Genomic DNA, 72,089 nt, shown 5'->3' on the forward strand with positions numbered 1-72,089 from the left:
GTACTCTCACATCTTTCACAACAAAGTTTTATTTTTCATTTTGTGTAATGGGCTTTTATTTTTAAAGTCTGTCATCCAATATTATATTTTAAATGTATTTATTTTTGTTATATTTTATTTACTACACACATTTTGCTTTTTGTGTATTTAAAAATGTATTTTTTTCTTCTTCTTTTAACATATGTACAGTTTTGGAATGTAATCAAGTACTGTACTTGATTACAATTTGAACTACTTGCAGTAATTTACTTTCTTATTTCAATTTTATTATAAATCTACTTTGTCCTTCTAACCGCTACGTACAACTACAGGTACAGAACTTAAAACAAAAATACTGTACATGACCAGCTTGTAAAATGCAACATTGTTATACATTAAAATACCAAAAAGTACTTAAAATAAGATATGCATCAGTGGTCGTAATATACAATAAAATTGCAGGGGATGTCCTACATTTACATATGATACTTTAAGTACATGTTGATGGTAATATTTCTCTACTTGTAATGAAGTATTTTGAAATCAAAGTATTTGATTATCAAAGTAATTTAAGTAAAGACATAATAATAAATAATAAACAAAATCAGCAAAAAGCCTAAATAAGTTTTACATTTAGAAAAATGAAAAATCTTTTGTTTGTCTTTAACATTTGTTAGTTTAAATCAAAAACATACACAACTACTCCCCCACGTAGTGACGTCGATATTTCAAAAGTGGAGATAAGTGTGTCAAACATTAGATATTTCATATTTACATACACATTACACATACATACATTACTTTTAATTAGTATTTTATAAAAAACTTTAACCAATCAGATCAGCGGGGGCTGACTAAATGTATACAGAAGCAGAACTGGGTATTTAATATTGCTGAGAAAAAAACATTCAAGATTTTAAATGATCTTTTTGTGCTTTGATTTAAATAAGTTAATATTCAGTGTTTTGTGAGAAGTCTGTTTAAACTCAGCAAATTAAAGTATTATTGGTCTAAATAAACTACAAATGTATTTCTCTAAGCAACAATTTAGTTCAATATTGACTCACTTCAAATGTGTGCATCCACTGATAAATACAATTAGTTAAAATAGATCAGTATGAACAAAATGTGTAAACCAGAGATAAGGAAAAAAGTATTAGAAAAGAATTGATCTTCATTTGTTTGTCAGTGTAAACATCTCTCCGGTGGCTCTCTGCTCTTTAATCACCTCAATAAAGCAGAAATACATTAAAAAACTAAAAATTATTGATTAAAAAGTAAAAACACACATTTACACAACAGATTTCATCTCAAAATAATTTATTGCAGACAAACACAGAAATCACAGTCGACTCTGGTGATATAAAATAAATTAATGTTTCACAGCGTCCGCAGGTCAGAGGAGTGTTTGAAAGTTTTTCTGAGGCTGCAGCGCCACCTGCTGTCTGATAAAAACCTCTCATCACAACTAAAAAATACATACATTACAGACTGTACATGAACACACCAAGACTCTTCTAATAATGTAACAGATTGGATTTCCTATTCTGTCACTTCAGGTTCAGTAAAGCTTCAGATTTGAATCCTCTAATGCTCAAACAGTCATGTCAAAAGGAACAGACCGCTGGTTTTGCAATTGTTTGTCGATTAACTGCTAATTATCTCTTGATCATGTCATGATTTTACGTTGTTTTGGGTAATTTTTCATATTCAATAAATAATCTGTTTTATTATTACTATTGTTTTTTTTTTTCTTCCTTATAAGAGATAATTCAGCTCTGTCAATATTTAGTCTATTCGATGATTGTTTGTGAAAGTTATTTATTGTTTTCTCTCCTTGGTGACATATGAGCTGTGCTGCCTGAAAATCTAATTCGGAGGAAGGACAAGCAAATTTGGGTTCATCTGCCAATTATTTTCTTTATTAATCGTTTGGCTTCTAAAATGTCAGTAAATATTCATCACAAAGCCCAAGATGACAGACTGTTTTGTCTGACTTTGGCCCAAAAACTAAAATTATTCAGTTAATTGTTATAGAATATAGAATATAGAGAACCAAAAAACATTCACATTTGAGAAGCTTCAACCAATTGTTGATTAATGTTGTGACAATCATCAAATTAATAAATCGACTAATTTTTTAGCTCCGGTGAGAGTGCTCACAAAATGAATTTAAGTCGTTCTCTGCCTGAAAAGCAGAAAATCTAAAAGGTCATGGTGTCATTTAAAAGTGTTTGGTAATCATAAAAATGTCCAGCGGTTTGCAGCTTTAAGGTTCAGACATGCAGAACAAGTGGTATGATCCTTTAAAAGAAAGGTTCATGTCTACTTAAATACAATACTGACATGTCCATGTGTGCGGTAACTGGTTCCTGAAATCAGTGTTCCTCTCCACACTGGGTGAGTTTTGCACTGAACTTTATAAGAACAGGTTTGTGCATAAGTGTCCCGTACTCTTACATTGGAGTCGCATTAGAAAAGGATCATTTCAGGATGAACAGTAAGGACAGGAGGATTGATTACAACCACCTGACACTTTGAACAAACATGTCGCATGTGAGTGTTGTATTAAAAATGTATATGTTGTTGTTAAAAAGGTTGGCGGAGGATTATTAACATATGATGGAACACAAACGTAAAACAACACTAATATAAAACACATGAGCATCTGATTTGCTGAGCAAGAGAAGTAACAGAATGGCATCTGAAATCTACTTCAGCACACAAACATAAATATAGAAATCTATAAACAAACAGCAGTCAGAACTCTAATCTGGAAAAGTTTAAGTTCTAAACATTTAGATCTGTACAGTTCCATCCCCAGTTCTCTGGACTGGACTGGACTGGAAGCAGAGGGAAAAGGATGAAAAACACACCTACCAACACCTCTAAAGCTCAACCCCCAATTCTGGTATTTATGCTAAGCTAAGCTAACCTGACTTCAGCTCTGTACTCAACACAGACATGAGATTGATTGAAGTATTCCATTAAGCTTTCACAGAAACTCACAGGAGCTGATAAAACAGAAAGTCTCAGAGGCCTCGTTCACACTTAGACATGACTGTGTGTCAGGCCTCCTGAAGTCATTCAAGAACGTATTGTGTCTTGAATTTAAGGCAAAGATGACGTGTCTGGTGAATGTGGTGCTGTCCATGCTTACATTTAGCTCAGATGAGGTAAAGTGACATGCTTGACAGATGTAAACTTGTATAAAAATTTGGCACTGGGCATTTTTGTGTGAATGCAGCCTGAGTGGATGAATGATAACCTGAAACAAACCTGTTAACCACTTCAGAGCTCTGCTGAGTTCATGTGCTAACAGCTGGTTTACCTGCAGTCTCAGGTATGACTCTGATTGGTCGGTTCCAGCAGCTGTCAGAGATTCCCTCTGTCCCTCATGGCGTCCTGTATCTGTCTGTTGAGCTCAGCGATGATTCGGTCGTCGTGGGTGTAAACTCCAGTCCTCAGCAGAGTGTCTCTCTCCTCTAACAGACGGGTCAGGTGTTTGTCAGCGCTCTCGTTCACGCTGTGAGGGGGGGCGGGGCCACTGAGAGATGAGGTGGGACCTAATCTGTCCTCCTCCTGCTGCTTTAATCTGTCAAAATATCAAAAGTTTGCTTAATTATCTGAAACAATACTGTTTGGCAGTTTTTTCTTTAAAAACAGATACAATAAACAATAAAGTTATTATCCAAAAAGTGGCAGATTTATTTACATATTTTTTTGATAGACTTATGGATCAATTGACAAATCGATTCAGCTGTGAACATTATGGGAAAACATGATCTGACATCATCAACATCATCATCACCTGTTGAGCTCGTTCCTGATGTCGTCCAGCTCCTGTCTGTCCTGCTGGACCGACTCCTTCTGCTCTGTTGCTAGGTAACGCAGCCGCATGGCCTCAAGCTCCGCCTGCTGCTTCTTCAGCCGCGTCATGGCGTTTTCCTGTTCCCGCTGCAAACATACACATACGTTTAAGATTTCACGATCAGACTGAGTTACAGTTTAGTTATCATTACAGATGTTCTTATTGTGTGAGACTTCAAGATTTTAATGTGCTGCCTCGCAGTCACTTCAGGACCATCAGAATGATTTCAAACAACTTTGAATTCCACAGCTTGAACCTGACTTGAGTCTTGACGCACTGCACTGGTCTGCAGATCAAATCTGAACTGAGAATACTTAATAATAAACCTCTGACCCCGGTGCTGAAATGTGTGCATTTCCATGCCAAGAAGCTGTTTTTACTCATTACACAGAGCGGAGGCTGGTGATAAATTTGTCTGGTTTCACATTTTCATAAAACTTTCCTGAGAAAAATGCTGCAGGACTTGAAGAATTCACACGAAGACCAACACCAACACGATGAGAACAGAAAGAAAACTTCATAAAAACGTCTAAAAGTCGTATTTCTCTCAGCTGCTCCAGCCTCCAGCTCAGATCAGCCAGACTTCCCAAAATTACCCATAATACCAATCTGGGCTCTGTCTACTGGCTTACAGCTGGACGTTAATAAATCAAGGAAACAGTCTGAGGAGGGAAAACAAAAACACTAATCTTTAAATATAAATCAAACTGGATACAATTTAAAGCTTTACATCCAACAACCTGCTGGGAAAATCTTAAAGTTAACATACGATCGAAGTCCAGTGACTTCTGCTGATGTTTTGAGGAAGACTTTGTCGATTCTTTGTATGGCTCATTTATTTCATTTCTAGGTGCTTATTACTTCATCCAAGCTGGACAATAAACAATACTGTGAAAATTGTACATCCTAGAAAATTTAATAAAGACTGTCCACACCAAGAGCGACAACTGTAACAATAACTATGAATAGAGCTTTTAAAAATCGCTCTAACTCAAGTTGATGGCAGAGCCCACACCACAACTATTACCACAATGATGTAATTGCGATCAGTTTCAGAGTGATTTGATGAATAATAGAAACACCGAAAGCCAATCAAAGTCCATCAAAATTTACAGGGTGTCACGTTCATAACTTATTAAACGCTTTAACATCTTTTTACCTGAGACATACCGCCAAACGGTCTGTGGCGCTTATGAGGTCTCATACTTAACTTTGTCCTTAACGATGTTCCTTGACGATCAACAGGATAACTGTTAAAAGAGTTGTTCTCTTTTGAATTTTATTCGTACATTCCTATGAGTCAACATCAGAGTATTGGATTCTCCTCTCATCTATGAAGGATTTTGGGAACCCATATCCTGGTTTTCATTTTGTTTTCCTGTGTGACGTTACATACAGCAGTAACAGGTCATCAATATCCATTTTCCTAAGCTGCTGACATAAATGGATCACGCAGCATACTTGGCATCATTACACCTATAGTTCTTGGTGTGGACGGCTCTTATTCCTTTGGCGTAAAAGACATGAGAAACCATACAAAAATGCCCATCACAGTATCCCAGAACCCAAGATGACATCATTAAATAACATATTATTTGTGAGCAACAGTCCAAAACTTCAATTTACCAAGAAAAAAGAAAAAGACCAAGAAAATCAAAAAACCTAACATTTGAGAACGTGAAGGCATCGAAAAGTGACCTAATGCAATAATTGCAGATTCATTTTCTTTGAATTGATTAATCCACTAATCATTGTAGAATCATACAAACACATTTTTATGTGAGCTAACATAATAGGTTCCCAAACTGACAGAACAATCTGCTGCTCAGCTGTGAAACTCTACAGATCCTGATAAAAGTGATTACAATATTTATGAAATGTGCGCAAGTACTGTATAACTAATTGGGACTGTTGTTTACCATCTGCTAGTCTTAGATGTTGGTCTGTACTCAACCGCTCTGTCGCTATAAAGTACGGGTCTAGAAAGTGACAGTGTTAAAACACCTTCCACAGAGCATACACACTCTGATTATTCTTAACTATCCTCTTATGCACCAACAAGTGTTAGATGAACGCACTGACTGAGTAGCAGACATCACAAGCCTTCAGCTGCTTTGTTAACAGGACAGCAATGGAAAACATGCCAACCAGCAGACGGCAGGCAGTGGGAAGGTGATTTGAGAAGCTGGGATCTGTCTGTGTGTCCTGGTGATACAGAGCAGAACGACCAGCCGGCTGATTCTGGATGGGAAAACTAACATTTTCACATTGCTGCCCGACTTACACACACTCACACTCACAGAAAGCTTCCATTTTCACACGCCTGATCACCTCACCTCCCAACAGAAAAACACACATTCACAGACACACATGAAAACACACACAGTCTCTCATGAACACATCACTCACTCACACACACGCACACACACACATACACACACACACACACACAGACGGTGTGTTGACACAGGCTCAGCTCTCTGTGGACCATTAGCAGTCTGTATTACAGGCCGTTTTAAGGCTAATTACTAGAAAAACAAACACACTAAACATTTTCTCTGGTGCCCGCTGCCAAGGACAATCTGAGACCGAGTCCTGAAACAATTAGAGGACGAGGTGATACTGAGGCCTTGACGGGGGGGGACAGGAGGAAGAAGGGGTGAAAGAGAAAAAGGTACTAAAACTCAGTACCCTGCGGCAAATATTTTACAATTACGTCACAAATCTCCCAGCAGCTCCAGCTGACACCGGCATGGTGAGCAGCAGAGAACGAAAATGTGCAAACTCAACAAGAGATTGTCATCTTTGGTGCAAAATAACAGTAAAAAAGGATTAAATGTTGCATTTCTGAGTGGAAGAAAGTAGACCAAATGAAATAGACCCGAGAATAATAAGACCTGATCCAACAGCCCCCAACGGAGAGAAAAAAAAGCTGGTGACTTTCCATCCACCTTTCTAAATCTGAATCTAAACGCCAAGATTTTGAAAAAACCTTGAAATATCCGATAACGTATTACCCTTTGAGTCAACTCAGCTTTGGAAATGCACCCGACTACTGAAAAAGTTGAGGGCCTCCAATATGGCTGCAGCCTGTTATTCTTTATACAAAATGGGTACCGCAAGGTTCACTGGGACAAACTTGCTGCGCCGAATCAAGTTATCTTATTACAATCCTTGGTTAATTCATCCGTAGGTCATGGGTCATGGGTTAGTTGGTCCCAATATGAAAGGAGCAGCCAAGTCAAGTCCACATGAACATGGGTCATGATGAAGCCGGCTGATAATCATTCATTAGATAACGTCCTCATCACAGCTGCCCTGTAGAGCACACGGAAGAAAGTTCTGTGCTTGTTTAAATATTTTTAAAAGAGCGGAGATAAAACATGTAGAGAAAGCTGTTAACGCACATAAGATCACACGAGAAACATGATATCATGGTATCATGCAGCTCAAGACAGAGGCAGCGGAACATGACGTCCACCAGTTCAAACTGAACATATGATGGTAAACAAGACAAGCTGTGAGCTGCCGAGGGACTGAGAGCTCTGAGAGGAAGTCCAGGCGAGGTTTGAGGTTTGAGACAGTCAGGGGAAGGGGGCCTGACCAGAGAATGACTTCTCCTCCCTGAGGTTCCCCTCCGTCTTTCCTCCATTACGCGCCTCTACTTTCAGAGGTCAACAGTTGGAGCAGCTGTGGGAGGACGTCTCACACAAACACTTTCATCCCATCGCTCACATGTGGACACACTTTTCTCAGCTCAGATGTAGTTTTCTGAGCAGCTCGCCACCTGTGGGAGTTCAGGGGGAGATTTTTGGGGATGTGATGGATAAAACACAAAGAGGACGACTGGGACTCCCATTAGAGACAAATGAGTGTGTTTCTGCAACAGCTGAAATCACAGAAAAATATGGAGACATATAAGATGTCTGTTTTCTGTAAAGAGCTGACAGACTGAAGCTGAGGTGGCTTCACACCTGAGAGGGTTCAAGGGCAGTTTAGCTCTGCTCTGATAGAGTCACGCAAACATTTTAAAATAACTTTGAGGAAGAAAAGAAAGTTAAAGGAATGGTTAAATGACAAATTATCCTTGTAGCAACCACTTGATTATTATTATTTCTATAAATTAATTAAAAGGATGCCTTCATATGTCTTATTTTGTCCAACCAAAGGTTCAAAACCCAAACATTTTCAGATTACAATGATTAAAAAAAGAAAGAAAAACAGAGAAACCAGAAAATGTTCAAAATAACTTGAACTTGTTCACTTCAGAACTGAAAAAGCCTCTTGGATGACAGCGCAAAAAGATCATGCATAGAGAACCAAACTGGTCACATTACGCCGAAAGGCTAAAAACTGGCGATACAGCAATGACAAGAAATTGAGAGAAAACCCCTAATTACAGGACCAGTTGCTATACATTGTTGAAGCAGTCTTAGTAATGATTATGTCCAACTGTGCTATTATAATTTCCATTAACTGATTGATAGTTGTGACTATAAAATATTTTTAAAAAATAATGAAAAAAGCAGAGCAAATTTTCTGAAAAGTTTTGCTTTGTTATTTAATTAACCCTCATATAAAAGGAAGGAAAGCAGCAAATCTTTACAAATAAGAAACTGGAACTGTTTGGCATTTGAGCTTTTGTATGACGATTAACCGACTGAAAGTTTCAGCTCTATACTGAAGTGTTTTTTGTGAATGTTATCATTTGTTGTTTATATTCTTGCCAATCAAGAGTTTAGGTAAAACAAAGACTTAAACTTAAAGTTTAAGTTAAAGTAAAAAAAAAAAAAAAAAACTGGTACTGTACTCGGTGGCCTAAATAATTCTACAAGTAACCCGTCTCATCCAATCCCTGCATGCAGCTCTGAGAAGATTAGATTTGCCCCACACAGGGTTAAACAACTGCAGCAGTATCATATGTGCACTAATCGTATGGATGCAGTGTCTGGAAGGGTTAAGATCAGTATTTTCAGGCTGCTCTGTTGGGTTTTTGGAGCGATAAGCGAGAGATAAAGGACACAGGAGCAGAGTTTAAGAATGTGGTCTGTTTATCTGTGATAGAGGCTGCTAGTCTGGTTGAAACACCTCTTAATACAAAGATTAAAGCTGCAGATCCTAAGTATAAGTATTCTTTGAATATAACTAGCTATTGTTTGAAATGTTTAGTGGCAATGCAACATCTGAGTTTCAAGTGTTTTTGGTGCTGTACAACAAACTAAAGATCTTAAATGTTAAATGTTGTCTGAACACAAACAGCCATTCATTCGTAAATGTTTATAAGGTTTTTGCATTCTGAAAACCACGTGAAACATTGGCCATTTAAAAAGCTCTGCAAAATTGTTATATTCATGTTAAGTGTAATATTCCATGAAATCCCTCATTTGCTCCAGAAAATGTATCGACCTCCGTGACCTGTCAGGAACACGCCCCTTACACTAGAGCTCCATAATATTCCAGGAATGACCAGTGGGAACCATCAGGGAGTCTCCACTGAGACCAGTAATACCGAACTTCTCTCAGACAACATGTTACATCTGCTGTTTGACAGACAGTTTTATACAAACAGACTCACAGCATCATGAGAGAGGACAGTTTTAGTCTGGACGGCCCCAGAGGGAACTGAACCCGAAACTTTGACAGCGTGGGTGCTCTGCCAGACTGAAACCGAGATACGATGAAGGTGAAGTGGTGCAGACAGACCTAATGATCAGCAAGGCCGGGTATCGAACCTACTGATATCATACTGAATTGTTTCGGTTTGTGTCGCCGAGACTGTGACATACCAGACGCTGACACTGAATGCTTGTTCAGACTTGTTTACTTCTGCTTCCATCTGATATTTCCTGACTTAGATCACAACTTAGATCACCATTTTGATTTTGTTTCAGTATTTTTTTTAAGCAAAATTCAGCGGTTTTATCTTCTTTGTGAGGATTCAGTCGTCCTCTTAGTCTTCTATGGTCACAGAAATCAAGCTATTAGGGAAATTACAATGGACAATTTTTGCAATTTTCTAAACTTTTACAGACTCATTTAACCAATTTGTTTCCTCCATGATATAAAAACTAACACAGGTTTTATGATAAATTTTTGCACCAGATGAGGCAGAAGAGACAAACACCATAAAGTGGAGTCAATCTCCTCCACCAACTTCGTTATCGTCATCATGTGTATTATATAGCTGCTTATAAATCCTTTCTTAAAAGTTAGATGGTCACCTGCCAACCAATCGGAAACAAGGATATTCACTGGTCAAGGTATAAGAGAAGTTTGGCTTATTCCATTAAAACGTGAACCATTATAAAGACAAAAATATGTTTATGTTCGGTAAGTCCTAAATGCTGACTCATCGACTCCGACTGCAATGGACTGTTGCCATCAGATTCTGCGAACTGACCTAAATGCTGAAAAACTGACACAAAACAAAAGTTTATCACGGAGGTCTGACCAGATGAACATCATTAACTATTATCGTAACATTATTACTTTCACTGAAGTTGTCAGACTGATTTGCAGCAATCCAGAAAGCCACAGATCTCATTTCATTTCCATGCACTATAATACTCAACAGATAGACATGTGTGGGCTGAATGGCGATTCAGCTCACATCAGTGGTTTCTGGTTTGGTAAACTGGACTCCTGTACCAATGGCTGGAGTTACTGTTGGGTCAGGATTTATACTGTAGATATAAATATTTCAGGATTTCTGTGCTTCTTTCTTCATGGCCTATAAAAATGACCAAGTTTAGTTGTCTCTCCCAAACCGGCTTTTAAAATGCCAAATTTAGCTCCTCGCCTCAGAACTTTAATCTCTTTGTCCCAATATTTTTGCTTTGAAAAGACCAACTTAAGCTCCTTGTCCCAATATTTTGAATATAAAAAGACCGAAGCTAACTCTCTGATCTAATACCACAGTGCTGTCTGGATATTAATTCTCGCTCTGCCTCTCCAGCCGCCCGCACCTCCTGGGTTGAAAAGCACATTATTCCTTGGACAAGAATTTTTATGATCCGACTTGAGCTAAACAGCACGCCATGCGAGGCGCTGAGAGGAGAGAATAAATAGGCGAGGAGAGGCCGACAAAAACCAAACAAGCGCCGGCTTTAAAAACCGCAGAGCGCCAAGACGGATGGTCATGTAAACACAGGCCTGATATTTTATAAAAAGCAAGAGTGTGACATCTGAATAGTTAGCGGCTGGCTAGCTTATTGCTCAACACAATCCCAGGGATGATTAATAGGCGGGGGGTGACACTCAGCGCCGAACCCCCTTAGAGCTGCATAAATCACACCGTGTTTTCTTTACAATGATGTGGCACTTAGAAAGGGGAGGACGGAGGGATGGGAGGGGTGAGAAGGAGAGAGAGAGTGAAAAAGAAAAGGAAAAGACAGGAAGAGAAGAGGAGAAAAAAACAAACGAAAATTACTAAAAGGCTAAAAGACAAAGAGGACCTAAAAGAAAAGAGAGGCAGAAAAGAGAAGAAAAGAGGGAACATGGAAAGAGGAGTTTTAAAAGACAGAGAGAGGTAAACACAGGGAAGAAAGAAAAGTTAGACGAAGTGAAAGCTATAAAAAAAACTGAAAGAAAGGAAGGAAGAAAAGAAAGACAAAATGATGAAGAGGAAAAAATAGAGTGGTTGAGAGCAGTAAATGTCAATCAAGAAAAAAGAAAGAAAAAGGGAGATAAGAGAAGTGACTGAAGGGGGAGATGGAGGAGGAATGAAAAGGAGAAAACAGAAAGAGGGGAAGTTAATTATGCGGAAAGAAAAGGGAGACAGAGAGAGAGAAAGAGAGAGAAAGAGGAAGAATGTCTGTCTAGTTTTCCAGCTGGTTAGTGTCAGTAACAGTTATTAGTTTGTCAGATAAGGTCTATGTGTGTGTGTGTGTGTGTCTGTTTACATTAGTCTTAGGCTGACTAAAGCCCCACTTAGTGCTGTGCTCGTATGTGCATGCATCTGTGTGTGTGTGTGTGTGTGTGTGCGTGTGAGAGAGAGTGCTGTTCAGAACTGATGGCTCTCACACATTTCATTGTCTACTTCATCTCAGCTAAATATTTGGCTCTGGTGTAAAAACACACCTCTCTCTCTCTCCCTTTCCTTTTCTCTTCTTTCACACACACATGCACACAGCATTAAGTGGGGCTTTAGTCACACACACTCCTCAAGTCCCATATGTTGCCAGATATGAAAACAAGCGCACACACAAAGAGGTTTTTCCATAGGCCCGGGTTGGTCCACTGTGTTTCACAGCAGGGGATAGCCATGTGGTCTCTGTGCTGCCGTGGTCCCGTTTGGTGTCAGGGCCGACCTCAACCGTGTCCTCAGCAGTAAAGCCAGACCAATTTATAAATTGGCTGATACTGGCATACTTCAGATATATCGTATTGGTGTATATGTTGCCTGATATGCACCGATATCAAAACTTCTATTTTTATGAAATTATAATGCAGAAAAATGTTTGGGGTAACTTATGGTAATTACATTCCCAACAAAGATAATACATTTGAGGGATTCTTGCAAAAAAAATGTACATCAGATATTTTTTAAATTCCAATATCAGTATCAGCATTGACTCAAAAATCTGCAAAGGTCTGCTTTGTTTTTACTGATCACTTTTGGTTGTATCAGACCTGTGTTAAGTTACTGCAAATGTTAACCGTCAATTTCCTATGACTTCATATAAAAGCTTTCCACTGGACGGAACGATGACACAGAGTGCCATGGTACTTTCAAAATAAAGGCGTATCTTAACGATGGCAGTGAATGGAATTGATGTTTTCACTTTGCATCGATGCTATTGGATCATTGATCATTCGATCCAGATCGATGAATTACGTTACACCCCTACTCAGTACATATTTTTATATAAAATGTTATGTCCATAAAATAAAGGGTAACTAAGTATGCTGCATTGCCTTAGACAAGCAGTATATATACAGTAATTAAACTCAACTTCAACATTAAGTGCAACATTAAAAGACTTAATAGTCTGAAAGGTACTACTCATCACAAAGACAACTTTGCTGCTAATATCACTGTACGTGAGAACAATTTTGAGTGCGTATTTGATGCTTTTCCTTAGCTAAAAGAAAAAGTCTGCACATCTTCTGTTTCCTTTACACACATCAATCACATACAGTGAGTGTACTTGTATACTGGTGTATTTGTAGACGCTCCCACAGCCACGGTGTGATGTCAGCTGACGGATGACGGCCGGGCTGAGCTCAGTTTCCTCTGCTCACTCTGTCTTTAAACAGAGCTGTTAAATGTCCTAACACTGTCAGCTCGTCTCCAGCAGCAGATTAAAAACCTGCAGCATCGAAACCGCCAGACGTCCCAACACAGAAAAACTACTATTATCTGCTGTGAAATATGACCGCTGTCAGGACACAGAGGCCCGAGCTCGGCTTTCCATAATGTTGTCAATTTGGGGGTAAAGTTTGTCTCAAACATCTTGTCTTTTTATTTTGTTTTGTTTGTTTGTTTTCTTGTCTTGAGGTGAAGTTGTCTTGATTCTGTCCACTGCTTTGCCTTTACAGGACTGTAATTGTCTTTCATTTTTGCCTGTTAACTACATTGGTGCTGGCCAGCAGATTTTAGAATGATTTTCTATTTTCTATCATGCATGCAGTCGTCGGTTTCAGTTAATTTTGGTGCGCAGTGAATATCAATTGGATCCCATCTCAGTGAACACTATCATTTCATTCTAATTTGCTGATTGTTTTCCTGATTCATTAAAAAATAAACATTGGTTGCTAGTCATAGCTCTGTTCAGCATCAGCTCTGCTCTTCTGATTTCTCATTTGTGTGAGGTTCTTTGGATGATTGATTTAAAAAATTCAGTTTAGTTTTATAAACTAATTACAATTTCCCTTAGCTAAAACAATACTGCTTAATAGGATAACTACTGGGTCCTTGGATTAAAAGTTGTAAAAACACAACCTCACAAACACTAATTTTCAATTTCTGAATCTTCGACGATCGTTTTTCACTGAAACAATAGTGAGATTACCGTGCACGTCCCTCCCTCTTGGTGAACAGTACCTGTTTGAACCTGGCCAGCTCTTTTAAGGCGCGCCCCCACTGCTGCTTGTAGTGCAGCTTGGACTTGGTGGTGGACTCCAACTTCCTCTCCAGCTCCACCTTAATAATCACAAGACAGAAACATCAGTCACACACATCTGAAAAGCTCAGGACATTAAAAATTCTGCCTCTTTAGACTTTAGGGATTATGAGCTTGAAATCACATATTCACTGAGTTAGACTAAATGATTAGAACGAAAATTAAAATTTGCATTACCTTATTGAAAACACAATCATCCACATTTTGGAGAAATAGATTTATTGCACATACATTTTTAAAAATGTATGGACACTGCACCTATTCTTTTGTCTCAAGCTGATTTTTTAAGTACATTTTTTTCAGTAAATTTGGATGCCAATATCGACTCCTACTTGTATTTTTACTTGAGTAATGACATGTAAAACCAGTAGATTACCTTCTCTAGAGTCAGTAGGTTGACCTCTGACTGCAGTCTGAACTCAGGTCTGATGTTCTGTTGTTCTCTGTAGAGCTGGAACTCTTTCTCTAACTGCTTATACCGAGACTCCCTGTCCGCAATCTGGACAACAGAAACACAAGTTAGAATTTTTATGTAAACTCGCGTTTAAACAAATAGGAGTCTTCTCTCTGTACCTGCTGCAGCAGCCGGGCTCTCTCCTCCTCCATCAGTCGGACTTTGTCTTTCTCCAGCGCCACCCGGTGGTCACACTCCTGCTGCAGCCTCCTGCTGCTTTCCTGCAGCTCCTTCTGGGTCAGATCGTGCTCCGTCCGCAGCTCCCTCTGGGTCAGATCGTGCTCCGCTCGCAGCTCCTTCTGCAGCCTCTGAGTCTGAATGCAAAAGAAAAGTCACTGTCACAAAGAATCACTGGAAAACACGCTTAAAGCACTTGTTGACTGGGCTGCATTTTGTACAGAAAAGTTGGTTATACTTTGATAATATTGTTATTCTGAGTCCCAAATTAAACATTTATGGGAGTAAATGTATTCAATACACACATTTAAGTTTCAGAACACCAATATGACACATTTTTGATTTTCCAGACCTTATTTGATAACCTTCTTTCAAATGTTTTAGAGACAACTAACAGTTTGATCCAGAAAATAATCAGCAGATTAATCAGTAATAAAAATCATCATTAGATGCAGCCCTATATTTAATAGATAGAGAATAGTCTTTGTTGTCCCAGGGGGACAGCTGGGATTTTCACTCTGGCTTCAACAAGTGTTGAGGTCCCACTGGGCCGTAACATTATTTTCAGCCTTCAGCTCACTAATGTGTCACAACTGCTATTGAATTCAAGTGAAAAAAAAAAGACAAAGAAATTAATGAAGTATAAATTAGAAATAGTTCAATAAGCCATCTCAATAATGCTAATGTATTGCTAACTATGGAACAGGACATTTAACGGACACTATGTCCGATAATCTGTATGATTGACATTCATTTATAAACACTGCGTATCATAAGTTTTAGAGATGAGTCTGACCTCCAGCTCGGCCTCAGCCAGCTGTTTCTCTCTTTTCTCCAGAGCAGACAGAGTCTTCTGGAGCTGTTCCTCCAACACGTTATACTCCACCTCCTACAAGCAGGCAGAGATTTGGGGATAAAAGAAAAACATGAGCAATCATTATTTGATAGCTTTTCCACTCATTACATTCAGATTCAAGTGTCCCATGAGTCTGTATGAATAGTAACTCTTGCACTGTACAGTATATCATGTAATATATAATCATTGTATGTGTCTGTGCAAGTAGCTGTGGACTCCACCTTCTTCTTGACAAGAGCTTCTCTCTCTCGATCTCTCTTCCTCCACTCCTCTGCAAGAGCCTGCATGTGGCTCAGCTCCTTCTTCCTCAACTGAAACAAACAGCATATTTTAATACTGGTATTTGTGTATTTAATCAAGCAGAACATGAAACGGTCAACATGAAGGGTGCAGACATAGTCAAACACCTGTTTATATGAAGTCAAATTAAAAGGGCAAAAACTTGAAAAATAAATGTTGTATAAATGTTGCAGGATTATAGAGTTTACATAAAAAAGACTGACGTTTATGAAATATATTAATTAATTACCCATTATATATAAAATGTGTTTTTATAAATTATGCCTTTTTAGCAAGTTTTAAAAAATCTATCGGCATGTCTAACTGTTTTTTTTAAAAAAGTAACATCACTGTATCTTTGTAATATTATATATTCACACTACACTGATTGACTTAATCATTATACTTAACCATATACATTTTTTGTATTCAGTCTGATTATTAACTTCATTTTTCACAGTCCTGTCTTTACCTGATCATCAAACAGATCCTCCTGCTCTGCCTTCCACATCTCCAGCTCCAGGGCCGTGCGGTACTCCAGGGTCTCTCTTGGGGCGGTTGGAGCCGTGGGGTCCAGCGGGGTGGGGTTCAGGCTGGGAGCAGCAGGTCTGTGTGCTGCAGGGTGGGAGGGCGGCTGTGCAGGGACGACAGGTTCATTCTAAAGGTGTGTGACAATAAAAACAGGGAAAACATGAACATAAATTTTAATACAGAAGTCTATACAATCAGTGGCCATTTTATTAAGTAAACTTGTAGAATCTAATACTGACCAATACAACAACTCTGCCATTTATGTGTAATACTGCATTACACTGAGGGATGTTTCTAATCTCGAATTACAGAGAATGTGATATTTTGATGGAAAATGGCTAAAACAAATCTAAAAATAAACCTATTTAATATTCATGTGCAGATCAGATGAAATGTGAGCCTGAGTTGAAGAGTTATTTTAGTACTGTGTCAGCACAAACACAATGTAAACACCCACCATTTTACTTTCTTCAAAAAGTAGATTGTCTCTTTAAAAGTATTCAAGATGGATGATTTAAAATAAGAAGCTTTTTATAAATACACACATTATCAAATATATTCATCAAAATACACCAGCATGCATTAGCACACTTGCCCTCCTCAGAGAGAACCCAAAGCATTTAAAGTTCTTTATGACAAAGTCAGAAAAACACACACAGCTGCCTCACCTGTGTAGAGTCAGACACGATGACTTCTCTAGCTTTAACCAATCCCAGGTCCTCCAGTGTTGCCACATAGCTCAACTCTGCCACCTTTTCACTGGGGCTGCCGGATAGAAACACAGTTTTTGAACAGTGTTTTAACAAGCACCATGTGATCAGTCTGCCAGTCAGTGACATTTCCTACCGTTGTGTTCTGACTACGGAGATCCGGTCCTGGTGAGTCTGTCTCCAGCTCTGCTCCCCTGTTGATGCCACTAATCTGCTTCTCTCAGCGCTTAGCAGATGAGACAGCTGGATGGAGGCTCGTCCTATCAGCTGGTCTCTGCTGGTGGAGTCTCTGTGCCAAATCTCCACCACCAGAGGAACTCTACAACAGACAGATAAACACAATGAGTTCAAACTCACAGTATTAAACTGCAAGGACAAAAACTTGCGCCTGGACTGAATATTCATAGAGACAAAAACAGTGCCAACACACAGTCCTGCTGCTCCACCTGTTGGATGAAAGTGAGTTTGCAGAAAATAAGGAAGATATTATCATGAAAGCATCACAAATCTGTTTGAATGGATCAAAACATAACTTTATCGTCCACCCATGTAAAAAACTGTCTTTGGCCCATCATTTTAAGCTGCACAATGTAGTTTTGGGGATGAAATTTTAAATCAGAAGAGAAAGATCTGCATTGACAGATTTTTTTTATGCCTAAACAAATTAAATTAACAGACTCTCTCTGTTTTCATGACTGAATAAACCAACTGACCTAAAAGGACACAATTTCATACAGTTTTACTTTGTTTATATTTGGCGGACCCTGCCACCTTTCTAGCTTCAAACAGTGTTCTGGGGACCTTATAGTCCTCTGAGAACAGTTTGTTTATTCAGTTATGCAAAAAATAAATATTTTTTATCATCAATAATGTAAATATTACATTTTGAGTTTGAATTTCTTCTCCAAAACTACATGGTGCCCCTTTAAGATCCACTGATGCCATGTAAAAATAAATCACCCCTAGATCAGTGATGCTACTCGATTCTGATTTCAATCTAATAGCAAGATTGTATTTTGAAGGGTAAAAAAAAAGGGGACATGTACGAGTTACGATATGTACGAATTGTCTGACATAAGTTTCTTTCTTTTTTCTTCTGAAACACAGAAAGTTTAAAATCATGGCCTCCTTCCTCACCATACCAAACAGGTAAGTACACTGCATGCAGATGTGTACACAATTCTAGCAGTAAGTTTGTGAAGGACCAAATATTTTTCTGTGCGTGTGTTCCCTACCTGGAGAAGGTGTCCTGTAGTTGTTGTGGAAGAGCAGCAAAGTCGAAGGCGCAGTAGGACTGAGGCAGAGACACCTCCATGTTCCTCTGCAGCTCCACAGGAGGGTTGGTTATGATGGGAGCTGGACTGCCAAAGAACTGATACGAATACCTGAAGTAGAACAAACACACAACCATCAATAGATGATGAATAAAATTGATGTGAATGCTGGCAGCAGCTGAATAGAGAGGAGCTCCAAAATATTCTGAAAACCTTGTCTTCAACTCGCTCCCCTTTCCACAATGTTCACTCCAGCTACATAATTTAAACATGAGCTTGTGGGAAAATTCATGCTGGTCACACAGATGTGCCTCTGGAAGCAATCAGACAAACACTCAGTGTGCTTAGCAGTCACAGAATTGCCAACAAACTGAAGCATTCGCCCCCATTTGAATGATGAATTAAATTGAAAAACCTCTAAAAATCCAATAAAAAAGAAGTGTCTGATTCAACCAGTACACAGAGACATTTCAGCATCAATTTTGAGTTAATTGGTCACATGACCTGGAAGCTATTGAAGAAAATGTTGCAAACTATCTGTCTTTATATGTGGACAAACTTTACATATGTACAGTCTAATGACATTTTTCTATGAAACATTAAGTTACTGCTTGTAGTGACTCAGACAAAACACAAATGAAGTCTCTCACCTGAGTGTAGCAGCGATGGGGTGCGTCAGCCTGAGGCCTCCCAGGCTGCGGAGGTCCAGAGAGAAGCAATAGTGATGGGCAGAGGAGGGGATGGACACTTTAGGAGCGGAGACACTGACAGATGATGCTCCACCCTCTGCTGTAGCTTCAGTTAGACCCGGCTGCTGCACAGGAACCTCCAAATCTGCAGCTAGACAAACGACAAAAAAAAAAAAATTCAGTGTTGCTCCTCTCGGTCATCTGAGTTCTGACCTCTTGTTTCAAAATGACTTGTGACATTTCCAGCCTCACCTGCCAGTCCTGCCTGCTCTGTGCCATGTTGAAGCTCCTCCAGCAGACTCTCTGCTTCGCTCTCTGTATGAGAGGAGGGAGGAGGAAGACGAGGCCCAGGAGGAGAAGAGTCAGGAGGTTTTTGGACTGGAGAAGAGCTTCGAGGTCTCTGTTCAACAGGAGGAACAGAGGGAGGGGCAGGAGGACGAGTGTGGGAGTGTGTCTGAGCTCCATATCCTTGTTTAGTACCTAAAGACTGCAGAAAGGACAGAAGAAAAAAAAATACAAATTTTAAGCTTTACGGCAAAGAGCAAAAGAAATATGACACACAAAAGTAAACTACCACACAAATTAACTCTCAACATTTTGAATACTTGTTCTGAGTAAAAGGATAAAAACATAGTGTGTAACCTCCTCTCTCCTCAGGGTAACAGCCACTCCTACAGTCGGCTGTAGGTCGGCGGGCAGAGCCGGCAGCGTCTGTTTGATGCGTTTAGGAGGTTGCAGTACAAACGCTCCCTCCAGTGTTGCTGCCTTGTTCTCCAGATCCATAGAAACAGCTGACAGAGCTGCGAGAGAAACGTCTGTGCCGCCCAGAGAGTGATTCCCACAACACAGGTGGATCTGAAGAGGACACACAGTAACGTATGATGACACATGGACAGGCAGTAACAGATAGGAATAAGTTGTTCATCACTTTCACCTGTAAACCTGGCGACTGAGACAGGAAGGTCTGGAGGATCTGTTTGCTGCTGCGGATACGCACAGAGGCGCGCTCTGGCTCGAAGTCGGGGCTCAGCAGGTTGCGGAAAGGCTCGCTGGTGATGTCATTACCCAGTAAAGAGTAGTAGAAGAAGAACTCTGATCCCTCCGCTGACAGTTTCATAGTGCTGGGGATCAACTGTGGGAAAAAACAAAAAAAAAAAACCACACATTTGGTTGATTTGTTGGTTCTAACAGTTAACTTAATTAATATTGTGACTCAAGATGTGAAGGTGTTGTCTCGACTCATCCAGCAAAAACAAGAAAGTGCTGATAAATGTGCTTTATGTAACCAATTTAACGTTAAAATTATTATTTTTTTCAGGGTTTAATTAAAGTTAAAATATGAAAACTGTGGACAGAAGCTGTACTTTTGGTCACAATTCCCAAGTAATTCTTTGTTTAATTTGATTGCATTTTAATTTAGGATTTTGTGATCAAAAGTGAGAAGAGTCCATATCATTACATTTACAACAACAAGAGAGATGAAAACAGAAAATGTTTAAATTTTAAAACAGTTTAGCCTTTCATAAACAAATGGCCAACAATAAAATGGATTACTTTTTAAACTGATCACATTATAAAATTATGGCCTCTCTATTGAACACTGCACAGCATCTCTACTCCAATTCTATCTGCCATGAGAAAGAACATGTTGGTGTGACAGGAGAAATTGGTTTAATCTGGTAGCAACGAAAGCGTCTGTGTCTTTAGTGTCTTCTTATGACACTCTGGGGCACAGGCGGTCCATGTTGAAGCAGTTGAGAGTTCAGGCAGTAATGTTATAACAACAGGTACCACCTAAATGTTTTTCCATTGTCACGCTATCATCAATCTGTGAATCTCAAAACATCTAAGAACTAGTTTTATCTTTTTTATTCTTTGTTAAGCTTCAGTTAGTGTTTGTTTTTACCTATACCGCCTTTCAACAGCCCTAAACAACAGGCCTGATGTTGTCAGCTGAGTTTATTTTATGTGTTAAATGAGGAAAACACAACAATGATAGCCCCAGTGAGAATAAGTGAGCGAGTTACCAGTCAAGAAAAGATTGTTTCTCTATTGTCTAATTTCCGGATGGGGCAATTATCTGATATTATCTGAAGAAACACTTCACTGCCTGGTAATAGCTCAGGTTGGAAGGTAGAGTCCAAGCACTGTCCTCACCTGTTCTAGTTTGGTAGCAAAGGCCACAGTGACAGACAGGACGAACATGTCACAGCAGTGATCTGCAGGTCCGACTTGATGGTAACCCTGTTCTGAGATCAGTACGGCCTCCAGGTTGTCTGGGAGCAGGTCAGTCACTGCAGGAGAACCTACAACAGCAGAGCACCACAAGAGTTTAACAAAGAGAGGGTCAGGGAGAAAAGAGAACAGAGCGCAAATATTTACAACTACAAAAATTTAATGCAAACAGAACTAAGTATGACAAGCAGGGGAGGTCGAACCAGAAAGTGGGGCTTTTTCTTACAAACAACTCAAATTGCCATGAACAGATGTTTTTTTTTGTTTTGTTTTTTTCATTTTACCAAACTCCAATACTACCAATATTCATTTCCAAAGTTTTAAAACACTGAAATGTGATTGTTCTTTTTTCAGTTTTTAAGCTCTCAAACATTGATATGAAAATCCTGAGTCAATCATAAGACTGTAAGACTTACTTATCAGAGTTTTCACAACAGCTGGAGCTGAACCTGAAGTGAACCTGGGTCTATACTGGAAATACTGATGAGCATCATAAATGTTTAATCAGGTGGGTAACAGCTACAGCAGTGCAGACTGATAGGGAGTGAAAAAGTCTGACATGTCAGATATTTTTGAGGGGTTTGAACTCTAACAGGGGGCACAGGCAGCAGAGTATACACAGTTTTTGATATCAAGCACATTCTGTATGCTACAGTGTGGGACATTAACACAACTTATCAACTTAACTTATTACTGGATCAGACACTTTAGCATGAAAGCTTCAATTATTCATACAGATTAGTCATAACTTTAAGATTTAAGATTCTTTTTATGTCTTTCACTAAAAAAAAGGGTGGGTGTTTTATCTGTGATGCAATACAATATGAATCGCAATTAGCTGGACATGATAATCTTGAGATGAAGTTTTCATATTGCCCCATGCCCTAGACACATTACTGCTGAACATGTGACTTTCCAGGATCACACCGATTCACAATCATACAACCTCTGAAAAGCTGAGGTTCAGTGCCTTGCTCAAAGGCTGCTCATTTATGTTCTTTCTTGTCCCTGGACTTCCCAGTTTAAACCTTCATCTCTACATTATAAAACCGCTGCTTGTATCAGAGACATGAGGAGCAACTTCATGAAATTATATCAACTGATTATTTTGCATGCACAAGTAACATACAAGAAAAACACAGCGCAAAGCAAGGAGTATTGATGAACCAGCTGACCTTGTCGGGGTGGGGCCTTCCTGGCTTTGAACCTATCAGGAGAGGGTTCAGAGGGTTTGGTGTCGTTCTCCAGCCCCATGCTGAGGAGGAGGGCTGGTCTCTGTTTGGTGTATTTACTGCTCAGCAGCGGATACCAGCGAGGCTCCTGAAAACAAATATCATCTTTACATCACTCAAACAGGACAAAAAAGATGTTTTTACTGGTCGCAGAGATCAAAAGCTGGACAGCACTAATTATAATGCTAATCTCAATGACTGCAACATGTCACCCAGTCAGACAGAAAAGAAGTTAACAGTAGTAGCATGGTGGCAGATTGCACTGATTACTTGGAGAAGAGGTTCACCTGTTTGACTTCTTGTACAGATCGAAGGTCCAGGACAATATAGCCGACACTCTCTTTCCTCTTACTAACAGAGTCAACAGCAAAACACAGAAGCTTGATGGGAGTTCTCTGCAGTCTGGGAGGACAGAGTCAACAATATTATACAGTTTAGTGACATTTTTACAGAGTTTAACAATAGAGATGGAGAGACAAGGACAACGTGCCGTCAAATATAAATACAGTAGATTCCTTGTGGGATTCTGAACATCTGAGCTGCAACAATTAGCTGATAATCGAGAAGTTTAACGACAGAAAATCTCATCAGCGATTATATGCATATATATTAATGGTTTAGGTCATTTTTTTAAGCATAAATAAAAGCATAAATACTTGATTTTTCAAGATTCTCAAATATGAGAGATTTCTGCTTTTTCCACATGATTGTAAGCTGAATATATTCTGGTTTTCAAATGTTTTTAATTGTTTGAACAAATACAGACATTTGATGAAGTCACCTTGGGCTCTGGCATATTTGTGATGGGTATTTTACTTTGCTGATTGATGTTTTGTGGACTAATTAATTAATCGAGAATAAATAATTAACTGATTAACTGATTATGAAAATGATTGCTCATTCCAGCCCTACAGTCAGTCATTACCCAAATCTAATGGGAAATCTGGAGCAGTTAACCTTCTGTGGCTTTCAGTTTAATAAATTCAAAGAGTTATCTGACAATAAAAATACAAATCTATCGACATATAAACAACACAGTTGTACTGTCACAAATGTCATTGAAATTCTCATTCCCCTCTCATTCGCAATGTTGTTATTGTCAAAATTCAAATAGGGATGGCTACATGTAAGAGCTGCAGACCTGTGCTGGTGCAGCGTCCTGCGGTCGAGCTCCCAGGCCAGCTCGGTGTTGAACTGTGGCTGATCTCTGTGCTCTACTGGGTCTGTGGCCAGCTGCTCAGCATCAAAGCTCGCCTGGACCACCAGACTGAGCCGGGGACTCTTCGGGAAGTGACGACCTGAGGAAGGAAGGCCAGGTTAAAAAAACAGTTGAAGGAAAGGAAGGAAAGAGTCACGGAAAGTTTGGAGATGTGTGGAAGATTTGTTTTGTCCAGTAGCCACTGAATCATATGTCTGTTTTGAGTCCTACAAACTGCTTTCAGTGAGTAGGCAATATACACATTTTAAATCTTAAAGTGGTCAACCAACTTTCAATTTGCGAAAGCCAAACTGACTTCTTAAACTGAAAAAGTATATTTAAAGTAAATGTCTACTATACCTGACCATTTGAGTCCCACTATTCTCAAACTTCTTGTTGTTTCTCTATGTTTCAAAAGCAATTTCCCAACTGAGTTTGACATTAATACTGACACAACTAAATATCACTCAGCTGTGACAGCTGAACACGATTAGATTATATCACTGTATCATAACACTGTCTTTAAGATGAGAAAAGCAACACATTTTATGACAATATCACACAATTCAAACTGTCTCATCTAACAATACTGATGTACTCAATATTGCTCAGATGTAAATTTCAACCTAGAACCAAACGAATCAACAGAGCTAAACTGACAATAAAATGAAACAAGTGTACATAGTGAGCTAAACTCAGAGTTTGCAGAGATAAGAAGCTTAATAAGTACAGTACACGAGTACACATGTTGTGATGTGGCTTCATTATCAAATGAAAGAAACTCTTCCATTGACAGATCTTGCTCGTACTAAGTTAAGCTATAGCAACTTCCGAAATCTTTCTCTGTGCTCAATGTGCCCTTCAAGTATGCGTCCTTTGTGACAGAAATAGATAAAGTCTCCAGCTCAGGACGTCTTCCTATAACAGATAACTGTTAATTCCACTTCAGGGTGGAGCTAGCACGACCAGCAGCAACAGGTTGCTTGTTAGACAGCTGTGTAATACGTTACAAATGACACTTGTGTACCTGCAGTTAACTCTTAAAACATTCACCGACGTGTCATATTGGTAAAGTAAGTGTATCGTTTACTTCAGAAGCTAACGGTGTGCTGTTAAAGAGGTTATAATCCGCCTCCTTGACCTGCTCGACTTACCTTCCAGGATGGACACAACGACTAGAAGTTGGTCCGTCTTCGAAGCCATGATGACATCTGACCGGAAATTTCTCAATTATTTATTTTCTAAATAGGAAAATCCTTTTACCACTTTTAGTCAACGCATAACTCAGTTGTGAACAAAAATGTGAAATGTAAACACAGCCGAGATTTTGTTTGAGGTTGCTGTCCGTTACAGGATCTTTGTTGTCAAGCTTTGGCGCCACCCATTTTGTTTTAAAAGCGGAAGTGATGAAGGAGACTCTAAATGTTCAGCGCCCTCTGCCGGTGGGAGGTGGAACAGCAGGAACCGTGTTAATTGAATTTTATTTTATTAAAATATCACATGGCCCATTCCTTGTAGGATAAATTACTCAAAGTTAGTGAGGAATATTGGGATATTTAAGTGTTTCACTTTATTGTTTTCTGTGACATATCTGATTTGTGTGTGTGTGTGTGTGTGTGTGTGTGTGTGTGTGTGTGTGTGTGTGTGTGTGTGTGTGTGTGTGTGTGTGTGTGTTATGTGAATATCTTTGGTCCCCGAAAGCAATGTGACACATTTGACTTGACATTTATTGCATGTCCACGCACATACATATATGCAACCGTATCCCAATATCCCTAACTCATTTTGAGTAGTGTACATCAGTTTTAACAGTACACCATTTTCTCTTTTGCAAAAGTACAAGTATAATTTTACTCATCCTCGTAATATTTCTAACCATGCAAAATAAATATCATTCATAAATGCATTATATTATTATTGTATTATTATAGATTAAGCAACCCAGCTGTAGGCAATACACATTTGTTTGCATTAGCTCCACCTTTACCAGCTGCAACATTAAAGTGATGCTTACACATAAATGCATCATTAATTACAATACAATGATATAATAAATGTTTCTTTTTCTGAAATGGGCTGCATAATGAGTACCTCTTGAACTTTAGTGCATTTAGTATATCATTTAATTTAAGTACTTTTGTACTTTTACTTAGTAAAACTTTTACTTGAAACACCTTGCTACACTGTTGTACTGCTATTTTTACTTGAATAAAACACCTGAGTACTTCCTCCACTGCTGGTCATCAAGGAATACTCATACTGATACACAGTCTTCTTCCTAAACTCCTTTATTCACTAAATAACTTGCCAAATTGTTTAAGCCAGTCCTGAGTCATTTAATGCTTTAATTTCTAAATATGATACACATTTATAAAAATCTAAATGAAAGAGCAGACCTGCATTAGCCTACTGTAACCAATTAATGATTCATGTATCACAATGTGTCTCCTTTTGTTCACTGTCAACAAAAGTTGTTAATTCAATAATGTAATCATATAGGAATATTATGGTCAATTCTTATTGTGCATGAAAGATGGTTAAAGTAAGGTAGCAAAAGCCAAACATTTCAGTATTCAGCATCACTCATAAAGAGAAAAGTGCACAGACAAAAGAATATATATAAACATCCTTTAATCATGATTGCCAAACATATGAATTAAGGCATATACAGTATAAAAAAGCAACAGCAGGTTTCATGTTTATACGATTTCTGTGTGTTATTAACTGGATACACCGGGTGGATGAACTGAACATACCAAGCAGCCTTTATAAGACAACATTGTGTCTCCCAAAAGATGACAGCATTTTGTAAACAGAGTTCATAGCACTATATTCAAGTAATAGAATGATCACTGATACTATGCAGGTAAGGTGTTGTGTAAGTGAGGCAGAGCCGCTGATAGACAAGGTTGGGCCATTGGGAGTTCTCTGACTTGTTAATAGTTCCACCCCACATGATGTGAACATTGGATTACATTGCATTATGCTATTTTGTCAGAATGGGAAGAGTAGGTAAACATTAATTACTTTTGGCTTGATCTCATAGCTCAATGTCGTAATGATAGCCTACAAATAAAATCGAGCCTAAGTTAGCAATTTTTATAGTATCACATATTTGTAACAGTTTGTTTTAATCAGACTCATCTGAATTAGCTGAATCCATTGCATTAGTGTTAATATCTCATTTTATTTTGAAGGTTTGTAGACAATTAGACACTCAGTCCTTTTCTTACTCTTTTGGCCAAAAGGTGTATATCATACATAATTCCTGACAGGAACATTACAATTGCCAGGCCAACCCAAATGGTTTTACCATTGGGTACCACTGCTATTATTTAAGGTCTGTATGACACAAGAGGAAGTCACTATAGTCTAAGTTGATGGAGCACACCTTCTGGCAGCCATTTTGGATTGAGCATACAGTGTAAGCAAGCTAGCTAACTACAGTATCTGATCAGGTGTCTGTGATGTTAATCTGATTAGCCATTCTATCAGATTTGTGCAGTAGCTAGCAGAAGCTTATGTTAACATTGAGGCAGTGTCCGAAATCAGTCCATCTACTAGTACACTACATTTAATTTAAGTGTCTGAATTCTGAGCGTGTTAATGTGTACACTACATAGTACCATCAGAAATTACACAATGGAACAAAAAAGTAGTGTCCATTTTATAAATGAGAAAATTACAGATGTGTCTCAACAGCTATCAATAATGATGCAAAAGGGAGCGATACTCTTTTTCTGGAGCCCGTCTGATCACATTCACACCTGGAAGCTGCTCAGTACAACCACAGTCTGATCTGCGGCCACCGAGCAGCTCCACAGGAGTAGCCTTGTGGCTCAAGGCCACCTCAGTGGTGAAAGAGCTGCCTTTCACATTACCCACCCAGCCCGTTTGCCTGGGCCTTAAACCTTGCGATCACAAGCGAGTGTCCATTACGGAGAAGTGAATGAGTGAACAAGGGAGGTATTTCAAACACAGCTTGTGATGAGCGACTTTGCTCAATGATCCTGCTCACTATTTAGCTGTTATTTCTCCAAACATACAGCAGAAAGCTCTATTTATGCAACTTAAAAGAAATTGGTTACCGTATTCAACTGGCAGTGGATGAATTTGGCATGTTTGTGTCGAACATGTTGTGTTTTGCACTAATATCAGCAGGATACTACAATTATGTGAATGCCAGATGGAGGAGTCTCAGAGTTTCAGTGGGAGAAAAAGACAGAGATGGAAACATACAGTATCAAACACAAGCCAATCACAGGCATCCACCATGACTTGACCCAACATTGTTCTCTTGGAAGCGTGATGGATGATGCACCAGAATCTGTTCAACACTTTGACACGTCTTTGCAGTAGAGATGTGGCAGTGGTTTGGCACCATTTGTTAAAGCTGACAATTCTGTCTATCAGAGGCTCTGCGGTGAGCTAGTTAGCTTGTAAGAGGCATGGGAGCAGGGGCAGAGCAAAGGATTGCGTGACTCCTCATAAGGGTCCTCACTTATTCAGCGGACAATTCCAGCGTGATTTACTGAATTCCTGCATCACCATGTTGTTTTCCATCGCTGTATTGGCTTTCTGGCTGTTTTCTTGTGTAATTCCATTTTTATTTCCGTTATCTTGGTTATTATTCAAAATAAATATTCTGAAATAAACATCTTTTTCTATGACTAAATCCTAGTACAGATGAGTGTATCAGTCTTGAGTTACACTATACTCAAAGCTAAATTGAATTTAGCATGTTCTCAAACTGCTGTTGAATATGGCGCTGCAAGCAAATGCTTTGATATACAACTTGTAAGTTCCTAAAAAGACGTAAATCTACAAAAACAGGTCTAACATCCTATGGCAAGCATGAAAATTTTGACTGATAGAAGATGATGCTTCTTTTTGGTCACAAATTCACTATTGTACCTGAGCAAAACACCAAATTCAATTTAGTTTGAGTATAGTGGCGACTGTAGTGGTAATAATAAAGAAATGGATGATAAAAAATGAGCAAAAATTCATGTAAACACTGAGCTGGAATTGCCCTTCAGAATGCTGTGACTCAAAGTAGAACTGGCACGTGTCTTAGGAGAGAATACCTTTAGCTTAGCACGCACTCACTAGCATCCATCATTAAAATCCATCTATTCTATAGCCCCAGGTTGTACTTCTGATTGAAGCATGTTTACTTTAGAAATCTCATTGCACTTTTTGAAGTCATATTCAAAATCCTTGCACAATCTTTGATTCTATATTTTTTTTCTTGTGTACACTGAATTTGACACAAGGTAAGTCTTTAGTCCTTGACCTAAACAAAGACAGCATGTTGCCGTATTTGTTTGGGACAAAGAATCAAGGAATGGTCTAAGTTTGAATTGTGTTGACAGAAGCAGCAGCTTATATATCTGTATAGTGATGACTGTAATCATCAATGTAAAAGTCAAGCAAGTCCTCCAAACTGGACGACAAAAAAAGTTGTTTTCATAGACACTGTTTGTCAGTGCCTTCGAAAACTGATACGAATCACTTTTGATTCATGTGACCATTCCCACCATCTGTCAGCACTATGGTTAAGGTTTGGTCAGGTTTAGGCACAAAAACTAGGTGATGACTGAAAAATGAGCTACTTGGCTAATGTGAGGAAACTCTGTTTTCACTTGGCATAACAATCTCACCAGGTCCATTTAGTAGCTATTCTGGAGCTTTCAATCATATCATACAATTACCCAGCTGCCATGAAATTGTAGTTGGACTGCACGGTCCAAATAAAAAATCAACTTTCAGTCTCAACTGTGATGCAAAGATGAAGGGATGAAAATTTCAGTAACCACAATTCCATGCCAACTGGGTAATCTGCTGAGGAAGATGGTGTGAAACAACTGAAAGCTCCAGATCAGCTGTGGATTGGACCTTATGATGGGATTGTTTTGCCAACTGCTCCATCATTGACTGCTAGTAGCAGACAGGAAAGAAACAGCAGCTTCCAGCACTGAAGTAGCATGCCAGTAGATCCTATAAGATCGATTTGTTTGGGAGAAAACAGTCTCCAAAAGCTCCAGAGGCACAAACTGGGGCTAACATTCTCTAAATGACACACTTACCCCCAGCTCTAACCAAATGGGAAATGTGCAACCTAAACTACATCGAAGGACAAACTGCTGCACATGAACTGAAGTCAGTTAAAAAAGAAACAGTGGTTCTGTTCCTGCTGGGTTTCCCACTCTGCCCACTGCTCCCCTGCATGGCTGATGGAGATCAACATAGAGTACAATAAAGCATGTTAGTGCTCTGCCATGAATCTGTACAGAATATATACACCACTGGGTTCCTACATGGCACTGGGCAGGTCGATGTGAAGGTTTACTCTCACATAAAGACAATACAATCAACATGGTTACGCTCAAGTACAGGTTAGTAATACAAATGTAGCGTCAGCACTATGGAGGGAGGAGGACAACTTCAATAATCATAATGAGAATAATAAGGATAATAATAGACTTTTTAGCTTCCTAATGCTGCTTCCCAACAGGAGTTTAAAAAAACCATCAACACTATTGGGATAATGTAAGTCATCATCAGTACATTCAGTCATATCATCGTCATAATACACTACGATAAATGTGCATTTTATAAAGCCGCGGCTGGGCTGAGTGCACGGCGCTCTGAGTTGTTTCCTTTTATACATGCCGCCCGCTTCTGTCAAAATCCTGCAAAACTGAAAGCTCCAAAAGTCAGTGATCTGGGTTTTTATACAGATAGTTCCTCCTTCAGAAAGGTCCCGATCCCGCTTTCTGTCCCTCTGTTTGCTCTTTGATGACGTGTTATAAAACAGGTGGTTGTCATTAGTAAGAAATGAAAGAGGTTTTTTAAATTTTTGTTCTCTGCCTCTCAACGAGGCGAAGCTTATTCAACACCATGGAATTGATGTCTGATAAATCTGCCGTTCCTCATGTGAGACGTGGTCACATGGTCCTACTTCTTCCCGTCGCTCTCTGTGGAGACAAGAGGACAAAACGCAGGCTTTCAGTCACACACTGTGTTCAGGCTATTGGTTTGATTGCTTACTAAATCTAACAAAAGACAGAAGACCACTAGATGTCCTTACACACTGCTCCTTTGAGCCTTCAGAGAGAAGTGACTAGAAAAGTATCTGCTGCCGTACCACCAGACCACAGAGCAGCTTCTTTCCTCAGGTAGACAATGATAACAAAAACAAGTCTATATATTCATTAATATAACCATCATGTTATTTTGAGATAATGACATAATTAAGTTGTGATTGTGAGAGAACAACACAAAATAATTGATTAGAAATCTGCTTTTGGCTTCTGTGGAAAACTGCTGCTATACTTCTTCATCTCTCTGCTGCTGTGTGTTCCCACTGTCAGCATCACTCATGTTAATCTCCTCTATTTCACAGCAATTACCATTTATAGATAACTACAGTCTTTGCACCAGTGAGGTAATCATCACATTATGCTGTTTAACTGCCTGGCAGGTTCCCTCTGCATTATTTCACACTTTCACACAAATGCAGTGATACATGGCCGATAAAAATATATGGAAAACACTGCAAAGTGGATAATTATCTGCTGGATGACAATTTAGGCAACAAGACACGAGCCTCAGAGAGCCGATTATGAGGTGAGCTGTTACTCCCAGTAGAGAGGGCTTAGATATCTGATTTATTGAACCACCAGACACGACTGTTTTCCATCTTATTCTGCTCCCAGTTTGCATTTTATGCAAGAAGAAATGCCAATTCACTTCATAAGATGTGAACTTGGTGGTAAATCTTTGAGTCTGCGATCCACACTGAGAGCACAGCTGAGCTGACAAAGATATTCTGCACCGAAACTCACAAATCATGTAAAAGATTAACAAGAAACCACCAACAATGTGACACTGGCCACTTTAGCAGTCTTTGTGTGTGTGCCTGTGTGTGTCCTGGTTTGAAATGCCTTTAGTTAACGAACTTTCTCTTTTTCATTCTGGCGGCCCCTATGGATAAAAGCGGTATGAGCACCACCAGTCATAACCAGTTAAAAGTTCCTTGTAGTATGTTTAAATAAAGTGACAAAGCTGCATTCACTGTCATTTTTTTAAAATAACTGAGACATTAAAGAATACATTTTATTGTATGTTTCACTTTTGTTTTTTTCACATGTGAAGAAATAAAAAATAACAACAGAAATCAAGATATTCAATTTACCATGACCAAAACATGCAGGAGCGTGGGATAAATGAATTAATGTGAACAGCACCACTATTTACCATGTTGATTAAATCACTAAACTATCCAAACATAACAATTCAAATATTGCTAGCATAGACACTCCCTGCCCTTCTATATATCTTTAAGGAACAACAGGAAACCAGAGATGCAGTAGATAATTAATTTGCATTAAGTTCAGATTGTCACAGTCTGGTGTTAATAGCACATACTGCAGCTTCAGTGTTGCAAACTCACCAGTAGAGGAGTGTCCCGTCACCTGCTGACTGGAGACCAGCGACCTGGAGCTCAACCCTATGTGTCAGAGAGCAGTGAGAGAGTGAGAAATCAGCCGTGAAACATCACATTTCAGCAGAAAATTGTCCTGTAAACTGCCATTCATTCAACCCTGAACTAACCATTGATAGTAGCAGATGACAAAAAGCTGAAGCCTTGCCTGCCTTTTAAAAGAGAGTAGATTCTGTTCAGCCGGCCTTGGCCAGATAATTTTGTTTTTCACTAGTCTTTATGAAAAGCTGAGTGATGTGGTGGTTTTCCATATTAAGCTCCTTGTCATTTTAAAGTAGATGGGAAAAAAACACTCTCAAAGAGGAGAACCAGTGGCACAAAGTAACAGAATACATCTAATAAAGTATTGTGCTTGAGTACAATTTTGAAGTACTTTTGAAGTACTTATACTTGAGCACTTTCTTTTCATGCTACTACATACTACTCGACTACATCACAAAGGGAAATATTGTACCTTTTACTCCACTATATTTATTTGACAGCATTACCACCTGGTTACTTAACAAATTAAGACTTTTCTTAACAAAACATATAAAGAGCTTATAATACATGTTGTTTTGTTTTAGATTTAAATTTCCAAACCGAATCTACAGAGCTGAAACTATTAGTCAATTACTCATAGTTGATGGCAGAAAATTAATCAACACCTGTATTGATAATTGTCATATTTAATGCAAAAACGCCAGACTGGTGCCAGTTGGTTTCAGGTTGATACATTTTGAGCTCGGTGTGTCGTCGTACCTTGGTAGATGTCGTACTGCCCTGCCATCAGGTTGTAGCTCATACCCAGGTGTGTGTGATGGTGTGTGTGGAGGTGTCGGGCGAAGGACACGTGGTTCCTCTCTCGCTCCGTCTCTCTCTCTCCCTCGGGGGAACCCTTCTCGCCAGGCTGTACGAAAAACACACATCTGGATTTACACTTTTTACCAAACGTTCTCCTACCCCACAAAGGACATTCGCTTGATGATATTTTAAGAGGGAGCAGTGTGTAGTAGGTTTGTGTATATTTTTATTACTAAATAGCAATAATCACTGAGGAGCGTTTATGAGCTGCGGTTCCTCTTCTGTCCATGTGATACTGCAAAAAAAAAACCTGAAGTGAATACTGAAACTTCAAATTTGCTTTACAGCTTCCAACTTAAGATGTTTTTCTTTCATGAAGAAGCCAGCTCTTAACAGCTGTCTTCACATCTTCTTATGTCAGTTTAAGTGGTGGTTTTATTATGTTTGTTCCATTAAGATGTCTGGATGTCATCCTTATTGCCTAAATTTGTGTTTTCTGGCTCCAGTAGCAGAAGTGATTGCAAATTTTCACAGGCAGAATGCAAATCTGCACAAGCCAGAGCAGAGATAACACTTTAATATTAAGTCCCAGAACAACTTAAAGGATCATATTAAAAAATTTTTTTTTTTTTGTTTTTTTTTAAAAATATATATATTTTCTTCCAGACAGCCATCAGTTTTAATTTGTCTCACGACATGATGAAACTCGAGTTGAGGAGCAGATATTGGTAATCAGTCTCAACAATTGCCATTCCTGCAACCATAGCACTGCGTGGTATCACAGACAAGTGGGTGTAAGTATATTGTTTGCACTGCACTACTACACCTAGGGCCTATACTACAAAGCAGGATTTGTGGTTAACTTCAGGGTTCACCTCCTACCAGGCTACATCGCCATGGTAACTTACACTGCACACCTAACCTGCTCTGGAGCAGGTAATGTTTGAGATGACAGATCAGCACATATAAAAGCATCGCCTTCTGACTGATCCATTCTCTGGAAAATTGACATTTTCTTGTTGAAATCCCGGGTTGATAATCAAGTTGATAGCCTGTGTGACCCAATGGCATGATCATGACTGTTAAGGTTGTTGAAGCCGGATAACAGAAACATATCCTGGGTATGTTAGGTCGCTTCGTAGCAGAAGAAATATACTGTGACTTTTAAAAGAAATAAGTAGTTTCAATACTGTATATATCTCAAACAATTCACAAGTTCATAAGTAAATTAACTGAAACCAATAGCCCCGCCCAACCCTGCATGGAAATCTGATTTCTATGAGCCGCATAGTTGATTTGGGATAAGATTTTAACGCCGGATGACCTTCCTGACGCAAGCCTCCCCATACATCCAGGCTTGGGACTGGCAATTAGGAATGCATTGGCTGGAGCATCCACACTGGCTGGAAAGCAACCCGAAAGTTCAGTGTCTTGCCCAAGGACATTTGACTTGTGGACAGGATTGAAATGCCAATGCTGTGATCAGTAGATAACCTGCTCTACCTCCTGAGCCACGGCCAACAATGAAGCCGAACTCTTACAGCTTTAACGCATTGTGGTATGCCTTGTAAAATGTTGAGGATGTTAAGCATTCTTAATTGGTTATAATTAGACTAATATGTACTAAAACTCCTACCAGCTCCTGTAAATATGAATTTGTTGTGTATGAGACATATGTTCTATACTAAATGAATCATTTTTAATAGAAATGTAATTGAGAGAAATTGCATCAGTTATGTGTCAAGTATTAAATCTATAAGATTTACAAGCAGGGATATCTGATCAGGAAACATCAGATCTGTGCTGTGTTACGAACGTCAGAGGTGTGATGCTGTGAGCTGCAGAGTGGATGTGGCAGTGAAGTGAGCGATGTCTCACAGCAGGTGATTTTCCGTGGTACTGATGGCTCTGCTGCTGCAGCAGCTCCATGGCTGAGGACGAGGATGAGTCGCCGCTTTGCTTGCTGCTTACCACTCCACCTCTGCTGGGGGGAGTCACCTCCGACTCCTCCCTGCCCGCGGTCTTACCATACAGAGGGTAGTGGAAACCTGGTGGACACAAACACAGATACACACAGGCAGCCACAGAAAACATACACACACATCCACAATGACTTTAGATATCAAAAATGAAACTTAAATTCTGAGGCCTTTATTTGTTTATTCCTGATTTTGTACATATTTACAGTATGTTTTGAGCTAACCTTCACTGTCTTAAATTAGTTAACAAATCTGCGAGTGTGTGGTTAAAAGCTAACTGGCAAGCTAAAAGTTCAGGGTAACTGATGCCTGTTTCCACATCCAGCAGACACTGAGCAACACATCCCATTGGAGTGGTGTTTGTGTGCATCTGATGAAGTCAACATTTAATCTCATTTTAGCTCTATTTTGGTCTCCACCAACTCCTGAGATAAATATGTGGCTGGTTAGCTGCTAAATGTTCAACTTTATTCACAACTCTAACTCTGTCTGTTTGATGGGAAGAAGGGCCTTACAGGGAGCTAAAAGGGTATAAAAAGCTCAGTGGGGCTCCAGGGCTGATGACACTTTAACTGCTTTCATCTCCTACACCTAAACTGATTGAACTTTTGACTTAACTGCTTTTGACTTTTGACTTCTGCTTTAACATCAGCTGACATTTCAATTGCTTTAATCTCTTAATCTTCAGCTCCCCTACTTTCAGCCCTTCAGGTGTTGGGTCAACTACTGACAGTGATTACAAAGAAACTGAAAATTCACCTGTACACAAGGCTTAAAGAATTGGGTTGGTGGTCGGCCAACCTACCCATTCAAAATCCACCTTCCAGCAAATCTAAAACTCACTAATTAGGATGTTAGCGTATTGTTTGTTTGATTTGAACAAAAATCAAAGATTAATAACATCAGTTCAGCTATTGCCAGTCTTTGTGACTGAAGCTGTATCATACAGTCATGGATCCCAATGCTTTGCTTGCTAAGACCCGCCCTACTCTGCCTCTGATTGGTTATCTTTGTTGGTTGGGTTGGGTAGGTTTAGGCATGAGGAGAGTGATTAGTTTGGGTAAGAATATCAGGGTAAGCCAATTAAAGGCAGAGCAGGGCAAGTATTAGCAAGTAATGCAATTGGATATGGTGTCAGTCATGACAGTGCTTTTGTTTTTATCATCTAACTTGAGTCAGACTCTTACCTGGGTAATTGTGGACCAGGGTTGGGGACACCCCCCTATAGGAGCCCCCGCTGCTCTCACACATTGCTAGGTAGGGCTGGTAGGAGGAGTGCTGATACTGGATGTAGGGCTGCTGGGGGGTCATGGGAGGAGACACTGCCGCCCGGGCACTCTGGGACTCCTCAGCCAGCCCTCCCATTGGCTCCTGGCCTTGATCATCTAGCCCCTCCAGCCTGTCTGACTCCTCTGCGTCGATGCAGGGCAGTAGGTCGTGGGATCCATGGAGCCTGGCTTTTTTGGCATCTCCGCCCACACCTCCTCCCCTCTCTCCTCCACCTCCTCCTCCTGAAGTCATCTTGGCCCCGGCAGGCTCCACGGTAGTTCCCCATTCTTTTCCCCTGTCTGCTTCACCCTCCTCGGCCTCCTCCCCATGTTGACTCTGTAGCTCTGAGTATTTGCTGTGAACCAGGCAGTGAGCCCAGGCCGGGCCGTCTGAGGGCTAGATCGATGGGGACAAGTGTTGGTGCTAGTTGCAGTGTTTCCCCTATAATTCTTTGTTAACAGTGGTGGGTGGGAGTCATTTTGGGGTCAGTTCAACTTCGGTCCACGTCTTTGTCCCAGTTTTTGTTTATATGGCCAGTTACAGGGCTAAAACGAAATACCTATTTCATAAGTCTTAATGTTAACCCTGAAGCATTTTGTCTCTTTTGTGTTTTTTGGCAGGAAAAGAAGGATAATTTATGACTTTCATTTTCTTTTTAGCAGGGTTGGAGAATTTCTTGCTGCGGTGGCCCACCGCTGCTGAATGACTATAGAGGAAACACTGTGTAGTTGAGTGAACAGAACCATAGACAGACCATCTATCACTGGCTCTGGATGTGATGTTGATGAAGGATGACGACGTTTCAACAGCAGGTGGCCATTCACAGGTGGGATGTGAGGAGTGTGGCATCCCTCTCAATGACACGAATCAAGACATGTCTCACACATGATCAACTGCAGAATTTTGGCCAAACTAGAAGGAAAAATCAACCTAGCCTCCCAAACAGAGCTTTCATTCACATCATACAACCTTTTTACATAACCCAGCATGGCTAGAGTACGCAGATAACTGCATCATGAGATGACATGGTTAAAAATCTGTACAAGCTTTCTGAAAAAGCAGCTGATATCAAAACCAACACTTATGTATTAGAAATGTTTCTTCTGTTTCTTTATGTGTTTGTTTTTACATTTACAGCTAAAGTGAATTATACATTTCCCCCATTAATTCTTACTCTTAACATTAAAAACATCTGCATCCATCAAATCAAACTACATGATTTTAATTTATACCAAAATAATTTGAGTAGTATGCCAACGAAGAGCTACAGCACCACAGAAGCCACATGGTCTTTGTTATTAGCACCTATTGGTTTGGCTGTACACAATGTGTGATTAATCTCTTTGTGACACTCAACAACAGTCATTAATGCACACCAACAACACCATCAGCGGCGGCGGCAGGTTATAGACAGAGGGAGAAACTTACACTGGAAAAGGAAACATTTGAGTCCAGATCTGTCTGACTGTTTGGGTTGTGGAGTGATGAAGAAGAGGAAGAGGACGGTGACTTGATGTCATCACAGTCTTTCATCGAGACCTGGTGCTGGTCCACCATGCCACCGTGCACAGCCTTTACGCCCAGTCCCCTTTCTCCCCTCTCACTCATCTCCACGTAGGACAGAATGGGTTTGGGACAGCAACCTTTAGCACCATCTGGACCTTTACTTAGCATGGGTCCACTGACTGAAGCCCCAACAATATGTTTGTCTTCCTCATTGTCTCTCATCCCCTGTCCCCTCTCGCCCCTCTGCTTGGCACTGTGCGTCTGGTCGCAACATTTGGAGGCCAGTAACAGTTTCTGGTCCATGTACAGTCCTCTGGAGTACTGGCCATAGTATAGTGACTGGGCCAAAGCAGTCTGGGTCTGACTCATAGCCAGCTGAAGCTGAGATTGAGGCGGCCCGTCGCCTTTCTTTGAGTCTGAGAACTCATGGGAGGAGCTTTTATCGTCCTCCTTTACTTCTTCCTTTCTGTCTTTCCCTTTGCCATCAAGAGCAGAGCTTTTGTGGAAAGCAACACTGCTGCTGTTTTGCCTGTCCGACTGCATGTAACCCTGCAGGTAGTAGGGCTCGTAGCTGTGGTAGTATGGGGATTGGGGGTCTTTTGATGAAGGGGCAGATGCTGTGGGTGGGGTTTTACCAGGGTTACCATGGCTACTGTTACAGCTCACCTCTGAAGAGGTTGAGGAGCTAGACTTGGATCTGATTCCGTCTGAGCGACATTCAGAAGATCCCCCATCGTCCCCTGCATCTGAGATGTCAGAGTAGGCGGGACTGTTGTTTTTGCTGTTGCTGTCTGCTGTTGACAGGCAACCACCGTTAGGGTCAAGCCGCGATGAACCACCAATTGAGGGGCTAGGAGCATTGTCAGTGAAGGTGTAGACCTTGTCAGCCTCAGCTCGGATACTGGCCATCCTGCTCTCCTGGCTCTCCGTGAGTCCGTTCATCACATCCTGCTTACTGAGGTGCTCCTTCAGAAGGCTTCCAGAAATTTCCTTGACACCCATTTTAGAACCACCACCACCACCATCTTCCATTTTGATTCCACTGCTGTCCCCGTTAGGCGTCCTGGTTGGTGCATCTTTGCTATGTTTGTCCTTCAGCCTCCGTTTCTCTTTCTTTCTGGTCTCTTTGCTGCAGGTAACCAGGGTGGCTTTGACAAGGCTTGGTTCCACAACGATACTCAGCTTTGGTTTGATGGGTTTCAGAGGAAGGTTTTTACTGGTGAGTCCTACAGCTGCCATTGGTGTGGGCTGCTGTGAGGTGGCAGTATCTGCTGTGCCTGTTGGATATGCTGTGTTGGGTATGGCAATCAGCTTGGGTGGAGCAGGGGCTGGAGCGATTGGCCGATTGGTACGTGACTTGGACAGCTTCTCTACCTTCCCGTTGGCCTTCTTGCCTTTGTCACATGCGCCTCCCTTTTTGTCGATTAAACCTTCTGCTTCCAGCTTGGGCATCTCTACCGTGGAGTTTCTGTCTGGTACCATGCAGTTCTCCAGAACCACGGTCATGTTGGAGATGATGGGCAGATTGCTAAGGTCATCAATGAGCCCATCTTTCAGCAGTGAGGTTCTTCTGGTCTTGGAGTTGGTGGTGGGTGTGTGGTCAGTACTGAGGAGTAACCTTCTGTTCTTAGGCGACCCCACTGTGGTCACCTTATATAGAGGAGCAGGTTTCTTTGAGGAGCTGTTGGTATTAGTGCTGTTAGTCTCTGAGAGGTCATATGTCATGTTGCTGATGGTGTCCTCACAGTCTGATAGTCGTTCCTCACTCTCTACATCCTTCATGGGCTCCAGTTCAGGCTTCCTCTGCTCCTCCACCTCCAGGTGTGCATGGGTCTGGTGGTAGCGCAGGCCGTTGATGTGCTTGTAGCGTTTAGTGCAGTTGGGGTGTGGGCAGTCAATGAGGATGGGTGGAGGAGGTGGTGAGGAGGCACAACCTCCTCCGGGGTCCATGAACGACGGGTCAGATTTGCCTTGCGGTGTGGATGGGGCGCTGCGGGATTTGGCTCGGATCCTCTTCCCATTCCCGTTTTTTATGTCATCAGAGGAGACCAGGCTGAGGTCCAGGTCAGCTGGAGGTTTGTTCTTTCGCTTCCCGGAGGAGAGAGAGGAGGTGCTGTTGGCAGGTTTCACCTCCTCCACAGTGAAGAAAGAAGGCGGTGCTCGGCAGTTGCTGTTGATGAGGTTCAGGCTTCCTCTCCGTCCCTTGCTGTGGATGGGTGCAGTGGTTCCAGCCACACCTCCTCCACGGCTCCTGTGCTGTGATAAACCCCTGACTTTGGCAGCAGGGGTCGGCTCAATGCAGGGCCGCTCGGCCATGGCCATTCGCATCCGTTTTCCCCGGCCGCGCCCACCTGGCAACTCAGGATCACTGGAGGGTGACTCACAAAACCTTAATGGAGAAAGAGAAACAAGTGGATTAAAAAGAAAATTCCTCTTAATAATCATGTACTTGCAGTCTGGAAATGCTTCAGATATGAGACAGAGAGTGTTTCACGTTAGCTACGATTGTTTCGTACCGTGCCAGAGTATGATTCACACCTGATGCGAACCGTACTCGAGTACACATGAACTGTACTCCCATGCCTAAATACAGTTCACTTGTGTTCAAATAATCAAACAAACTGTACTTTTGGGTTAAGAGTACTCGGATTCGGGCCCAGGTGTCTGATGTGAATACCCATAAGTGTTGTTTTACAATATATGATATTTACTGCAAAGCATTTTGATGAATCACATCAGGTTTCATAGTTCTGTTTTACATAATTTTACACTGTATCATTTTACATTGTATTGTGTCGTGTTGTATCAAGTTCATGTCCTAAATCGTAAACTGAAAAACACATCAAACCACTGAGCTGAAAAGAAGGCTGTTGTTTTTGTTGATGCTGTTGTTCTTGAAAGATTTTAACCCGAGGAGGAACATGTTCATATCGTCACCCAAATTGAACTCTTGTGCCATCAGACAAAAACCTTGCAAGATAACAGATTATCATTCAGGGCTCATGTGGACCACTTTACCAAACTGTCAAGGATAAAAAATTGATTTTTTTCTGTACAAAGCCTGCTTCTCTTTTGATAACATAAAAAAAACCTGTACAATCCACAGTTATCTCTGTATTTGATTTCGAGGCATTTTGTATTCACATAACGTCCCTTCTACTTTGAAGTCTTTTGATGCTGTTTACCAGACTGCCTTGCATCTTAACAGTGGAGATGCTTTTCCGCACTCACACATTGTTATTTATATCAAAAACCTGTCTGCTGGGATGGAAAAATGCCTTGCTTTATCTTTATCTACACAGTACGGCTTTCTTTTCGAAGCTGGACCCTGAATCTTGCGTTTTTGCTGGCCTATTAATGCATTCATTATGACACCACATCCACAGGATTGGTTGGTGTTAAATACTCAATGAATAAATTCTGACCTTGGAAAGGCTGTTTTGGGTGTTAATCACCTTATTAATGAAAAAGACTGCAAAGCACGTTGAGACGAGACTTTCTTGTCCCCCTCTGTGATTTTAAAACGATGATATCTCACATTGCCTATGATGTTTGTAATTGCTTTTTTACATCAGTGTGTCCCTGATGTGTCACCAAAGCTGCCTGTCTAACTGAAATTTGATGTTTTTTCCTTCAAGGTGATGTCGGTCTCACGCCTCTAGTTGGTTTTATTTTAAATAATCTCAGACTTGTTTGTTATATTTTGAGCATTTAATTTAATCATTGCATCTTTTATCTTTCGTTTACAGGTTCATTCACAGACAGATGATGAATCATTGAAGAGGAAGCACTTTCTTCCATTGAATTATATAATAAAACAGCATTCAGTCAGACGTCCGCAGTGACAAGTGTCCAAATAAAAAAAGCAATTTAGTCCTTGGTTTCTGAGATTAAGCTGTAATTGCCATGACAACAATAATTTACATACCGGAGCAATAATTGAGAGGTTTCAGCCCTGCGAGGAGGGACTGTCACATTTACCACTCAGCAATTACAAAAACCACTCTCCATTTGTAAAACAGTTGGGATGCACTGTGGAGAGTGTTTTTGTTAAAGCTCATCATAAGAACAACAGCTGACAGCCCCAGAGCCAATTTATCCTTTTTGTAATCATTTTAGCAGCATTAAAGCACTTTAAAAAAAATAAGTGCTCTTTTCAGTTAATCAAATAAACCATCAGCAGCCAATAAAAGCCAATAAAAATAACAATAAAATCATTACACGTGATAGATCATAGAGGGAAACACACCAAGCAGAAATTATATGAGGCTTGTCCTTAATATGTGTTAACAATTGGAATAAGAATTGAATTCAGGTATAATTTTATTTAGAGACACAGTTGCTGTGCATACAGACATTGGAAAACACTGTAAAGCATCAACTCGTCATCCAGTTTGTCGCTCGTGGCCAAAAAAATAGAACAGTGTCCTATTTTTGTAATCCTGTGTTGCCCTGGGGCAATGTGATGAGCCAGTCACCATCAAACTTGAGCAAAATGGTGTCCTGTTTTTAGGATTCAATTCAATAGTCAGTGGTTGCAGCAACTCTCCTCAAATGGAAACAAATACTTGAACAGATGTCATGGTAAATTTAATAGGCCACCAAATGTGTTTTCTGTATTAATATTTTACCATGACCATATTGTTTGTTTCCAATTAAGATTGGCTTTACAGTGACACTGAAACATTAGTCAGAAGCATGGTTAGCGATTAACAATATTTTGTGTGCAATCAACATAACATAAAGTTGCACTCAACACGGAGAAACAGCTAACAATGCTAACAACAATTTTGGAGCTATGACCACACAAAGTTTCTGCTGACACTTTGATGCTGGAACCCATTTTTCACCGTTCCAAATCCAAGTTGACTTTATCTGCCATCCTCCGCTAATTTTGCAAGCCCACTCCAGAGTTGGTGTAACTTGTCTTTCACACCAGGAGCTTGGATTTCAAGGCAACATCACTAATCTTTTGGTTTGTCAGCAGGATTACACAAAGACTATGGTTTTCCACGAAACCTGCATAGAGGGGGGTTCCATTTGCTGCAGGCAACTGCTGGATAATCATAAATGTTTTGTGTGACAGTCGCTCAAGTAACAAACATGCATCTCATCAGTGTGCTGACTGAGCAATCTCTATAAAGAGTTTGGAGGCAAGGGACAAGATGTTGGTATCAGAAGCATTCTGATTTCCATTTTGATCCTGAATGGTATTGACTAATCATGTGTGAGCAGCTAAAAGAGCCCATTGTCTGAAAATGTAGCTTATTATTGTTTTTATTTTTTTATTTATCTGCATTCATATGCACATAATTGTTTATAGAGATTACCTAAAATGGCGTCTCTAACTCCATTCTTGTGTCTCAAGTTGCTAATTTGATGGTAAACCATGAAGGCCACACAGAAGAGGATGCTTTGGCCAGCTTACCTGGTATCCAGGTATCTGCTGGCTACACTGAAAGCCCCAAAACATTGGCCGTTTCCCCCAGAGGCTAAATTGTCGTCACATGATAGCTGATGGGTGAAGACATTACTGGCTCAGTAATCAGTTGGGTCAACGTCACACATTTTGCCATGACCATCGCTGTGCAGCATGTGAGGCACATAGAACTCAGTTTTCTGGTTTGTAGTCCATTTAAGGGGTCAATCACACACATCTTTGTTATTGGTTGTGGCTGCGATGTCCATTGTCGAACCCCACACAAAGCCAGGATGCAAATTTGTTTCGCCACCGAATGCAAATGTTTTATTTGCCCTTTTGCTTGTGTACTATGGAAGTGAAATAGTGATGAATACCTGCCACTGTTTCGAAAAATACAGCAAAATTTGTTTAAAGTTAGCTGCCATGGCCATCATAAGTCATACCAGACCACTTCAGCAGCAAAAGCCCATTGAGATGACAAACTGTGCATTTTCTTGCTCATGAAGTCCACTTTGTATAAGCTAGGGGAAGAATATGTTTTCTTTCTAAAGTCACACATTCTGACATAAAAGTACACTGTGATTCTTACAACCAAACCTCCGAGCTCACCGTTTTATTTATAACTCATCTAAACACTTCTCATCTTGAGTCTCAGCAGTGAGCTGAGAGAGAATTTGTAGATTTTTGGGAATGTGACAAAACTATCTAATCTAATATGTCTTATAATGTGTATAATATACATCGTCTTCTGTGGTGTGTCTTTAAAGAGAAGGAGAAAGGCAGAGTGAGCCATGAAAATGGCTTTCAGAGTGTAGTATTACCTTGGAGGAGCCCAGTCGTGTTTGGTGCAGTCTAACAGAGTTCCCACGTAGGTTCTCTTCCTCCATGTTACATTCACCACCAGCACACCTGTCAATGACGCAGGACAGAGACAGAGCAGTTAGTAACACAGGGTTTAGGATTTCAATAGAAAAGATGGTCGATTTGTGTTAGATTAGTTTTTTCTTGTTGATTCTTGGTGACATTAACAATTGCATACAAGTACAATTACACATGAGAGGATATAAGGTCTTAAAATTTATATCAATCATAGAATAAAAACAAAGACTCAACAATGGAACAGGTGTGGTCCAAAATGCAACTGTTATATATGAGTTAATTTACAACACATCTGCCTCTCTGAAAGGAGCTTTCCACCTTTTGTTCGCCTTTTTTCTTAGACTTTTTGAGCAGCACTTCCTTTCTTGCATGTATCACCACCCATTTTAGCTCTGCAGACATTCTCATGTCTTTGTTCTCATTTCTATCTAATGAAGGAACTAATCAAACATCGATGAAAGACAAATGTGCAAAAATCAAAGAAGCACCTTAGAAGAAAAAAATATCAGTCTGACGTGCAGACGACAGAGGCAGTTAACGGTTTCGGAAATAAAGAACTGTGGCAACCTGAAGGACAGAGTTCACAGTTTTAACAGGCTGAAATAGTCTTCAAAATGGTTCAAAGTGTTAGTTGCAGCCTGTGTAATTGCTCAAACTGATACTAGTTGGCAACATCTGAGGAGGAAAATACAGTCTTCTGTTCCTGTCAGGTTTTTGGTAAAGGAAAGAAAACTTAGTCCTTGAGGTGTAAGCTCTAATCTAAGGATTGACGACCCTTCAGCCGTCTGAAATAAATGTCTCTCTCCTCCTCTTCTTCTTTCTCTCTCAGACTGACATTTGAAAACCATTAACCTCTGTTTTTGTGATGCGCCAGCGGCAAAGCCAAGCAAATCAAATTTTGGATGCATTACAGCATTAAAATGAGGTTTGACTGCAACACACGACTTCTTGCTCTTCAATTAAGCCTGATGGCCGCCACCGTCACAAAACACTCTCACAGATAAATGCGAGCCGGGAAACACTGCCAAGTGTGGCGCTCACTTTAACGAGAGGTGGATGGTGATCAGGGAGTTTTGTGCTTTTCATCACAAGGCACTAAAATCTGCATTACACCTTCAGTGGCTTTGTAGTTTGATAAAATGTATTTTTGACATACTACAACCTGACATTTATATTCTGTATCACTACATTCACTGAAGCCATGATGATATATGTGTAAACCTAAGGAGACATTTTTCATGGGAAAGTGGGATACTGCAGCATTTAAATATCTTATCCAGGTTTTAGCTCAATGTCTGCCATCTGCACAAGTGGCACTAAAACTGAGTCGACAGTTGGGATTGGATAACTAACAGCAGAAACCCTGTGTTTTATTGTGACATCAGAAACTGTTTGTAATTCTCAACTACTGAGGTACTGAAATGACAGTGACTGGATGCTGAGGAGCCAGAAAACACATCCGCACCGACTCGAATTTATCAGAAACCATAATCTTAGTAACACATGCTGAATACTATCAAAACCAGTGTGCATGTGAATACACTCAGTGTGTTTGGAATTGAGCCCCATGTCTTCAGAGTCTGTTCAGGTTTGGATCTCGCTGCTTTCAGGTCTGTTTGGTTCCTCTTGGATCTAGTTTCACCACCTACTGTAAATACACCTGCATTCCTTCATCAGGATCCATGCGTTATTTCCTGAGAAATTCACAAAGATGTAAAACAAATTTAAAATGCTTTATCTCACAACGTTAAAGAAAGTGGGGAAAAAATCCTGGATCCATCCCTTTATCAGGATCCACACCAGAAGTTAATGGGGTCTATACTGGGACGAGACCCATCCTCCATCCAGGTTTTGTCGAAATCCATTCAGTAGTTTTTGTTTAATCCTGCTGACAAACCAACCAAACAACTAACAAACTGACACAGACAGAGGTAGTAAACAATACCAAAAAGGCTTAAAGACAAAACTTGAAGTTCACTGGGGATCAACTGCAACCATTCAATCTGGGGAAAGTAATGTACTTAGTCTTGATGCTCTTCAAAATTATTTTACATTCAGTCAGCTAAGTACCCAAAACAGCTTGGATTATGAGCCTAAGCCTTATAATAATAAGTAAATATAAGTAAAAGTACTGATACCACACTGTAAGACTGACTTGACCACACTTGTTACGAGTGAAAGTCTTGCACTGAAAATGTTAGTTAAGTAAAAGTATGTAAGTATAGTCAGGAAAATGTACTTAAAGTTTGAAAAGTCGGAGCACTCACTGCGGAACAATGTGCCCTGTGACTGTTATTGTGTTTACAAAAAGGACCCAAACGCAAAACACAGAGGCAGGCAGGTAGAAAAACAAAAAGCCAGCTTTAGTGATCTGAAGCTGTCGTCCATTATAAATGTAAAACAAAGGCAGGCAACAAAAGGGAAGCCAACAAAAAGCAGAGCAAAGCTAAATAAACCAGCAAAAACCCGAGAGACACGAGGAACACAGGCAGCAACGAAGATAAAACACGTGGAGCAGAATGCAGGACAGGGAAACCGAGACAGAAACGCACGACTGACGACCTAACAAAGAGAAACAGACTTAAACGCACCGAACATAATAATCTATTACAGAGGCAAGACTAACAAGGGACCGGTGGAACTAATAGGACAATCAACATCAGAACAAGACATATGAGGATAAAACCTACAAAATAAAACAGGAATCACTTGAACTAAAAACCCCAAACCATTACAGTCGTACTGTTATATATTATATAATTAGTTGGAACTGTTTTTAACTGCAGTTTGGTATACTGTGGTATGACAATTAAGATTGATGATAACATGTACATTTGCTTCTCTATGGTACGCAGTGTTTGTGTTAAGTTTTATGTCTGTCTGCATCGTGAAATTGTGTTCTTTTCTGACAACTGAATGATTGTTTGGTTATAAAAGACCTAAAAAGAAAATTGAGGAAAGTCATCACAATAACACCCCGTGCCCCAAATGACACCTCAAAAATGATTTTTTGTTGTTTTTTTTTCCAACCAACAGTACAAACCGCAAAAAAGAAACTAGAATGGCACTTAATTTCAATCAAGCTTAAAACAATATCAAATAAAACATATTTAGATCCACTAGATGCAGATTTCAGTGGTCCTGTAGCACATTACAGATGATCTTTGTGGTGGAGGACGCTAACAGTCAAATAAATCAAATAGGTCAATTTATAATTCATAGTCCCTCTTTTCATATTGCAGTAGATGTGTTTTGGTTTCATTATGTAAAAAAACATTTTAAGTAGGTAAAAATACATCGAAAAATGTGTCTTGTTTTTTGGAGTTCATTTTAGTGACCGTGCTGTGATTCAGTAATGCATGCACTTTGTCCCAGCTCGGGGTCTGAAGCCAACAGTGGAGGTTTTCCTCTCCACTCACATGTCCCCTGAAGCCTCGCCGGCCTTGAAATGTGACAGCGTTTCTATTTTTAGCCAGCATGACTCGCGTCTCTTCGTGGGAAGATGCCAAAACACTCGATAGTTCATCGGTTTTCATCTCACTGTCACGGATGTGGGTGTTCATGCCAATATAACACTCTTCAAAACTCATGTGACATTCAAAATCCTTCAAACCCTGTTTGTAATTTTGAAACTTTCTTAAAAAAACAAGCGCCCTGCCTGATTCTTGGTTTATAGTCTGCATAAACACAAACACTTATAAACGGAGGAGAGCAGCGATAACCTCAAACTTACTGTCCCTGGATCTGAGTACTAGTGACTTCAGGGTTTGTTTGTTATCACTGTGAAGAAGAAATGTTCTCTCTTTTCCCTCCTGCCTTGTCTACCTATTCTGCCTTCTCTGTCTCCTCACCTACTGCGCCAAAAATTTAAATTCTTTTCATGAAGAAATTAAAACTGAGTGTCTTTGAGTGCCGTTCTAGTTTTCTTCCGAATTTTCTGAACTCAGCAGCCAGTTCAGTGGCTTAAATCAAAGAAATAGATGTCACAAATGGAGCCATGCCAAACTCTCTGCATAACCAATCCAACACACTGTTTCAGTTTGTTAGACTATTTAAGTACATCTTCCCTGATGATGATCTGCTCTGCAGTATTTCCACACTCCTATTTTCTGCTGCTGCTTTGATCTAAGATCTCAGGACAGTCTAAGTAAATCTACACCACCATGGCTCCTATAAGTCAGTGTTTTCCAGATGACGTTGTGCTGCCAGTCATTATCAGTGAATGGAGGAAAAGTTTTTTGAGCGAATGTAGCGCCACATTTATGTAGCACAGCCACGTTGCAGAGAGGTGGTGGCTGTGGTCCGTCTGTGGTCAGGTTCAGGCAACAAAAGGTAAAGGTAAAGGTTAAAGAAAGATCGTGGTGTCGTGTCTCAAGTCAGTGCAGACATTCTCTTAGACCACGATCTTTGCCTTAAGCAACCTCAAGCAAGTGCTGCCAGAGTAAAAAAAAATATATAATACAAATATTTTTAATGACTCTGTTCTTACTGCGAGTAGATATTGTATTTCAAGACTGAATAGTCTGGTAGAAAAAAAGGTATAAAGCAGTTAATATTATTATTTTTACTATTCTTCTTATTATTATTATTATTATAATTATTATTATTATTAGTTAAAATTACAGTTAAATAAAATGAAAACAGAAGGGGGGGTTGTTTCACAAAATATTATGTCCTGACTGACATGAAACATGATATAAAGCTTTAAGGGGCTCTGTGGAACTTCTGTGTTGTGCTGAAAGCCGGTCCTTAGCAAACTCACTCATGTTAGCTCTGTTAGCAGAGAGCAACAGAGGCACTAAAGTCACATCCTTTGGACTGTCGCGGAAAATCCAACCCGAGTCTTAAACAAATCGTCCACAGGCTTGTGTAGACAACCGAGAGAGACGGGGAAGGTCTCATTTTTCATGTCACTTTACAATCTGCTCACATATGGCCGACAAAAAAGTGATTCATGGATGTAAATTGCAACAAATTGTTATATAGAGACCCTTCAACTTGACATAACAATTCAAAGTTTTAAGTTTAACTTTAAAATAACACTAATTTGGTTGATTTTAAAGGTGCAATATGTAAGAAATATAGATTAAAACACTATAAATTAAACATTGTAAAACAAATTAACACAACATAACAGAATGTGAAGAAATAAGAGTTCTGAAGTTAAATTAAAGATGTCTATGTATTGTATAGCAGATATTAACTGAAATGAGCAGCTAATCAGCTAGCCTTGGTCCATTCTTTTTCTTTCCCAGTTTGGGACTAGTAGCTGCATGGCTAATTGAGCTAAAAAGCTAACAGCAGCTACAGTTAGCAGCAGTTAGTGGTGACTCTGATGATATGAGTATGAATTTGAGAGGTGCTCTATTGTTACATGTTGCACCCTTAAATACTGTAAATAAGCAAATGTACAGGGACGATAGCTGTCGATTTTCATACCACATTAATTTTTCTGGCAAATTAACGTCATTTACTTTACATGTCTTTATGAATAAGTTGGTTATGTGTTTAAGACAGGAGTCACAAGCGGAAGGGATTGGGTCGGGGGTACCACAGACCAATGAGGGAATCATCAAGACGGTCTCCAATGGTTGCCTGGCAACTGCTCAAAGCTGGCAAGCCCCGATAAATCTCTACATTTTTATTTTTATACTTTTTTTGTACAGATTTAACTAATGAGATAAAACATGTTCATTTGTGACCTTTAAAGACGCTGCTTGGTGGGTTTTGTTACCTTCGTTCAGAACCAGGCTAGCTGTTTCCCCCTTTATGCTAAGCTATGCTAATAGGCTGTTGGCTGTAGCCTTATTTTTAGCATACAGATATGAGAGTAGTGTTGATCTTTACATCTAACTCTCCATCAGAAAGTGAATGTGTGATAATTGCACTTTAAGAGCAAATAACTCAAATCAGCGACTGATTTCAACAGTCATTATTTACAATGCTTGTAATTAATTTATCTCTGGCATCCAGTCAGACAGGCAGTCGGACAGACAGGCAGACAGAGCATCTTGAAGTCAGACAGTCTGCGGAGCTCAGCTAAGAGTCGAGCCAATCACCATCTGATTAGCGCTCATCAGACTCGGGTCTCCTGCAGAGAGGAGGAGGAAGGAAAGGAGGGGGGTCTGAAGCTGAAATGGTGGTCTCGTTTTCTTCTTCTTCGCCTTTCTGTCTTTCCAATTAGTATTCTGCTTAATTAACATGCAACCAGCATCTTCCCCTCGTATCCCTCCGCCGTCACGAGGAGGGGGCTTCGGTCATCCCTCCGCCTCCTGAGCGATAGTCCCCGAGCAGCAGGGATTACTCCTCAGGACGAACAACACAAGAAGGAAAAAAAATAACTCTCTTTTGTTTCTCCCTGTCTCCGTTGTTCTCTCTCTCTCTCTCTTTGACTCTGACATTGTCTATTGCAGCCATCCCTCTTCATCCCTCTATCTGTCTCCATCTTTACATTCCTCTCCATCTCTCCGTCGCCCTCCTGGTTTAGAAATATAGACCTCTGTTGCCTCTGTCTCCCCACTTGTCTCTCCCTCTTCCTCTCCCATCCATCTACCCACCAATCAGCCTGTTCAGACTGAATCCATTTTCTCATCTTTAGCTCTCCCTCATCCCTCCATCTTTCTCCTTGTTCTTCAGATTATCCCTGTATTCAACCAAACACGGACTATATGTTTGGATGTTAGTATTAGATATCATAATCCAGTGTATATCTGTGTTTGTGCTGACAGTATATGTACAAGTCCAGGTTTATCTTATGTATCCTGTTACTCTGCTTCACTTCACTGGAGCTGCTGCTTGTAGTTTGCTCACACAGACCTGGAACGACGACGCTTTGATGTTTTCTGTTTCATTTATTTCCTCCGCTGAGGAGCTGATGTGTTCAGTGCTGCTTGTTTGTTTGTCTCTTAGCAGAAAATTTCACAAACACATGAACATTCCAGTGAATTTCGGCGGAAAGTTCATCCATCGGCCACATAATCAGTGACTCGTCTTTGGTGTAAGTGTAGAGATTTTCATACCACAGTAATTGCTTCAGTAATGCAAGTGTGTTTTTTTGTGATATAATGTATCACCTTAAGATGCCAATTGTGATATTTTGCTAAGCCAGCAGCCTATCACTCTCTTAACCCCAAATAATTTAAAGTCAGGATCATAGGCACTGACCGGGAATAATGGCTGTAATCCGTCTTCAATTCTGTACTGTAAGATTAGTAGAAAACCAAATAGTCTGATGACTGTCCCTGTTTGGTTGTCTCTTCCTCTGTGTTGAAACAGTGTCAAAATTATTACATCTAGACAATGAATTTCCTGTAGAAAATGCAGTGCGAATGAGTCATTTCCATGTCCTGATGATCGACTAACTGCTCTGCACCACAGTTTTTTAATAATTGAAATTTGGAGAATTGAGCAGCAGTGGAGAAGGTAACAGGTTAGGCACTCTGGTTTCTCATTATTGGTGTTTTTCTTGAATATTCAAACTTATTTAAATCAAGTTAAAATATTTCTATTCCTAAGTTGTCATGGTCTGCAACAAAACATTTGAATACGGTTTCATTTCCGTGTTTTCACTGCACTGGCTGTCTCTGTGGCCTGTCTGGAGAAGTTTTATCCACTGTCTGGTTTTCACTCACTTCAGAGTCAGAAGCAGAGGATGTATTATTTACTGTCTGTCTTTCCTCCTCTCCAACTCTCCGGCCTGTTTAGGAGCACTCTTCGGTCTCGGATATATTCCCCAGTGTTGTGTTTGTTTTTTCTTCTTCTTCTCCTGTTTTAGTTTTGCCCGAGCAGAGTGAGTAGCTCCAGTTAATTAATACTGGGCTGGGAAACAAACGCCTCTCCGCCAAACTCAACACTCCACTTCAGAGGCCCTGAGGCTGGCAGAGTGAGATGGGCACCAAGAGATGGGATTTATTCATTAGCAGCCTGCAGTAAGGTATTACACCTCCGCTGAGAGGCCGCAGTGCTGAGCACTGTCCTCGTTAACGGCCTATCAAAGTGCAGTGGCGTCGAAATCGGCGGGTGAATCATCAGATTGTCTGATCCGTCGCCCGGTACTCCCATGGTATCATTTTGTAGTGTTGGACGGGTTTCTGGTTCTACATTTCTTCTTGTGTTGGACTCGTGATCATATGCAGCTCAGCGCCAAAACTTCTTTCATGAGGATATCCAGCACATGTTTAAAAATAAACTACAGTTTAGTTATTTGTTTGGAAAGGACAAAGTGCCTGGAATGATTAAGATAAGAACCATCTACTTTTCCTTGTGGCATATGTTTTACAAACCCACACTAGTTGTAATGATGCCCAATTTTATTTGGCGAAACTTGAAGAATCTTTTCAGGCAAAACTTTGCAGAAAAATTAGCTTTCTACATCTACGTTTTCTCTACAATGAGGTAATACTGAAACCAACTGGCTGCTTGTAGAGGCTGAACTAACAAGTAGATATAACACTGTTTTGCCCTCCAGTGACAAAATACATGAAAGGAGCATAATGGTTAAGGTTAATAACTACTTGGTTAAGTTTAGGGAGAGAGAATTGGTCATGGTGAACAGAAAACCTCTGTCTGCTTTTCACTCACTTCAGAGAATGAAGCAGAAGATGCATTATTCACTGTCACTCAAAAATAGACAAGATATTGAGTATTATAATGAATTTATATTTCTCTTGTAAAATACAAATCAGAAACAACGGTGAAAACTTACATACTTGACAGGGTCTTTAAACACTTATAAAATACAGCCAACTACATTCAGAGGGATACAAAATTAGAGCAGCTGCTGAACAAATTAATCGTGTCATCAGTTTGCCTCGATGTGTGACCAACAGATGCCAAAACGCTCAACGCTCTTCAAAACTGCATCAGTTTTGTTAAATCAGAAACAAAACTCCATGACTTCACAGATAACACCGTCTCCAAATCTTCACCAGTGATTTACTATAGATAGACCATCCATAACACAGCTGGGAATTCGGGGTGTCTCTGCCCTGTCTGTGTGTAAGTGGGGGCCAGTTTTACTGCATCTGCCTGGTTCATCACCCATAATACAGAACCTATAATGTGTAAATGTGATGAAACAGCTGGTTTTCATTAGAAAATAGGACAGCGGCATATGGGTGGCGATACGGCCCGAAAATACTATCTTGATCTACTTAATCCTGATCATTACCCACGATCTAAATTGCGTTCTTTTAACTCACTTTTGAAATGCCCTGTAGACTTGAAACAGCCTGTGAATTTCTCCATTTGCACCAATAAAACGCAACATTGCATTGAAGGTGCAATACATAAGACTCTGCCACTGGTTGTATTCATGCTCCAAACAAATAGGGGGCTGACTTCAGCTAACTTTTTTTAATTCAGTTTATTAAGAGAACATAGTAACTTCTGCTAACTGCAACTGGCTGCCATAAGCTAGTTAGCTTAGACTTCTACATTGAGAAGATATCTCTGAAACACAATACATAAATGTCGTCAACATAACGTCAAACCTGCTATTTATTCACATTATGCTGATCAAGATTTTTGAACATCTTACATCTTACATATTGCACCTTTAAAGATGACTCTTTTTTTAGCACTAGCTGCTCATCCGACACGTTGCTAGCAATAACTCACATTGCGCTATTTATAATACGTTACCCAAAGAAGAGCTACATTAAGTAGTTCGTCCAGCCAGTAAAGCCATCTAGTTGGCTTCATCGCTCTACTGGTTTGTTCACGTAGCACAGATCTACTCATCAACGAGGTCATGTGGGATTTGGAAACAACGGTAAGAGGATATTTTTTAAAATAATCTCTACGATTCACCTGAAAAATAGATTACGGTTGCCTTCAAGATGGATCACAATCTAAATTAGTCAGATTCCCCCACCAACAGCGGCATATCCTGACCGCAGTGGTGTAGTGATGCTGAAAACGTTGTGCAGTACTTCCTCAAGAGTCATTTTTTGAATGTCCACAAAAGGATGCTCAACAGATTAACTGAAAAATAAAGAGCAAAACCACTCCCTTCATCATCTGGAGTCAAAGTCATCAGCCAGGAGTCAGAGGACGGCTGGAGAAGGATTCACCGCACCAACTCCGTCTTCTGATTAAGAGTTTCAGACGTGAAAGAAAAGCAGCAGTAGCTGAAGTTATTTTGTCTGACAACCAACGCTGTTGTTGTTCTGCTAACAGAGGACAGTCAGCCTCACTTTGGAAACTCAAAACAATCCAGTCAACCTGAAGAGCCAATTCCAAGGAGATAGAAACATTTACCCAGCTTTGAGTCCAGACAGATTGTTTCCCCGGAGCTGTCTGATATTTGGATGTTGTCCCACCACAGCTTCTAAATAAAGATTCTCCAATTACAGCCTCTCCTGCAAACAACACTGTCTTTAGTTTTAATGGGAAGGACCGAAACAAAGCATTTGCTTGCTGAGTTTTCACACCTCTTTGAGATTTTGAGGAAATGGCTAAAATGCAGCTTTCGGGAAAAATAGTTTAATCTGTTGTGATTGTCAGCATCTCAGTCTGTTCAGAGTCATAGTTTAAATGGGCAAGACGCCCACTCATCCTCAAATGTGAAAACAATGGAAATTTAAAAAGCGCCGTGCCTGACAGAGTGCAGTGAAGGGGAAGTCAGTCTGAGCTTTTCGACACGTCAAGACAAAAAAAAGCCTTTTGTCAAAGTCAAGTCGAGCTTACGGATCAGGAAAGCTGCTCATGCATTTCCACCATCTTGGCTTTCACTCAGGCGTGACAAAAGTATTTTATTTACCCACGTTTGACTCATGAGACTTTCCACATCGTCACATCACAGATCACACAGTGCTTCTCTGGAAGCACTCAGACTCTCATGTTCAGTTACTTTTTATTATGTTTGTGTCCCTGCTTATTCAACAGTAAACAAACAAGAGCGCACACAAGGTGAAACTATATCACTGCACTGACAGTTTTAAGGACATTAACAGTACTGTTGCATATTTTGCCCATTGGCTACAAATTAAAAATAGATGTCAGCAATTGCCACCATAATGTCTTAAAATTTCTGGTTTTGTGGCTAGAAGGCAGTCATTGGTCCACTGAGCTCTATAACTTTATGTATATGAAACCTTTAATAGCCAAGTTATAAAACACCAAAAATGATAACCAAATAAAAACATAAACACAATAAAAAGACAGGAAAACTTAACAATTCTTAGAAATAAAATCCACTGTCATTCTTCACAGTGAGCATCACTGTTGTCAGATTTCTGTCATTAAAAGGATTTTTAACGATCGACGATGAGGGATGTCAGCCAAGTCGTGCCTGTTGCAGATTGCAGTTGTGGATTTTGGCTGATTTGGGAGAACACGATCCTTTAAAAGCAGTTGGGCCGGCTTTAGGGCCAATGCCAGCACCCAAAATTGGCTTGAAGTTGAGTCAGTTTGGCAACCCAGCATGCCAGATTCAGTCACTGTTGGGGTAAACATTTAAGGCTTCCTGGGAATGTGTTTACTGTAATAAAGTTATTTTAATTACCAAAGTAACTGAATGAATGGAAGCCAGTGACTGTTGTGACATGTGACAGTGACAATATATTCTTTAAAAGCCTATGGCCCTGTAACTCCATAAAAATATCCATAAAATATGAAATATATTTACAGTATTTTACTATTTACTATTATTAAGGAACACAAAGTTTATTCCATTCACCTTCATTGTATCGAGGGGCTGGCAGAAATCTCGAAATCTCAACCAACACTTTAAACTTGCTCTTGTAGTGTTAAATAGTATAATACAACACTGCTTACCTTCCTCAGTCTCATGCCAGACAATGCCCTCCAGGTTGACGCTGGTCCCGGGCTGGCAGGGTCCCAGACAGGCCGAGTCGCCCTCCAGTGCCCCTGAGATGCCTCCATCCTGGGTGTTGGTGCCTATAGACCTCGTCCTCACCACCAGCTGCTTGGGGTTAGAGGTGGGCAGGGCCGGAGGGGAGAAGGTGGGGGCCGAGGGCAGAGAGGACCCGGGTGCCCCGGGGTGGCCTGGAGCAGGGGGAGCTGGCACCGTGAACATGGGGTCCACCTGGAGGGAAAAGGAGAGGATTCATTAAAAATCAGAGAACGAGACAGCCATGCATAGTAATACGTGACTTTACTTCAGTTCGACTTTATTTTCAGTATTAGTCTTTCAGCTACATTTCATCAGATTGAATGAAATTCACAGCTCCAGAAACAAAGGAAGAGGAGAGATATATATAAAGACAGAAAAATATAGAAGTCAAAAGATTATTAATGTAATTTTAATATTTCTGAGTCCGACTGACATCTGATTATTTGAATGCTGTATAATGGAAGGACATTTTAGAAGAGGAGACATTTTCTCCAAATGTCACCCCCTTCATTATTCTATCCGCAGTCTGCACTTACCAACTTCCTAATATTGAGTGGCAGCTAATCATCTCTCAACTACATCCAGACTTCGAACAACCTCTTTTTTCAGCCTGTCGATTAAAATTCATCTATAAGAGGCAGATATTTCGCCCTCGTTCATGAGTTTTTGGGATGAGAAACTGTTTCCTACAACACATGTACACAGGAGCTACACATTATAATTAGCTGCCACTTTTGCACAGAACGACTTGGCAAAAATCTGCAACAGGATAATAAGGCAACATTACTGGAGCTCATCCAGTGTGACTATAGCAACAATAACGGTTTCTCTCTTGACATGAGAAATTAGATTTCGTGCGCTGTTAAAGTCCTTTGTGAGGTTCAGCGTCTCCAAAAGAGGTTCAGCAATATGCAGACTGGTTATTGATTTTAGTCATCTGAAACTTTAACAACACAGTAAAGAGAAACCAACAACCTGAGTGTCATTCTCATATTTTTGTCCTTTATCAGTTGTTCACTGAACAGTTTACTCACCACCTCTTTTTTGGAAAAAGCGGATTGATTATTCGGGAGAGGGGAAAAAAACTCATCTTATTCAGCAGCTTTTTTTGTAGGAGTCTGTGCTTCCCAAACCTCTATCAGCAAAATATGACCAGTAGAGGTTTGTTCATAAAGTAAACACATCAAAATACATTTTCTATGACAAATAGTAGAATTAATCTTTAAAGTCAGCTTATGTGATTTTTAAGGAACTCTCTATTTGGTTACAATTACGGGGCACTGTGAGAGATAGAAGATAGCAAACATAACAGGAAGGGGAAAGTAAGATGGCAAATGAGACTAAAAGGGAGAGAAAGAAAGGGATGTGTAAAGAAGGAGCAAATGAACTAAACAAAATGAGATGACGGCTATAAAGCAGAGGTGAGCTCTAGCTTTAATCTTTTTATTTTTTATCATCTCTTAATCTTCCAATTGTTACTGCAGTGCCACCATTACATTAGTTGATAAAACTGGGCCCCTGATAATTGCGTCGGGTTATGAAATTCATTCAATAAAGAAGAGCAAAAGCACCAACATTGATTAGATAATTGTCACATTAATTTAGATGTTTAATTCAATTTTTTTGGTTCTATGTGTTGGATTTTAAATCATTTGCTAGTTGAAATCTTAGTCTATAAATCAGGGGCCGGTGCCATGAAGCTGTTATAAAATTAGTCATTAAATACGTTTCTGTACTTTTAGCTTTATAATATATTCAAATATGTGATAAAAATGTACTCATAATCTTTCTCATACTAGTTTATCCAGATAAAAGTGTCAATCCACCTGTTAAAAGGAACCAGAATACAGGAAATGACATCTACTCTGAAAAACACTTTCTATAGGAGAACTCTCAGACCCGTTGTTAGATTGCCTCACCCATATTTTAAATGTTCCCTCTGTCCATGATGAATGGTAAAACTTAACAATGCAAATAGTTGGCAGTGAACTGACTGATTAATGGTCATTACTCAGCAGTATACTCGCATTCATATGTTCCCTAACATTAGCCATGATCGTACCAGACCAGGTACGGCTGTATCAGCAGATCCCTGCAATGTGTGCAACAGTGCAACAGAGCATTTTATTGCTCATGAATTAAGTTCTCATATGAGTGAAGAAAATATGTTATTTCTCAGTTCATAAGTAATACAGTGTAACTTTAAAGCCATATTCTGTGATCCAAATAAACATTTGACTCCCTGCCAAAACATCCTGAACACAATCTGGAAGCTGCTGAAACTCTTACAGTGACTGTCTGGTATTTTATAAACAGTAGGCAACAACAGATTTTTAAAAAGCTGCAAAATGTCCCGGAGGCTACGAAAAGCCTGACTTCAGTTAACTTAGACAAACGATTCCAGTCTGGTCCACATTTACACAGTTTTTCTTGTTTTTGAAAGCCTAACAATTGGACTGCTCCATGGGGCGAAGGAAGCTGCAGGAGAATATTACGTTTCTAAAAGTGGAGCTGAGCTCCCTCCAAACACAAACCATAGAAAGCAAGTATTTTAAAGTGGGCTGTGTTATATGAGGTGTTGGTAGGTACAGAGACATTACCATGGTACTGGACTGACTGGATTTTTATTTTTTTTTAGCACATTAAAGGATCTTTTTCTGGTGAACTTATCTTTCAAATGACTGCTTGTCTCCTCACCATCTTATTAAAGACATTTTGTATTTTCCTCGTCTTGTCATGTGTGCTGTATACAAACTGTAGTGATCAGTGGTTGGCTTTTGTACACTTGTGGTAGAAGTCTTCCTAAAGGGAACCACAGGCAGTCAGACCTTGTCAGAACACAACCGAAGATAATTGGATCTGATCCAAAATGAGGTCCGTGAAGACCTCTAGCTGATACAGAGAGACCTGTGTCCAATCAAATTTCTACTGTTTCTAGTCTCTGTTTCATAAAACCGAGAATATCGTTTTTCATTTTTCAAAGTGTGTGAGTGATCTTAACCGCTGTCATCACCATGGTTACACGTAATGAAATAGTAAGTCACTGGTGCCTATAAGAGCCTTACTCTTATCTTCACCACTTATTATGGTCCCAATTACAACAGCTCTGGGAAATAATTCTGCTGAGAGAGCAGCAGCAATCAGCGATGAAGGATTTCTCTCGCCGTTATGACTCAATAAAGATTACAGGCTTGACAGATAACTCACTGTACAATATTCTTGAGTGATTTCCCAGTTTGAAAAAAAAAAAAAGATGAAGAAAAAAAAACCTTCTCACCCAGCCGAGTCTCTAAATACTCCAGAAAACAGCAGCGCTTTGTCAAGTCCAACACGGTGCTCTTTTGTGGCGCTTGGTGTCCCAGATAAAGGAGTTGTGCTTCTGTTGTGTTATTATGAAGATCAATCACTTACTCACACAGGTCGCTCTCGACTGACAAGTTTTTTTTCTTACTTCTCAGTAAGACTCAGAGGTGCTCTGAGCTTTTCTTTAAAATCAATCTGCTGTTCTCCTTCTGCAGAGGCCAAAGTTACAAGTGCAGCCCCAGCAGTGTGGACAGTATATCAACAAAATCAGGGCAAGATAAACTTGATCAGGACAAGATTCTTTCATTAATGTTTCAATTAAATTTTCTCAGTGATTATCTTATTGATCTGCTGTATGGCTGTTTGTCAATGAAACCTGCAAGAGTCTCAGTTGGTCTCAGTTCATTTAAGGGAACAAATAAAAATGAATGTTCATGTGAAAATATTTGTTGTGGTCCTTCCCTGTGTCCCTATAAAGTAACACCTTTGCTTACGGTTTGTGAAACAATTACATTACCCTCATCTGGTTCCAGTGTGGGCGTGAACTCACCAACACTTCAAGGTTCAGGGTTTAGTTTCTATTCTTCTGTGTCCCAAGATGACAGTGTATGTACTCCAGGTATTATGAGGAGCTTTGTTTCACCGCATTAATGTTAAAACCTTGATAAACAATGCAAATTTATCACGCAAAATAGTAATAAAACAGAAGAGAGATGATCCCCCGTGCTTCGTGAAAGCGTCTGTTAACTCCCACACAGCTGCTGACGAAGACCACCCAGGACTTCTTCTACCAAATCACAAAGCAAATTAACTATAAAAGAAGAATCATGATCCCCGGTGATTTCTGTTCTGCCGTTAACGCCTTTTCCTCCCTCAGACGCCCAGAATAACAACGCTTCATGGCAATTTACACAGCAGCTATAGTCAGCCAGGACGCGGAGTCACACAGCAAAATAACAATAAAAAAACACAAGCAGACTCCCCTGTGTGTTTAATGCTTCAAACAAATCATCCTTTCTCACGCCGTTTCTTAATTAAAAAATCCTACAATACACACAGAAAAATTACAGCACCTAAACAGAACCGCAGGGAGCTTTATCATTAAAGAAACAGGCCTAAAGATGTCAAATGATGCAACATTAAGTGAAACTACTAATTTGTGTTGCACAAGATTTGACTGCCATGCTAATCCCAAAGTACAAGCCAGCAAGGTTCTGGTAATAAAACAAAGTACTTGACTGACCTGAGGATGCTGCCAAAACATGTAATAGACCAGCCAATCCACTAGAGGTCAGCATGTTAGGGCGATGGTTTGGCTAGCCTGGATGCGAAAAGTACATGTGTGTGTGAAGGTAGAGCACCAGCAGGGGGCGAGAATGACAAGAACATCGGACAAACACAATTCAAAGTGCCAGAAAGTCTGCGTCAGGACAAAGTAGTTTTTAGCAGAACCATGATCTTTTTTTAAAACCCAGTGCTTTGATTTTGAAAACAGGAGTGGACGTAGCATTTTTGTTATTGGTAACTTGAAAATGAAAGGCAGGCAGTGGTACAGTGCACCGTAGGGTCTATTACACCGTTTAGGTTGATACCGGGTTGGCTGATGAAAAATAAATACTGGAGGGAAGAATGAATGAGGGAACCATGAAGATGATCTTTCCCAAACATTAACTAGTATTCAGACTGACTTCAACCAGACCATAAAATGCTCTTGAGTATTTTTGCAACGATTTACTTTGTTGTTTGATTATGAGAACTCCATCTGGTGAATCCATGCACTACTGGCTGTGTCTTTTTCTCAGCTCATCATTCTCTCCTCTCAGGAACTGATGCTGATTAAAACTCTGCGTCACCATTCTCGCCCCGAGCTTCTGCGATCATCGATTTCGGCTGTTGTATTCTTTCCCTGAGTCTCCAATATCTTGTTTTGTGAGCGCTTCAGTTTCTAAAGAATAGAGAAAATCGAGTATTACTGCTTTAACTAAACCACACAGGAGAACGAAGTACACAAAGACCCAAATAACACTAAAATATGCATGGACCCTGGAGCCGTGCACAAACACCGAATCTGTCTTCCTCACTTGCTTTGAGACAAAATCCACCCCCATCCTTTCTCACAGAGTCAGTTACAGAATCACCAAAGACGAGATGCTTTAGCGTTTCTTCTTTCTAGCTCCCGTGAAAAAAATCACAGACATAACGCTCCAAAAACAAAATAAAAAAGGCACTCGGCAAGATCACACAAATATGGAGGACAACAGCAGAAAAGCTGCAATATTTCTTTCTGTTGTTTCAAGATAACAGCTAATTACAGATAGTTAAGAATCAAATTTTCTTTGGATAACAAATGATGTTGTCAAAATGGTCAACATCTTAAGAAAACAAACGGTAATTTTCTCACAACATCAAGGTAATAATGTCAGAAAAGCAAACATCATTATCCATTAAAAAATTCCACCTTTTGTTTTTCATGAGAACAAGATATTCATGCCAATATATTGAGAAAGACAGATTGTTTCCTCATAACAAGATGATAAAACTAAAAACACACCGTTATCCAAAGATTATCCAATTATCTTGAGATAATGGGAAGCTGTATCACAAACCTGGCTTATTAGCTCTTTACCAACAGAGTTAGTGCTACTTCCAAGGCAAAGGTTCAGCATATCAATTCAGATATTGTATGGTGTCACAGGTGACGTTAGGAAAACAGGACAGTAACGTCCACTGTGTGGGAGCCGATCGTTAGAGGCTCTGCTTTGTATTTATTTGGGGTTTTACTCAGGATGTTTCCTCAAATCCACAAATATTCTCTGCCAGTGTTAACCTTGTAGGTGTAATGTCTGCTGTGCAGAAACACCGTTCACTTGTCTCTGTCCTGCTGTTAATACTAACATGCCTGATTTACCCACAAGCCCTATAGTCAAATCAACAGATTTCTGTCTTTTGTTGATTTGTGGCACTTAAGCTAAAAACATCATCTGGTAAACAATCCTTAAACATGAAGCCCAAAGCATTAGATGAAATGAGAGGTGCTGTAGAGTAACAACACTACATAACTTGTTTATTTTCTGTTATGATGGCCACGGTGTAGTAATTATGAAGACATAACTTCTTGCCATGCAACATTCTCGGCCTCGCCCGTCTTTCTGTCGGTTGTCGTCCGGTATGATTCGATACACGGTATATCATGGTGGACGACGCCCATTTTCAATCCAAGGCTGAGGTTTTACAGATACCTTCTGAAACAGACACCTTAAAGTTTCCAATTCACTTGAGCTCTCTATCAGCCAAAAAGCTTTTATGAACTAGCTACAGCTAATAAAATCTACCAGTGACAGCTGGCAGTCAGTTCAGCAAAACTCATTCTCTTGGTAAAAACAAGAAGCTGCCCTTGGACAAAAGCACCTGCTCATGTACGCAATACACTCCTCAATAACCTCAAAGTGTAAACTCCGTACATGCAATGCTAAATGGAAAGATTGGCAGGAGTAGCAACAGTAACTGAGTGGAGGTGGCAAGTGAAGGTTCAACTGCAAACACAACAAACGCTCCAGGGTTCAATGCCATCGCCAACAGAAAAGTAAAACTTTTAAGGGAAAAAAGAAAAGGTAGCTGTGTTTTGACCATTTCCTTTTTCACACATGGCTTTACTGTTTCCTTCAGGGCATGTCTGATAGGTATATTTACACTACGCAGCAACACACACACACATACAGGCCAATACCACAGAAGAGAATGGGCTTCCATATCTGAGCTAGCGCTGCTGTAAAGTGCCACGAAAAACATGAAATAACAGTTACCAGCATCCAGCCTACTACTACTCTCGCTATTTAGTCGGCGCCAAATGAGGCCTGAGGTTACGTCACAGTTTCTTTTCACCCATGCAAGGCGCTGACATCAAATTCGACAGGCTAACCAACCAAATAAATAGTGGAACCAAAAAAAACACGACAAAACATCTGATATCAATCCTGAGTTTCTACCATTTCCAGAGGTTGTGGGAACATTTCTGTCACATTTCCATCAAGAATAAAGTGAATCCTCTACGTCTCGACATCCTCAGGTGGAAGGAGTAGAAAGGAGGCTTTTGTGTTGGTTCTTGCAGCCAGCTCCAGGTGTAATGGAGCGGCAGCCTCTCTTCACTGCATTTCTACTCAGAAGACTGTAACATTTTTCATCGGCCATGACATTCTCTGCACTCATATTTTGGGGTGTCCTTTTCACCGTTGAAATAGCTAGTTTGAAATACACGATGAGAACAAGGAAGGAAACAACTTTTATTCTTGAGGGGCTGCACACCCAGGGACAAAAAAATCTAAGAATCTTCTTACTCAACGTTGATGACATCGAGGTATGCGTCTTTGGTGGCGCTGGTGTCAGAGAAGGAGCAGCAGGATCAATCGAGCAATGCATTCTGAGGAACGTATTGCTTCTATTGATAACATTTACCATTAGTACCTTTTCGATTTCCGCCTTAAATTCACTTCAGCATCAAACGTCAGAGGATGCATTGGTCAGGAGAAAAACACATCTGCCGCAGTTCGAGCTAAAACAGCCTCAACTTGGATGTCTCCTCCGACGGGCTGGAGCTTTGTGTTGAGGTTGAAACACAAACAGCTGTACCAACTCGCATACAGAGCTGGATTTACCCAAATTAATCAGGAGAGGGACGGGGGTGGGTGGGGAGGTGTCAGGGGAGCCAGCTGAGTTTTCCATTAATTCCGCCTCTAAAATCTATAATTAAACAAAGAGACATTTCTTATCTCTGGGTTTTACGCTTATTTTGAAAAAAATCTTCAATCGCATTTTTATGCGCCTCAGACTACAGAGGAATCGTGTTGTATGTGTTAAAAAAGAATCTGAATCAATCCACCGATCCAATTATCCGTCCATCTTTTCATTTATTCATCCGTCCGTCCATCTATCCGCCCCCTCATCCAGTACTGTTAATGGATGATGGAGTGTTTATAGAAGCTGTGAAACTGAATTTTGTCGACACGTTTGATGAGAAAACGCTGCCTGAACTGCATTGATCTCTTCTTCTATTTCCTTCCATCTCTGCTGCTATTTTCTCTCTGTCTCTCTTTCCTTCTGTGTTCGTTGCCTCACATTCACCGTTCATTTCCTCCTTTTCTCTTCTTCCTGTTTCTTGTCTTTACCTCTTGTCCTCCTGCTCTTCCTATCCCGCCTTTTCCCCTTCTTGCCTCTCATCGCCCTTTCCTTGTCACTTCCTTTAATGCACTCTTCATTTCTTTCTCATTTGTCTCGTCCTCCCATTTTCCTCCTCTCCCTTTCCCTTTTCTTATTTCTTGTCCTCCCTTCCTCTTCCACATCCTCTCCCCATTCCTTTACCCTCTTCATCATTTTCCTCCCTTTTTTCTTCCCTGTCCTCCCCTTCCCTTTCCCCCCTTCTTGTCCTCATGTCCTCCTCCTCTCCCCCTCCTTCCTCCTCCTCTCCTCCTCTCCTATTAAATCCCCCAGTGAGCAGCCACACTGACAGTTTTTTTTTTCCCAGACAGAAATCATCCCTGTCTTTATTGTCAGGCTGCTGAAAGAGGAGGCATTGTGTGTGGTGGTGGTGTGTGAATGTGCCGACAATCTGTGGTTTGCGGAGTGTGTGTTTGTGTTTGCGTCGCACATGTGTTTTTTTTGTGTGTGTTTTTGCGAATGGTAGCCATCTTTTTTTTCCCATTATCTGTCTCCAGCCTCTCTCATCTCTCTGCTCTCTCTTTTTCACTGCCTCCCTACACACACACACAAACACACACACTCACAGACACCACTTACCTTCCAACTGAATGACAAGCTCTAATGGCATGACATTACTCACTGCCATAATAACTCCTGCTGCTGCAAAACATTGGAAAACTAACAACCGCTTTCTTCCCCTCGACAACACCACCGCTGCACAATCAACCATTAACAATAATCATGTTAGCCCAATTCCGCATAAATTAATCTCCCAGAGTTGCAGTGTTTGCAAGCAGCGCTTTCATGATGATATAATTATAAAGCGTCTGAACTGAGACAGACATCACAGGCTTTCAATCTGGCAGCTGATGTAATGCCAGAGACAGTTTTAATATACAAGAGACTCAATCAGGTTACTGTGGGGAAATCTTAAACCTTCAAGATGGCAGAGCTGACGGGCCAAAAACCTGCCGCAGAAATGTTACAGACAGGATACAGTACGAGGAAGTTAAGCAAATGCCTGCAACCAACAACTCAATAACATCGGATGTGACCGTTAGCTCCCAAATGTGGCCTGCTAACCCTGTCGCTAAGAAATTATCTTTATTTACAACTAATCTGCAAAAGCAAAAACATTCTGAAGGAAACATAATGCCTCCCAGATTATTTTATCTATCAACATAATGAGGACACATTCATTACAAAATTACGACATGTTGATAATGAACACGTGCGATGTTGACCTAGAACCTATTCAAAGCTGCTGTAGGCGTCGTTGTTTTCGCTAACTTCCTATCTGTGTTGCAGTTAGCAGTCCCCTCCCTCTTCTCTACGTCACCACACGAACAAGCAGTGATAATCGCCAGAGATGCAAAACATCAGAACCACAGGACCGCCTCTTTATGGAGCTCTCTGTCCTGATTGGATAAAGCGGGCAGGGATAACATTTTTAGTTTCAGATAAACATAATGTTTTGCACTTTATGTGGTGAATCTACACCCTGAACAGACAGGGATGATTGTAGCCCACTGTGATGCTAAACACAATCTCCAAACAAACCTGAGACAAAGAAATGTATACACAAAATCCTCTACTGTGAACACTTTTACAATGCATGATCTTCCAAAGCGACAGCGTTTAATCACAACTCCAAAATATTTTCGACTTGGACAAAATTTTCCCATTAATTTAATCCATATTCATTTTCCACTGTACTGATTGATTCAGATGAAAGAATCTTCAATCTGATTTTAGATGAGACACTCGCTCCCTGAGCAGAAGAACTAGAGCCCCCCTGTGTGTAAAAGGACCACTATGTTAGGAAATCTGCACTTAAATAAAATATGAAAGGCAAGAAAGAAGGGGATACGAGGTGATTCTTCGAATGTAATGACAGATGCTGATGATGTATTTCCTTTATCTTAGTGTTTCCCTCAGCAGTGGAGGCTGCGCTGAATGAATGCAGAGAAAAACCTGCCAGCCTGCAGAGCGGAGCGCGTGGGCGTACCGTCGTACCATGAAGCCCTTTCACACTGGTTGGCATTGATACTTTGATACCTAATGGACTCTCAGTCCAGCAGCCTCCACATGAGCTGTTGTAATGCTCTGAAAACACACTTCTATGCCTCGAGTAGGGAACTATGTAAAAAAAACAACAACAAAAAACAAATGTCAGTCGAGCCATTTACACGACATACACTTGTTTTTCTTCTCTTGTATATAAGCTTCTGTTTAATTATCAAGTCAACTGGAGTTACAGTAATCAAAGTGTCAATGTATTGAGCGAATATTGGCATTTTAGTCTCTATCACCTAGCTCTGATGATGCAGATGATTGATCACATATTTATTGTGGAACTAATCAATTTAGCACTGGTTACACTGGATCTTGACATCAGACGTTTTCACTGACTCCAAAGGTTGTGTGAAATTCACTGAATTAAAATCAGCATGTATTGTGGGTAAAACCTGAATTTGTTCAGGACTAGAAGAATAAAAAACACTTTCTTTTACACCTGCATATCTCCATCACAAAGTTTTCCTCAGGATGGTGAGACGAGCTGAGGCATACTGATGAAGTTAGGTGTTAAAGCAAAGGAAAGGACTTTCAAGGTCACCCACTCATTTTGAAAAACTTCTGAAGCTTCAGCTTTTTTCTCAAATTCACCAGGGGGGCTACTTTTTGCCCTCTTCCTGTCTGATTTCCATGTTTTCAACCAATAATCTCCTGTCAATCACAGCCGAGTGGAGACGACAGAAGAGACCAAAGCGGATCTCTCCCACCAGCATCACTCTGTACTGTAGCACAGAAATTAAAGCCTCATTTTATACTAAGCTTTAAATCGATGATTTTCCTCTCCAGCACAAGGGAGGGAACAAAACATGTTTCCCAACAAACTCAAACATCAGAAATGTGTCTTCAAGGATGGAAAAAGGTGAATAATGGATGGGTGTGACCCTGAACACACCTCTTTGCCCATTTATGAGTTGGACTGCAAAAAGATGCTTCTCACTGGAGTGTGTAATCTGATGTTGCTTCTGCACATCTGATGAAATACCCATCATAAAATGTTGGATACAGAAGCAATGCATTCAGACTTAGTATACTGTCAATTCTAAGGTTGTAAATGTATTGTAGCAGAGAGTAAGATCATAATTGTTGGTACTGGACTGTAAATATCAGTGTTCTCCTCTGGTATAATCACATATTTACATCACTGTAAGCTCTACATCAAGTTTTCTGATGACAACACACTGAATTACAGCAAAAAGTTACAGTACGCCCTAACCCTGCAGTGAGTCAGGCAGCTACCCTTTTTCATTCAGTGCTGTCTGTCTAAACCCAGCTTGACTGCTCTGGATGTAGAGATTTGTCATTGTCTTACACAGAGAGGTACAAACCTTTTAAAATCAATGCTCACTCCCTGTAAAATTGTGGACATGACTCACAGTTTAACAGCTGTAAATGTTTTTAAGTCTCTGCACATGTCAGATGTGCCACCTCAGAGGACATGAGTCAGATCCCCGGTGGTTTGTCCGTGTTAGGAATTCAACATCCAGAGTTATGCGTCAGACATTTTGTGTCTTTAGAAAAACGGGTTCAGTGTTTTTGGAAAAGACGTCTGACTGGCTGGCTCTTAGATAACTGTCTGGCCAAGCTGTCTGACTGCAGTTCGCTCCAGCCAATATTTCTTTGAAAACAACATCAAAGTGCTGATGATTATCAGCCTCAGGTGCAGATTGGATGTGACGTGGGTTTGAATCCTGCTGAGCACCGGTGACCTTTGTCTGATGATAATGTGCTAAATAAATAGGACGGTCCTCTATTAACTCCTGTCAGTAGAAGTCAGAAATTACACAGCTACTAATAAACATAAAACTTATGATTTCATTTTGTTTTGCTCATAAAATTGGTTTGTTTAGTGCTAATAGCATATAATGAAATTAAAATAAAGAATGTTTTAAGTTAAAAACACAGCAAACCCTTCTATTTTCACAACATCTCTGCTTTTGTCACACTGTAATAATCCATGTTGAGTTGAGAGGCATCATTAACACATTTCTCTTTCTCTTTAGCATCATTAACACATTGCAAGTGTAATGATGTGAACATGAGCAAGGTGCATTAAACCTGCACAGCTGCTCTGCAGTTTCATCATTTACAGGCTGATGGTTTCAGAGCAAAATACTTGAAGTGGCAAAATGAAAATCTCTGTTGAAAGTATCCACTGAAAAAACTCTAATGAGGCTCCATCTGAAGGTCAAGCAGTCACATTAATAAAGTAGAGACAATCTTGCATCCATTCTTACATTAGAGACCGCATCTTTGAACTCAGCCTTCATCTATCCCGACTACACAACTGTAAAGTTATCATCAAAATCCGTCCACAGACAGACTGACAGGCGTATAAACACCCGGAACAGACGTACGTTCAAGCTCCATGCCTGAATGAAGTTCACCGTGTCATTATGTTTTCCAGCATTAGGATCTTGCCACGCAGAGATTCTTGATAATGCAATGCTGAGCTGTCAGGGATGTGGACCGGTCAAACCAAGCCAGTTCTCTCACCACAAGCTTCATCACCTTTTTGCTGTTAACACTTGCGAACATATTGCGAACATATTGCAGGCTGCCTTTAATTGTTGCTTTCCTTGGTGGTTAAAGTTAGCATTCTTGGCTCCATGTTTGGTGTCAAAGTGCTGCCGGAAACTGTTTGCCTTTGGCAATGCCACTGCCTTGTTACAAAGAAGACATAATGGTCTGTCTCCTTTAGGCACAAAAACAAATTTGTCCATTTTGGATATAATTACTATGAGTGTTTTTTTACCACTGAACTTAACAGTTTGATAAAAGAAAGCACATTGTGACATATTGTGACTCTGTCATTATGGTTTGTTTATTATCCCAATCGCACCAATAAAACTTATTTAACAGTGTTACTGTTTTGTTTTTCTCCCCTGGACAAAGTGGGGGCATTAACAACATTTTATAGCCTCATAGCCTTATAATGATCTGTATTGCATTTGGATTCATTTAATCGAATCCAGATTTATTGGGCCATGCAATAATAGTAGTTAGGTTGAAAATACAAAATTTAAGAACATTTCCTTTGTGATGAATCTGATTTAACTGTGAGATTCTGGTGAGATGAATCACAACATCTGGACTGCTGCTGGAACACTTTTTATTCACAAGCCTGATCCTTCTTGTGTGTTTCCCTGAAGGCGCCTCCCCTGATAACCCTCCGTCCTGATGCTTGCCTGCTCGCTCACTCGGGATCAGCTGTTTACATGCAACATCACACCCTGATCACAACTCTCCCTGAATAAACCAAACACTGTCAACGTCGCCATTGGAAACCGAGCCTCTGCAAACCTGTTAAAACCCACCTGGAAACGGGACGATGGCTTCGCATCTCAGCTCCGTGGTTACAGTAAACAGGATGTGATGTTACCATACAAGAAAATAAAACCGCTCAAGCGTCATGAGGAATAACCGGATATTGACAGGCATGTTAACGTAAACTGCGGGGTGATCAGAATTCAAGATAAACCAATAAAATCCAACAGGAGCAGAGTGTGTTTGTTGTCTCAGCTTGATCCAGCCTGCAGGGATCCACACTGACAGACAGAAAGTGAGAGCAGAGCAGCCGCTGTCATTCACAGACAAACTCAAGTGCATCTTATTGTCATGCAGATGACAGCCGGAGCTTCAGCAGCCGCAGAACTGCTTTTATTTCTGTCAGCACAGCTGGATTTGATTTTAAATGGGAGCTTGATTATTTCAGCCGTTTTTTTAGGATTTTTACATGTGACGCTTTTTGTGTGTAGGTTTGGCCCTGATAGCAGAACGGCTCCAGAAATGGCTATTTTGGTCTGTCAGTCCTCCAATTTCATCCAGACTGAAATATCTCAAACAACCGCTGGCTGGATTGCAAAGACAGTTGATTCAGACATTCATGGTTGCCAGAGGATAAATGATAATGACTTGATCCTCTGATTTTTCATCCAGCGACATCATCAAGTCAAAATCTTTATTTGACATATACTTTGAGGGACGGGTATCTTTTTTCGGTACTTTACTCTCTCTGTAATAACAAAAATGTAATATCAATTGTAAAATATAAGATGCCAATATCGGTATAACAAACTGTTATGGCGTCTCTTCAGCCATATCCAAAGTAGAAGCAGCAGCAGCAGCATCGTCTGTTATATTGCTGTTGTCGTCACTATTGCAGTGCTTGCATACTATGGTATTTGCACGGTCTGGCAGTTTCAGACATAGTAAAAAAGTCTTGCATACTTTTTTTAGTATACTGAACTTGGTTAGGAATTTTGGACGCAGCCAATAGCTGAGTTTTGCCTAATGCTATAAAAATGCTAACATAACGTCAATCAAGCCAGTGGAAAGCAGCTGTGGAACATCTATCAAACTAGTTCTATCAATATTGCAGCAGGCGTTGCCCGACTTACTGTGACTTGTTTCGGTGTGACGTCTCACTCTTTCTCTTCCTTTCTATACTCTAAAGATGCACTATGAGGTAAATTTGGCGTTGTTTAATTTATTGTGAATTGGTACTCAAGAGTACAAGTGTGATTCGGTCGGGTTCCCAACCCTTCTTTTGGTTCATATACCTAATAAAACAAATGACATTCCCATCAGCTGTACTTTGTGTCTAGAGCCAATTAGCAAGTGTTAGCATGCAAACATGCAAAACATTTTAGTTGTGACTATAGTTTGTACTGTGACCATAAAACGCCTACTTTTAGAATGGAGTTTGGTTTACCAGACTGTCTACTCCACAGACCACCAGGAAGAGAGGGTCTTTTAATGTTAATAAGACATAAATCGAGTTGACCTACCTTCTAATAATGAACCGTGTAACCAGCAAAAAGAAACTTTGGAAGTGGAGCAAAAACTGACCTGTTTTGACCTTGTCTCAGCTCGTATTAAACGGCCGCGTAATTAAGCACAAACGGCTGTCAAAACAGAGACAGCGACTCTAATATAATAATTTTACAATCAAGTCACACTGGACAGATTATAAAACAGCAAAATAAAGTGTCTCAATGACGGAAAAGATGATAGATGGCAGCAAAAAATACCTGGCCATTCAATAAGGTAGTTGTGTGTGCCAGGTTCGTCAACTTTGATGGAGACTGGGACTGAAAGGACACTCATCAACCCCTATTTCTTTATTTATTTCTCTACAATGTCGCTGATCGTAGATTGACTACAACATAACATGATTGATTGCCTGTCTGGCCGTCAGATTTGGGCACCTAATAGCTAAAAATCCATAAGGTAGAAGCCAGAATTTGCATTTACTGCCGGTCAAGTTAGAGGGGCTGTTTTCACCCAAAAGGGGGCGGGGCATGGCACAAGGGGTAAGTCCTCGTTTAAGTTGCTCTCATTTATGTTAACAGCATGCTGATGTTATCATTTAGCTCAAAGAACAACTGTACGGCCACACAGTGCCACAGACTCTTACAATAGTACAGTGACTCCATCGACATACAGTGAGTTTAAGCAAAGTATTATGTCAACCACATTCTGCCACCACCACACAATTTCCATAATTATGGAGAAATTAATGGAAGAAAATAGACTCGAAGCATAATAACACACTTTGGGTTCATGTGTATTTAGCACAAGTGAAACGTGAGCCATGACACAGCCTGTGTAGACAGCAGTATTGATTATAATAGAAGTGTATCTGCTCCATCAGACGCACATGAGACAGACTGAAAGATGGGGCTTAAACGCCTTCTGAGTAGAT

At 40.2% G+C, this 72,089-nt stretch overlaps 2 protein-coding genes across 2 annotated transcripts in view; both read right to left on the minus strand.

Moving 5' to 3' along the window:
* Nucleotides 1-2,813: 2,813 nt before the first annotated feature.
* Nucleotides 2,814-24,942, minus strand: cep120 (centrosomal protein 120). Its single transcript, XM_073466563.1, has 20 exons — nt 24,764-24,942; nt 23,553-23,709; nt 22,699-22,813; nt 22,355-22,499; nt 21,102-21,250; nt 19,879-20,076; nt 19,587-19,799; nt 19,197-19,431; nt 18,906-19,095; nt 18,217-18,366; nt 17,118-17,300; nt 16,940-17,036; nt 16,213-16,398; nt 15,683-15,772; nt 15,402-15,494; nt 14,548-14,742; nt 14,351-14,473; nt 13,896-13,994; nt 3,791-3,936; nt 2,814-3,574 (listed from the first exon to the last, which is right to left on the minus strand). The coding sequence occupies exons 1-20, from the start codon at nt 24,810-24,812 to the stop codon at nt 3,355-3,357; spliced, it is 3,033 nt and encodes a 1,010-aa protein (XP_073322664.1). The 5' UTR covers nt 24,813-24,942; the 3' UTR covers nt 2,814-3,354.
* Nucleotides 24,943-30,569: 5,627 nt separating this feature from the next.
* Nucleotides 30,570-72,089, minus strand: part of znf608 (zinc finger protein 608) — a 46,838-nt gene continuing 5,318 nt past the window's right edge. Inside the window, exons 2-9 of the mRNA XM_073465706.1 lie at nt 55,735-56,005; nt 43,899-43,986; nt 37,578-40,044; nt 36,068-36,545; nt 34,841-34,949; nt 32,860-33,026; nt 32,068-32,124; nt 30,570-30,589 (exon numbers count right to left, since the gene is read on the minus strand). Coding sequence (XP_073321807.1) covers nt 30,570-30,589; nt 32,068-32,124; nt 32,860-33,026; nt 34,841-34,949; nt 36,068-36,545; nt 37,578-40,044; nt 43,899-43,986; nt 55,735-56,005 — 3,657 coding nt within the window. The remainder of the gene's footprint in view (nt 30,590-32,067; nt 32,125-32,859; nt 33,027-34,840; nt 34,950-36,067; nt 36,546-37,577; nt 40,045-43,898; nt 43,987-55,734; nt 56,006-72,089) is intronic.

This window comes from Pagrus major, chromosome 5 (genome assembly GCF_040436345.1).
Source record: "Pagrus major chromosome 5, Pma_NU_1.0".
In the NCBI taxonomy this organism is placed as follows: Eukaryota; Metazoa; Chordata; class Actinopteri; order Spariformes; family Sparidae; genus Pagrus; species Pagrus major.

Bases quoted from the DNA above. Each gene is read 5' to 3' on its own strand.
- cep120 (XM_073466563.1), bottom strand. From the start codon at position 24,812: ATGGCTTCGAAGACGGACCAACTTCTAGTCGTTGTGTCCATCCTGGAA. The intron at 22,500-22,698 runs GTGAACCTCTTC...ATTTGTTTTCAG, and splicing joins CTGTACAAGAAGTCAAACAG to GAGCCTCGCTGGTATCCGCT. The intron at 3,575-3,790 runs GTGATGATGATG...ATATTTTGACAG, and splicing joins ATCAGGAACGAGCTCAACAG to ATTAAAGCAGCAGGAGGAGG.